Here is a 65,969-nt window from a genome sequence, read left to right as displayed (position 1 = left end):
ATATATATATATATATATATATATATATATATATATATATATATATATATATACGTATAATTTTAAGAGGTAAATAATATTTAAGATAAAAACGGAACTAAGATAAATTCTTATACTAACTTAAATATTAAATTGTCTAAAATTACATAAATTCTATCAGTAGCCACTCTTTCAAAAATAATATTGTATTCAATGTTGTAAAATAATTGTTGAAAAAGTAACATGATCAATGGTTTATAGCCCCAATATTGTTTGTCATGCAATTCTCTCAAAAATATGTTTAAATCGGACCTTCAATCCATATGCATTAACAACACTGTTATTATCACTATCCTCGAAAAATCTTGTATTTAAATTGTTCTCCTAACATAACTAGACATCATCGTTTTTAAATATTTCATTCCAATGTTCCAATTCTTTACAAGATTCAGCATCAACCTTGGCAAATTTATGAAAGTCGCAGAGCTTAGCTGTCAAACTTAGGTTATGATGCGGCTAACCATTTCTTTCAGAGAACTTCATATACCAATTTTCAATGGACCTAGAAGTCAAGTCACTACAATCTCTATTACATGAAGACAGTGATCTTGAAGTAATTCTATGTGATTCTGAAACAGCAAAATCTTGATTGTTATCATTGACATTCCTTTCTTATTTTGTTGGAGAGGAACAACTAACACTACTAGCTAGTAAAGGTGAATCAGGAACCAACAAGTCCTCTTCTAATTCTAAAAGGTTAGAGGCTTGTGGTATTAAATCAGGATTATTGGAATTCAATATGCTATCTACTGAACTCGACCTTCTTTCTTTTTGAAGTGCCCTAATCACCTTTGGTATATAAAGGTTCATCGGAGAACCCAAAACTGTTTCTAGTGTATTTGTATTTGCATAGGTCATCTTTTCATCCAACAAGTTTGCAGAATTCCCACGCCATTTAAGCTCATAGAAAGGGAGCCTATCTTCATTTTGAATTATTAAGTCCAACATTTGTACCCTGCCAAGAGCTTCTGATGTTTTTTCAATAAATTCTCGTGACTTAAAGGCACTAATTACGAAAAAGAGTTCTTTTTGTCCTTAGTTATAGTTTTGATGAATACAAACAAATCAACAAAAAGAAGTCAAATCTTGAAGACTAGAGCAATGAAGTTTAAAAGATCATAAACTTTGGAAAGTCAATAGGAGAATCAAGATGGTTGAGCATTCTTTACAATTCAAGTATATATATGTTAATTGCTCAAAATCATCATAATCATTTCATCTTGTGCATGCATTCATTTTAACATCATGTGGAACTTGTTTGAAACTTATTTTTTAAGTATTTTTCACTTTCGTAGTAGGTGTAACCGGTTAGATAAACATAAAAATGGTTTTCTAGAACATTGTTTCAAACATTCTGTTTTTGGTAAATATAAGCATTTGAAACCGACATAAAAAAATACTTTAAAACCGCCACAATTTGCATCGGTTACTCCAAACGTAAAAATACCTTAGTTTTTGAAAAAGTATCAGGTGTAACCGGTTACACATTCAAAAAATTTAAATTTTCATGAAAAATTTGATTCCAATATTTTGCATCTTTCATACATCAAACTTGGTTATGTTTTATGAATATACATTCTATCAAAAGGGTATATTGCATGTATATATACATGTGGTTTCATTTTTTCAAAAAGAAACTCTTAGACACAAAAAATTTATATTTTAAAAGATATTTTTTTTATATACAACTTTCACATCTCATAATTCAAACAAGTTTCTACAATTTCAAATATGAAACTTTCTGCATGAACTTTCATACATATTCATTAAAGTTTCATTCATATTATTCTGAGCACTTAGGTGTATATGTTTAGATTGTGATCAATACAAAGAGAAGACCAATTAATACATAATTGATTCAAGAGCTATAATTTATGTTACAAATTCAAATTTGTGTATACCTTGTTGTCTAGGATTCTTGGAAACAAGAGAGTGAAAAAGAAATGATTGTTTTCTTTTTCTGTTGTGTTGCTTATGTTATAAGATTATAGGATATGTCTTGGTGGAAGACTTGTACAAAGATCTGACATAGTGGAAAATTTCTCACAGAAAGTGAGGGGACTGGATTACTCTCGGATTATGAGGGGAATCCGTATACATCATTGTATACTTCAATTTATGCATTTATTTTTCAGCATATTTACTTTCATATCGATTCATAAATTTAACAAAACCAGTGCTAATGCTTCAAATCGAGAAAAGTCAAATAAATCTAATTCACCCCCCCCCCCCCCCCCCCCCCCATCCCCCCCCCCCCCCCCCCCCCCCCCCTCTTAGAGGTCGTGCATAAACTTACAATTGACATCAGAACGGGCTATTGGTAACTTGCTCCTTAGATCCAGAAGTTGACTTCCGCAAATCATGTTTTTAGAGATAATGCTCTAATCAAGAAATTTTTAAAAAATATTGAGAAAGAAATGGAAAAAAGAAATGAGTAAAAAAGGAGCACCAAGAAGGAAGGTTACTTGCTTTGAATGTGGAGAAAGAGGACATAAAAAGAAGAATAAATTCAAGAGTAAGAAGAACAAAAGGTTAAAAAAGCATATGTAGCATGGGATAATAATGAAATAAGTTTATCTTCAGATGAAGATCATGCAAGCAAGACATTGATGACATCACAACATTCAAGTGATGAAGAACATGAGGTTAGTGATTATGAAATTGATGATAGACCTTCATATGATGAATTACAAAGTGCTTTTAATGAATTATATGATGGATTTTTGGAACTTTCTAGAAAATTTTCAAATCAAAAGAAAACTATTTTAAAATTAGAAAGTATGACTAATGACACAAAAGTGGAATTAGAAGAAGTCAAAATTTCTACATGTAATAAATGTCAAGATCATGAATCCAAATTTATTAAATTAAACCAAGTGATCAAGAAATATGAAAAAGGTCAAATTGATTTAGAAAATGTGTTAAGTAGTCAAATATACTCAAGTAATAAATAACAAAAAAAACTTCACATAAGTCTTCCTCTCAACACCACAAACACAACACCTTCAACAAAATGTTTTCTTCTTCATCAAATTACCAACTTCATTAACACAAAAAACTCAACTTCGTCTTCCTCATTCCAACAGCCTGCAACAACAACTTACAAAATAAAATAAAAGGAAGCAAGAGTTGGAGTAGAGATCAAGAACTAAAATACAAAAGCAAAGAAAACTTGAAAAGTACCTTCATATGAAAACTGCATTCCCCTTCGGAAAACTCATAAACTCGTCAAACCACCACCACTAAAACAATAGTATAAAGACCACTACCACCAATCAATCGAAACCAACCCTTCCTCCGCCTTTGATTCACTGTCATCGACCACCATATTTAAAATTAGGTGAGAAGGATAAATTTGATCTTTGTTCTTATATGTTTTTTTATTAAAAAAATGTGTTGTTGATTTGGTAAATGAAAGATGGAATGGAAGGAAGATTCAATTTTTTTTAGAGAAAAAAAGTTGTTGTTTGCTGTTGTATTAGACACGAGGGAGATGAAGAAGAAATAAATTTTGTACTTTGACTCTTTCTCCCCTATCACGTGTCAGGGGGCAGGGAGTGATAATTTTTTTTAAATAAAAAATCCCTCAATCTAGCATAAATTGAGCCCCTTTCCTTTTTTTTCTTCTTTTCTTTCTTTTTCTTAATTTTATTTGTGTATATCACTATTATTATTATTATTATTATTTATTAAAATTATTATTTTTATTATTTGTACTATTACTATTATCATTTATTATTATTACTAAATATTATAATTATTATAATTATTATTATGTTTATTATTAATTTATTATTAGTAGTATTATTTATTATTATTATTATTATTATTATTATTATTATTATTATTACTATTATTACTGTTACTATTGTTTATTTTTATCATTTATAATTATTATTACTTATTATTATTATTATTGATCATCAGTATTGACTATTATTATTATATTTGTTAATTATTATTGTTAAGTATTAATTTTGATTATTATTGATATTATTGTCATTATTATTATTGTTGTTATTTTTATTTTTTTATTGTTATTGATTATTTTTGTTAAATATGATTATTGATTATTATTGTCATTACTAATTATTGTTACTATCATTATCATTTATATTGTTTATTATTATTATTATTTATTATTTATTCGATTATATTTATTATTTTTTAAATTGTTAAAAAAATCGATTTATTTGTCTCATCGATTTTTCACAGATGGATTGCAATTTCGGAGTTAAAAATTCAATTTAACTTCAGAAGCTGCTTAAACTAATAAAGTTTATTGATCGGCCTCAAATAGGGTGATTTCTACATGAATCACTTTACGATTTCTTAACATAATGCTAAATTCAGTAGTTTAACTGTCGTTTCTTTTTATCTTTAAAAATGTTTTTAAATAATCGAGTTGTTGGATTTTTAGATGCATTGCAATTTTGAAGTTAAAAGTTCAATTTTACTTCAGAAATTGCTTAAACGCATAAAGTTTATTGACTGGTCTCAAATAAGGTGATTCTTATATGAATCACTTTACAATTGTTTAACATAGTGCTAAATTCAGTAATTTAAAACTCTAATTTATCTCTTGTCCCTTGGCTTTCTCTTGGGCCCCTTACAATGAGATCATTGTCTATTTACAATTGGTTATTGAGCTTGTATTGTTAATTGTTGTACTATATCCCCATTCGAAAAATTGTACCCTCATTCTTGTAATGTGTAATAAATTTACCGCTTTCATTTATTTCTTTTGTGTTAATTGATTGATCATCCAGAGATTAAAATCAATCATTTTCATGAAAAGAACAAAAATAAACACTCGATCCAACGTCTAGTCTTTTTCCTAAATTAAATCCAAATTGATTGCAAAGTCGAGCATCCCCCCGATTAATCCAAACACTTTTCATAAATCAACTTCATACACTTGATCTAACGACAAGTCGTTCCCTTTTTTTAAGTTTTTCACAATAAAAATGGAAGAATTTGATTAGGTTTAGACTTTCTCTTTTTTGAATGTTTGGATACTGATGTAGAACTTCATGTTCGAACATTCGTCTTTCATATTAAAATACAATAATTATCTGATTAAGGCATTTATTTTATAGAAGAAAAAGATTGATTGGGTATCGACCTTTTCTTTCCCGATTATTTGGGCCCTGCAGTAGAGCTCCATGTGTGAATAATCATCTTTCATTAATGAATTTTGACCTTATTCACCACACATTGTTTGGATGAAAAGAGAGTAATTGGGCTTAGACCTCTTCCTTTTCGGGAATTTGAGTACTATAGTAGAGCTTCCTATTTGGATGTATGTCTCCACTTAAAAGCAACTTAACCAATCAAACTTGTTTCCCGCCCCTGCGCGACTTCGTAAACATTTTTCAGAAATGAGTATGCTTTATCCATATCGATGTGAAACAAACAAAGACTTATGTATCCAAGAGTGAGCGATAAGTAAAGGCTTACTCACTCGATATGTCTAAAGGATCATTCCTAAAATCAATAAACCTAGTAGTTCTTTCTAAGTAGAACTACATAGCCTTAAGTTCTCCATAGCACCTGGAGATACGTAGGAGCAGCATTGAGAAATCTTGTCAGACACACCCCTTTAATAAAAATAACTAATAGCACGCTAACACTCTTGCACAAAGCTAACTAAATGGGTCTCGTTGACTATAACAGATGTGATGGGTGCTAATACCTCCCCCTTGCATAACCGTCTCCCGAATCCGATTTGGTTGCGACGACCATTTCTTTTTGTTTTTCGTCGGTTTTATCCATATTTTCCCTTTCCCTCTTTGGGAATAAATGAATTTTGATGGCGACTCTTTTTTATTTATATTTCAAGTGTTCCTTACGCTTGGGTATATTTCCAACTGCAATACAACTGTGTTGTCGAGGAACAAAAAGCCATCTTGGAGAAGCTAAACGGTGGGATGATGTATCATCTCAAACCTTTGTTCATAAGGGTGAAGATAGATAATATGGTTGTTAACAATGTCTTCATTGATGGGGGAGCAACTATCAATTTAATGTCACATTTATTATTTAAAAAGATGGGGAAGATAGATGCAGATCTTCGACCTCACAACACGGTCCTGTCAAGTTATGAAGGCAAGACCAGTCACATTTTGGGAGTGATTCAAATTGAACTCTCAGTTGGCTCTACAACTAGGCCAACAATATTTATGGTAATTATGTCTAATACAAACTACAAGTTATTATTGAGATATGAATGGATCCATGGCATAGGTGTAGTCCCTTCGAATTTGCACCAAATGGTTGCCATATGGCATGAAGATGACATAGTAGAGGACATTGAGGCCGACCAAAGCTATTATATGGCTGAAGTAAATAAGGTTAACAAGAAACACTTTGGCATAAACTTTGCCAAAATCCTTCCATCTTATGCAGTAGAGGGCGTTTTCTTTCCTTATAAAGATACTACATACTTCCTGAACCTCCATCCCAATCAAAGTTTCATTTGGGACAAGGAAGATGTAAGAAATCAAACTGTCGAAAAAGGAAGTGTCACATCCATTAGGTGGACCATGGTCGATGACAATGACTATTGAGTCAAATTATTTGGCTCAAATTTCAGCTTATATGGCTGAAAATAGATTAAACCCGACCTTGGAGGCTGAAGCATTGCAAAATGTGGCTCTTGAAGCCATTGTTGAAAACTATGCTAAATTTGGAGATGGCCATTTTGGCCAGACAATAGCTTAAAAAAGCCAGAGGCTTGATTGTATTCATGACAATGAGCCTTTAGGGTTCGAAAAATCCCCGCTTGATTCTATAAAAAAGATGTAGGCCAAGATCCCTTGGAGGAAATAGATCTAGGCAATAAAGTAGTAAAAAGACCAACCCACATCACTACTAAAGTCGAACCAAGCATAAAGAAAAAGATGGTCGAATTGCTTAAAGAATTCAAATAGTGTTTCTCCTGGAATTACAACGAGATGCCAGGGCTGAGTTGGAGCATGGTGGAATTAAAACTGCCAATTCGACCTAGTAAGAAGTTGGTGAAGCAATCGCCAAGAAGATTCCAACCATAAATTATGTTGAAGATTAAAGAGGAGACTGAAAGGTTGCTCAGGAGTAAGTTCAGTAGAACATCCTGGTATGTCGAATGGTTAGCAAATATTATGCTTGTTATAAATAAAAATGGAGCTCTTAGAGTGTGTATAGATTTTAGAGACTTAAATAATGTTACACCTAAAGGTGAATACCCAATGCCTGTGGCACAAATGTTAGTAGATTTGGTCGCAGGTTTTGAATATCTAAGTATGTTAGATGGATATTCTGAGTACAACCAGATCTTTATAGCTGAAGAAGACGTACCTAAAATGGAATTTCGATGCCCATGTGCTTTAGGAACTTATGAATGGGTAGTAATGCCCTTTGGTTTGAAAAATTCTAGGGTAGCCTATCAGAGAGCTATGAATTCAATGTTCCATTATTTCATCGAAATATTCATGCAAGTCTATATTGATGACATAGTCATAAAGTCCTCATCAGAAAATGGTCACCTAGGCCATCTTCAACAATCCTTTGAGAGGATTTGGAAATATGGATTGAAAATGAATCCATTAAAGTGTGCTTTCTATGTCCATGCAAGAGTTTTCTTGGGATTTGTGGTGCACAAAAAAAGGCATAGAGATCAATCAAAACAAAATGAGAGTGATCTTGGATATCAAGCCTCATTCGACAAAAAACAACTTTAATCTTTGTTGGGGAAAATAAATTTCCTGAGAAGATTCATCTCCAATTTAAGTGGTAAGACTCGGGCTTTCTCGCCATTACTTCGACTCAAGAAAGAAAGTACTTTATATGGGGGAGTGAGAAGCAAGAGGCTTTCGACAAAATCAAGGACTATCTGATGAAGCCTCTCATCTTGTTAACTCCAAGTATAAATAAGAGTATAAATTGTACATAGCTGCATTGGATTCGATCATAAGAAGTATGTTAGCCCAAGAGGACGAAAATGGTGTCGAATGAGCCATTTATTACCTCATTTGAATCCTGATTGATGCATAAACTAGGTATAATTCAATAGAAAAGTTATGTTTGTGTCTATACTTTTCACGTACAAAACTTAAGCATTACATAAAGCATGTTGACATTTATGTCTACTCTCATTTTGATGAGATTAAACACATGTTGTCAAAATTCATACTTCATAGTCGAATAGGAAAATGAGCTTTAGCACTCATTGAATGTTCACTAACTTATTGTCCTTTGAAAGCAATAAAATGCCAGATTGTCACATACTTTATTGTCGACCACTCAGTGGTCAAAGCGATAGAAAGTTATGTCGAGGCCAGGCCTTGGAAATTGTACTTTGACAGTTCTAGGCATAAAGATGGAACTGGAGTAGGAGTATTTATAAGTTCTCCATGTTGACCAAGTTCAAGTTTAGGATTGAAGTCCTTTGTTCAAATAATTAGATTGAATATGAAGCTTTAATAACAACACTTCATATTTTATTGGATTTGGGGGTAAGAGACGTTGAAATAAAAGGTGACTCAGAGTTAGTGGTTAGACAATTGAAAAAGGAATATAAGTGAATCAGAGAAAATTTGATGTTGTACTTTGTCATTGTCAACTCCTTACTGAAATGCTTCGACCGTGTCTCTATAGACCATATACCTCGACCGGAGAATCAAGAGGCAAATGATTTATCCTAAATTGCTTCAGGTTATAAAATATCCAAGAAATATTAAAGGACTTGGTTGAAATAAAGATAAGCTAATCTCAGTAGACAACTCTTCAGAGACATTGTCAATGTCAAAACTTAGGGGGCAGACGAAATTGAGATATCATCAAACTTAGAAAATTCTGAGTTTTTTTGAAAATTTTGAAGCCTTCGAAATTTTAGCCATTAACCTAATGTCAGACAATGATTGGAGAAAATCCATTGTTGAATACTTGGGAAATCCAACAGGAGTGACTGATCAAAAGATCAAGTATAGGGCCCTGAGTTATGTTATCATGGGGAACAAGTTGTTTAAGAAAACCCCTAATGGGATTCTTCTTAATCTCCATGGAAAAAGTGAAGCATATTTAGCAATCTCTGAGGTACGGAGAGGATCATATGGCTATCATCAAGTAAGTCATAAGATGAAATGGTTGTTGTTTTAACTAGGGGTTTATTGGCCAACTATGCTGAAGGATTGCATAGACTTCACCAAAGGTTGTCAGGAATGCTAAAGGCATTCAGGTATCCAGCATGTACTTGCAAGTGAGTTACACTCAATAGTTAAGACTTGGCCTTTTATAGGATGAGATTTAGACATAATATGCGAAATTAAGCCTTCATCATCAAAAGGGCATAAATGCATCTTGGTGGGGATAAATTATTTCACTAAGTGGATAGGGGTCATTCCTTTGCCTAATGTCAACCAAGAAGAAGTAATTACTTTCATCCAAAATCATATTATATATATATTTGGAATACCTGAGACTATTACCACTGACCAATGCTCAGTGTTCACAGGGCGATAGCTGGTAGAGTTTGCCTCAGAGGTAGGGTTTAAGTTACTAACTTCAAAACCCTATTATGCCCAAGCTAATGATCAGGTCGAAGCATCCAACAAGATTGTGATTGGTTTAATTAAGAAGCAAGTAGGCCAAAAGCCAAGAAATTGGCATAAAACTTTAAATCAAGTACTTTGGGCCTGTTGAAATTCTCACAAGGAATCGACGAATTCCACACCATTTCAACTTGCCTATGGTCATAATGCAGTGCTTCCTTTGGAGATACATTTGCATTCAGTTAGAGTTCAAAGGCAGTCTGAAATCCCAACTGAATATTTCTGGAGTATGATGTTGGACAAATTAAGTGACTTGGACGAAGAAAGGATAATTGCTATAGATGTCTTAATGAGACAAAAAGAAATAATAGCTAAGGCATATAATAAGAAAGTTAAGTAAAAAACTTTCATGTTAGGAGACTTAATTTGGAAAGTCATTTTACCCATGGATAAAAATGATATAACCTTGGGCAAGTGGTCCCCTAATTGGGAAGGACCATTTAGAATTCTGCAAGCATTCACAAATAATGCATATGAGGTCGAAGAATTGACCCCTGAAAGGTGAATCTTGCGAAAAAATGGAAAATATTTAAAACAGTATATGCCTATTTTGCAGAAAATCCATATTAACATAGAATAGAAAGATTACTTAAAAATTAAAAAGGCTAAAAATATTAGCCTGAATGTCGAAACGGCACAAATGACATATTTAGGAGTTTACGAAAACCAAAATATCGTTCAAACGACATAAAAATCCTAACAGAGATGATTAAATGCAAGTCCTATAAAGGGAAAGATGTTTTGACCATGTCATATTGGAGCTCTACTGCAGATAATCGATGATCAACTTGTGAAATTGTGGAGGCAAAACCTTCAATCTCAACATCCAGAGTATTGACATTCTCCAGAGTTTGATTCTAACCAGGGACTCTGCATCTATTTTCTATTGAATAACCATTCGAATATCCTAATTTTCACTTTCATCCTCTTGCACCTTTAACTATAATGCCTCAATTTCTTTCTTCCAATTGAGAATTTTTGCATCCAGGGAAGCGACAGCTTCATCTTCTTGGCGAAGAGCGTCTTTTAGTTGTTCAACTTAGTTTTTGGACTCATTAGCCAAGTTCTATTCCTATTACCTGGAGTCTACCTTAGGTGTCATCTTTGTTTGCACTTCATGTTTCCTTTGGAAATCAACAAAGATCTGGTCGAAGAGAGGCCCATACACTACCACAAACTCGACAACATCGTTGGGGGCATTTGAAACGTCGAGTTTCTTCAACAATGATTTGATGCCATAGACATTAATGAAGTTCTTTTCGAGTGCTTGAAACATGTCAGCTTCTGCAAGTTTGTACTTCAATTGCTGAAAAGCCTCATCAACAGTCTCAGGTACAATGTTTCCTCTAAAGACAATTGAAGCACTTGAGCATTTACTAGTCGAACTACCTTTGGTGCTCGTGATTAATTTCACATAGGCTCATGAATTGGTTTTATTCATTGCTGCCAACTCTTTTTGATATATATATATATATATAGAGAGAGAGAGAGAGAGAAATAGATAGATAGATAGATAGATAGATAGATAGATAGATAGATAGATAGATAGAGAGAGAGAGAGAGAGAGAGAGAGAGAGAGATAGAGAGGTACTGGGTGAAGGAGATGATTTAATAGTCAAAATCTTTGTAGTTTCCTGTTCGACCTTTGGTGCAGTTTTGGCAGTTGGTTGTTTAGTATTGTCAAGAAGGTCAGTGATTTCAGGATCCTTATGAGCATCTTTGTTTTGTTTGGGGCTGCCAGAAGGAGAAGTGCTTTTTGGCCTTTCTTCCTCGAGAGTTTCATCTTGATAAGCATGGTCCATTCCCACTTCTTTGTCATCTTCGCCATCAATTATCGAAGATGACGTGTCAGAATGTTGGTTTTCGTTAGTTGAGTCATGAAAGGCATTGTTGTTTGCATTTGTAGGCTTGTCGACTTCTTCAACAATTTCTTTGAGTGGAGAAGGCTGGAGTGAGGGGGAACTAGTGGTTTGAGGTATTGGATGTTTCTGACTCGACAAAGGAAAAGATAAGGAAAAATAAACTTACTTTGGGGCATTTGCATCTGGATTGGAATTGGCACTTTCAGGATCAGTGAAGACTAGTTTTCTTGGTGTCTGGGTTGTTTTTTCACCTTTCCTTGAGGTACTTTCTGTTAGAACAAGATTTTGGGTCTACAATTCATCTCTAAATTTTGATGATAACAAAGGATGAAACAATTTTGTACCCTAACGAATTCTCTAAGTGTGCAAGACTCTAACAGAAAATGGATCTGATAGACAATATCTGACATCACACAAGTCTAGAATAGTTGACTTAGAGTCAAATAAAGCAGTCGCTATGACTCTGGAGACAACGGCGCTTATAGCATCTGAAGTTTAAAGACTCAGATACTCCAAATCTGAAGGTTTTCGCACTTAGTTACTCTGCAGACTCATACAGCTGAAGAAGGTCCAATTGAATACTAATCAAGAACTTCTGAAGTAAATCGCTTCTAACAACTATCTGAAGAATAAATGTTCTCCAAGAAGATCTGGATTCCGCGCACTCTGATTCACGCCTAATAAATAAACCTCAAGACTTAGTAACAAAGTATTCCATATTTGGTATGAATCTCTATTTGGAAAAGAATAAATACTCTCCGAAATTGACATGGAAAGGACAACAAACTTAATTTCAATTAAGTCCTATCATTGACAAGATATCACATCAATGCTTCAGCCAACGACTTCATATTCGAAGCACTATATAAAGGCAAAATCATCATCATACAAAGCACGAGGCAATTTCACAAGAATACTGCAAACTCAATTCTTAGTGTGAATTTTTATTGTTCTTACTGTGTTAAAATTGCTTACCTAGAAGCACTGAAACACTTCATTGTAATTCTCAAATAGTTGTTGAATATTTCCTCAAGTGAATTGTGAAGTGTGTAGACTTTAGAGGGCTAATAGATCATTGTTCTCTTAGACATTTTTGTTGTAATTTTTCTAGATTATTGGATTAAGTCCTTATTGAAGGCAAAATCACCTTGGCCGGGTGGACTGGAGTAGCTTTGAATTTCAAGCGAACCAGGATAAACTTCTGTGTTGTTTGCTTTATCTTTCATGTGTGTGGTGTTTGCAAAAGTTTTTACTATCAGTGAAAACAATTCAAACCCCCCTTTCTTTTTTTTCTCTACCTTCAATTGGTATCAGAGCTTCGACTCTATTATTGATTTTCAAATCTAACACTTAACAGTGTAGAGAAGATCCAGCGTGAGAAAAACATAATGACTAACACCAATGAAAGAGACGGCTACAACGCTAAACCTCTAGTTTTTGATGAAGAAAAGTTTGATTATTGGAAGGACAAAATAGAAAGTTTCTTCCTGGGCTATGACGTTGACCTATGGGACATAGTTACAATTGGCTATGAACCACCTGTATCTGATGCTGGTATTGATATTTCCAGAAATATAATGATTGATGATTTCCATAAATAAAATGATTGATGATCAGAAGCGTGATTTAAAGAATCACCGCAAAGCCAGAACAATTTTGTTGAATGCTATATCCTACAATGAATATGAAAAGATCACCAACATGGAAACTGCTAAAGAAATACTTGACTCCTTAAAGATGACCCACGAAGGCAACACTCAAGTCAAAGAGATAAAGGATCTGGCTCTAATTCAAAAACATGAAGCCTTCAAGATGGAGGATGATGAAGCTGTAGAGGTAATGTTTTCTAGATTTCAAACTTTAATTGTATGACTCAAGGTTCTGGACAAGGGCTACACAAATGAAGATCATATCAAAAAGATTGTTGAAGCTTGCCAAAGAAATGAAGACCTATGGTCACTGCATTGAAGCTATCAAAAGATCTGAACAACATAAGCATGGAAGAACTCATCATCTTCCTCAGGAGTCATGAGATAGAACTAGAGGAATACGAGCCCTAAAAGAAAAGCAAATTAGTGGCTCTGAAGTTTAGATCAGAAAGATGTAAGCCAGAAATGAACAAAGCCTTTCAAGCTGAAGAAGAAGAAAATGATGACTCTGAAAAGGATGATTCTGATGATAAGAAGGGATATCTCTTCTAACCAGAAAAGTTAAACAACTTTGGAGAAAAAGGAATAACAACTTTAGAAGACCAAGACAGAAGGGAGATCACTCAGAATTAACTTCCAAAAGCAAACCAAACAAAGAGGTAACTTGCTATGAATGTAAAGAACTAGGACACTACAGGAACGAATGTCCAAATCTCAAGAAAGACAGTACCAGAAAAGAAGGATTGAAGAAAAACTCTTTCAAAACTAAGAAGGGACTCATGGCTACTTGGGACGACTCTAAATCTGATGCCTCAAAATCAGACTTTGAAGAGGAACAGGCAAATGTTGCATTCATGGCTACCACATCTAGAAGTACATCTGAAAGAGAATCTGATTCTGAAGAGGTATTTTCTGATCTCTCTCACTCTAACCTTGAATCTTGCTTATCAGAATCTCTAAGCTCCTATCAGAAGCTTCAATAGAAATTCAAGGGCCTAAAGAAGGTCCTTGAAGAAACTTTTGAAGAATGTGATAAACTTGAGATAGAAGTTTCTGAATTAAAAGGCAACATTTTTGTTTTGGAAAAAGAAAATGAATTTTCAACTAAAAAATGTTTAAAAGTTGAAGAATCTATATACAAAGCTCCACAAACTTCTGACACAATCATATACAAATATGAAAAAGTGTTTCAAAAGTTTTTGAAAAATGGGCTAGAAAGAAGCAAAATGGCTTCTATGTTTATGGAGTTAGTCAGAATAAGAAAAGAGGAATAGGATATGACTCTGATGAAGCTGAGCAAATACCTTCTACAAATGATAAATCTAAATCTCCCTTTTCTTATCATTACACACATGCACAAATATAAAGTTATACTAATGCCAGAAAACCCAAAGTTTCCAGAAACTCTGGGAGAACTAATCATAAAGGACCCAAAAGATTCTGGGTACCAAAAGATAAAATAGTCTATGTTGCAGATATCCTATGTAGCAAAGTTAAGACACCAATCATGGTACCTGGGCTATGGATGCTCGCAACACATGATAGGAAGAAAGCATATGTTCCAAAGCCTAGAACTTAAAGAGGTTGACTTCATAGGTTTTGGAGGAAATCAGAAAGGAAGAATCAGAGGTTCCAGAATAATTGGTAATGGATCTCTTCCCTCTATTTCTGATGTTCTTTACGTATAAGGGTTAATGCATAACCTGTTATCCATAACTCAATTAAGTGATAACGGTTATGATATAATCTTCAATCAAAAAACGTGCAAAGCAATTAATCAGAATAATGGGACATTCCTTTTCACTGGCAAGAGGAAGAACAACATTTACAAATTTAATCTTTCAGATCTAAAAGATCAAAATGTAAAATGTTTAATGTATGTAAATGAAGAGGAATGGGTATGGCATAGACGCTTAGGTCACATTAGCATGAGGAGGATTTCTCAACTAAATAAACTCAAGTTAGTCAGAGGTCTGCCTAAGTTGAAGTTTTCTTCAGATGCTCTTTGTGAGGCATGCCAGAAAGGAAAATTTTCTAAAACAAATTTCAAAAATAAAAATATTGTTTCTACCTCTAAGCCTCTGAAACTTCTTCACATTGACTTGTTTGGACCTGTTAAGACAACTTCAGTCAATGGTAAGAGGTATGGACTGGTCATCGTTGATAATTATAGTCACATGACATGGGTAAAGTTTCTAATACACAAGAATGAGTCACACTCTGTTTTTACTAGTTTCTGTTCAAAAGTGCAAAACGAATTTGACTCTAAAATCATCAGAGACAGAAGTGATCATGGTGGTGAATTTGAAGACAAACTTTTTGAAGAACTCTTTGATTCTAATGGAATATCCCATTATTTCTCCTATCCTAGAACTCCACAACAAAATGGGGTTGTAGAAAGGAAGAATAGGACTCTTCAAGAAATGGCCAGAACCATGATCAATGAAACAAATGTGGCTAAGCACTTCTGGGCTGAAGCAGTAAATACAACTTATTATATTCAGAATAAAATCTCTATAAGACCTATTCTGGAGAAGACTCCTTATGAACTGTGTAAGGAAAGAAAACCCAACATTTCTTATTTTCATTCTTTTGGATATTCCTATTTTATCCTAAACACTAAAGATAATCTGAGCAAGTTTGATTCAAAAGCACAAAAAGGTATTATGTTAGGATACTCAGAATGCTCTAAGGGCTATAGAATACACAATACAAAAACTAAAATTGTGGAAGAACCAATACATGTCAAATTTAATGACAAGCTTGACTTTGAAAAGTCAAAGCTAGTTGAAAAACTTGCAGATTTGGAGATAACACTTGCAGGTTCTGAAGAAAAGACTAAAGAATATGAGGAAGCTGAAAGGGGAACACCAGAAGCAACTAAAACCTCAACTTCATAGAAAAGATCAGGAAATAGACTAAACGTTTATGAAGAGTTGATTATGGGAAATAAGGATGAACTTGTCATAACAAGGTCTACATTCAAAGTATATGAGGAAACCACTATGGGATTAATGTCTCTGATAAAGCCAACATCTTATGAAGAGGCACTTCAAGACAATAATAGATTCTGGCAATGAAAGAAGAACTTGATCAATTTGCAAAGAACGATGTTTGGGATCTTGTACCAAATCCAAAAGGTACCCACATTATTGGAACCAAATGGGTGTACAAAAATAAACTAAATGAAATGGGAGAAGTAGTCAGAAACAAAGCACGACTAGTAGCACAAGATTATAGTCAACAATAAGGCATTGACTACAATGAAACCTTTACTCCAGTCGCCGGGTTAGAATCTATTCGTTTACTTGTACCATTCGTTGTAAATTATTCCACTAAACTGTATCATATGGATGTCAAGAGTGCATTTCTGAATGGATATATTTCTGGAGAAGTGTATGTTCATCAACCTCCGAGTTTTGAAAACTTAAAATATCCAGAACATGTTTTTAAATTGGAAAAGTCTTTGTATGGTCTAAAACAAGCTCCTAGAGCTTGGTATGAAAGACGAAACACTTTTCTTCTGGAAAATGATTTTATCATAGGCAAAGTTGACTATACAATCTTTTGTAAAAACATCAAAAATTACCTCATGATCTGTCAGATATATGTTGATGATATAATCTTTGGTTCTACTAACCCTTCTATTTGTTAAGAATTTTTTGAATTGATGCAAGTAGAATTTGAAATGAGTCTGATGCAAGAACTAAAATTCTTTTTGGGAATTCAAATCAACTAAGCTTCAGACGCTACATATGTATATCAAAGTAAATATATAAAAGACATTCTGAAGAATTTGAAATGTCAGAAAGTAAACCATGCATCCTACATGCATTCTGGAGAAATAAGATGTAAGTCAAAAGGTTTGTCAAAAGCTCTATTGTGGTATGATAGGCTCTCTTCTCTATCTGACAGCTACACGGCCAAATATTCTTTTCAGCATTTATCTTTGTGCCAAATTCTAGTCAGATCCAAGGGAATCTCATCTAACATATGTTAAGAGAATCCTAAGATATCTGAAAGGAACACCTAACCTTGGCTTGATGTATGAGAAAACATCAGAGTATAGGCTTTATGGATATTGTGATGCAGATTATGCTGGAGACAGATTGGAACGAAAGAGTACATCTGGAAACTTTCAATTTCTGGGAGGAAACCTTATCTCTTTGGTTAGCAAAAGACAGTCAACCATAACACTCTCTACTGCATAAGCATAATATATTTCAGCTTCATTATGCACTACTCATTTGCTCTAGATGAAGAATAAACTAGAGGACCTTTAGATATATGAGAGTAACATTCCTATCTTTTATGATAATACTGCTGCCATATGTTTAAGTAAGAACCTTATCCTGCACTCCAAAGCAAAACACATAGAAATTAAACATCATTTTTATCAGAGACTATGTTCAGAAAGGGGTAATAACTTTAAAATTCATAGATACAAACCACCAATGGGCTTATATCTTCATAAAACCCCTAGTTGAAGATAGATTCTCATTCATTCTGAAACATTTAAACATGGCAGATTGCCCAAAATGAGTCTAAAATTTGTGCTCCTTCTCTGAAGTGTCAAAATAGGCTCTAACTTAAAATCCTTCTAGCATCTGGGTCTGACTCTGATACCTCTACCAGTTAGAAGTAATCAGAATCAGAAATCTTCAGAATCAAAACATCTTGGTTTTCTTGAAGTTAGATATATCAACATGTGGCCTCTCTTGCGTCTGACCTTGGATCTTCTAGACAACTGTCTAGCATAGAACTCAAGAGCCAGACTATTGAGATCTCCTCGAGAAGTGTGCATATTTTTGGGATTAGACATCCATCATTAGCTGAAATTAACTTCCCCATCGCGTATCAACTTAATTTCCATGCTCATTAATGTATGATGTTTACTATTCCCATTAAATGATGTCGTTTTGCATGTTAACCTTGTGTATATATAATTGTCACAACTCCCACTCTCACACTTTTTTACTCACAATCCAACACAAACCTTTGTTACCAACTATCTCCAAAGTTCTTCAGTGTTCTTCACTTGTTCTTCATCTTCTTCATGGATTCACAACAACAACAAGTGTACAACTTCTCACAACAAATGGAATCAACTGAACAACATACAAATGCTTCCCAGTAAACCACCAGCGTAACTGCTAAAACATCAACTACAGTCTACAAGGAACCACACATTCTTAATCGTCCAGCTCACATCCATCTTGCAATTCCTTTTGATAAACTGGAAGTTCTGTGTGAACCTCTTGTGGATTTCAAGAACATGAAACGTAATGGTATTGATCTCAGAGAGGAACTAAGAAAACAAGGCTGGGAAAACTACTTTCAGAGACTCTATGGTCTCATCTACACCTTTCTGGTCAAGGAGTTCTAGAGATTCGCAGATTGCGATGACCATTGCATCGTCTCACACGTTCTGAGGGGTGAAGATGGTTATTACTGAGAAATCAATTGCAAAACTTCTGAACATGGAGAAGAATGGGGGAAGAAGAATCTACAACATCAACCCTAGGGCACGGTACATGTCCCAGGAGATTATTCCCACCATCTTCAAGCAAAGCGCATAAGGCAAATCCTCTAAGAACAAGGAACTTCACCAGAATCTGAGAGTCTGGCTGAAGATCATTCTGGGTACCATTCATCACCTCCCAACGTCAAATTCGTCAAATTACACCAACACTGACCAGAAATACATCCTTTACTACCTCCACAAAGGACTCAAGCTGAATTTGCCTTCCCTACTGTTCAAGTATCTGAGGGATTCCGTCTGGGACACCAAAAATCACATGAAGCCCATAAACTACATTCTTATGGGAAGGCTCATCTCTGATGTTCTGATAGAAAGCGGATTAGTGGATCATCTGATATCCTATAATCTGATGGAAGATGTGACGGTAGACACCGACAAGCCTCTGAACTCAAGAAATATGAAGAGCATGGGCATCATTGAGAGAGTTCTGGTCAAGCCAACTCTGGACACCTCCTGGGAAGCTCTGAAGGATCAGAGGAAGATACCCAATGGTCTATATCTGTTCTCTAAGATAGATCCCCTAGATGTCATCGCCCATTATCTGCAGGACTTAGCAAATCAAGGGATAGACATCTCTGACTTCTCGGTGGATTTGATACCTGAACATCCACCTAACTTCATGAAGAGTATGAGAGAGCCTTCTGAAAGAAAGTCAAAGAAGAAGACTCTGAAGTTAGGAGAACCATCTGAAACCAGACCGCATGTGCCTCTGGTCTCCTCCTCCCCAAGTAAGTCAGTTCCATCTAATACTCTCTTACACTTTAATTTAAAGTAATTATCTTCCTCCCTTCATCAACCATCCCCCATCTACACAAACTCTGAACCTACAACATCCACCACAAATCCCTCTGAATCTCATACCTCTAACCCATCATCACCTACCCTTTAATCTTTTAATCTCACCTCTACAACAATCCCCGTCTTTTAGGTCTTACTCTTTAATGCACCCATATCACCACCCTCTTCAACTCCCTCCTCTCCACCTTACTATAACATATCCTCTGACTCTGACTAGCCAGAATAATCTGATCCTCAATCCCCTACACTTGCTCAACTCCAAGCCCACGCCCTATGTAATCAAAACCCATATGAGCCATAAACCTCCATCATTTCCCCATATGAACATCCAACAACACTACCCTCTAAGTATCACACTAAAACTCCCTTTGAAAACCTTGTTATCTAAACGTCTGACTCTCCCACTGAAACCATCCCCACCCCACCAGAAACTATCCTTCCCACCTCTGAATCTGAACCCACCTTCCCCATCCTGGAAGAGGAAGTTGCTTTATTTGCTGAGTCTTCAATGGAAAAGCTCAGATCACTGTCTGAAAACTCTAAAATAAATGATGATCCCTGTGAAGTGAGGAATCACTGGAATAGAGTAATTTGATGGATGACATCTGAGGCTTTCAAGCTGAAAGGCCTCTATGAACAAGTCAACAACAACTTTATCAGAGAAGCTGGAGGGAGGCTAAAGGCTCATCTGGCCAGAGAGGCAGAAGAGAGAGCTCACAGAGAAGCAGGAGAAAAGGCTAAATTGGAAGCAAAAGAGAAAGCAAGAAGAGAAGATGCAGAAAAGGCCGCCGCTGAGACTGCTGCTGCTGCTGAAGCTGAAGCTAAAGCCAAGGCTGACGCTGAAGAAGTAACACACATTGCTGTGGAAGAAGCTGCCAAGGCAAAGGACACAACTTTGACTCAGAGGGAGCCATCTCATTCTGACTTTGCTCCACTGATGTTGAAGACTCTAGAGGAACTACAGAAAGAGCAACAAATTGTGAGAGCCAGACTGGATCAATAGGACTCTGTCAACTCCAACATTTAGAATCTGCTGACTCAGCTGCTATAGAGGATGTCGCCTCCTCCAAACCCTTAGGCACAATTAGGATTATTTTGCTATCTTTCTCTAAGTGTTTAACCTCTATGTTTTTCTTCTAAGTGTTTTTCTCTTATCTGTACTTTTCCCTTATCAATGAAATTTGTCTTGCCTTAACTTGCCTTGCTATGTCTTTTTGAGTCTGACAAAAAAGGGGAGAAATAATTAAACAAATTCTAATGAAATAATATCCAAGCCTCATAATGCACTACGCACATTTAAAAATAATTATTATTACGTCTAAATTTCTGCAGGAAGTATTTGAGTAAAACATATGAGAAACAAGCTATACAACATAAGAAGATCTGGTAAGAACCTTTAAACCTTCCTAAACATCAGATTTAGGGGGAGATTGCTTATCTCAGGGGGAGTCATCATACATCTGAATCTGAGATAACTCTTTTAAAGTTTTATGAAGTGTCATTGTTTCATCAACAGTCTGAAGTTTTTATCATCATAAAAAAGGGGGAGATTGTTAGAACAAGATTTTGGGTCTATAATTCATCTCTAAGTTTTAATGATGATAAAGGATGAAACAATTTTGTACGCTAACGGATTTCTCTAACTATGCAGAACTCTAATAGAAAATAGATCTGATAGACAACATCTGACATCACACAAATCTAGAGCAATTGACTTAGAGTCAAATAAAGTAGTCGCTCTAACTCTGAAGACAACGACACTCACAAAATCTGAAGTTTTCCACACTTAGTTACTCTACAGACTCGTACATCTGAAGAAGGTCCAACTGAATACTAATCAAGAACTTCTGAAGTAAATCACTTCTAACAACTATCTGAAGAATAAATGTTCTACAAGAAGATCTGGATTCCGCACACTCTGATTCACGCCTAACAGATCAACCTCAAGACTTAGTAATGAAGTATTCCATATTTGGTATGAATCTCTATTTTGAAAAGAATAAATACTCTCCAAAATTGCTATGGAAAGGACAACAAACTTAATTTCAATTAAGTCCCATCATTTGACAAGATATCACATAAATGCTTCAGCCAACGACTTCATATTCGAAGCACTATATAAAGGCAAAATCATCATCATACAAAGCATGAGGCAATTTCACAAGAATACTGCAAACTCAATTCTATATTTTCATTAATTCTTGTTCAAATCTGTTCACACGAGTTATTGCTCTTAGTGTGAATTTTTACTGTTCTTACTGTGTTAAAATTGCTTACCTAGAAGCACTAAAACACTTCATTGTAATTCTTAAATAGTTGTTGGATATTTCCTCAAGTGACTTGTAAAGTCTGTAAACTTGAGAGGGCTAAGAGATCATTGTTCTCTTAGACGTTTTTGTTGTAATCCTTCTAGATTATTTGATTAAGTCCTTATTGAATGTGAAATCACCTTGGCCGGGTGGACTGGAGTAACTTTGAATTTCAAGCGAACCAGAATAAACTTTTATATTGTCTGCTTTATCTTTCGTGTGTGTGGTGTTTGCAAACGTTTTTACTATCAGTGAAAACAATTCACCCCCCCCCCCCTTCTTGTTTTTCTCTACCTTCACTTTCTTCTCCTTTTGTCGCTTTAGGAGTGGGAACAACTTTTGGGCTAGGTGAAACCTTTATAGAGCCAACTCCAAAAATCTTTGGCTTTTTCTTCTAAGCTTGAGGTTTAGGAGAGGAATCCTCGACATGTATGGCTTGATTTTTGCCATCAGCCTGGACAATTGCAAAAATTCATATAGAAGAAAAGGTCAAATGAGATTAAAATGGCGAACAAATTCAAAATTTTGTTTCAAATATTATAATTGAGATGTGTGTCATTTATTGGCGTCTCTTTGACTTTGGGTTTCTTCAAGGCTACATAAACACTTGCGACATATCTTGTTCTCTTATTGTGTTAGACCGCTGAAAGCATACAAATACAAATATAAATAAGGAAGAAAAATGAAAAACAAGTTAAGTTGATTTAAAGAGGTCCTTCATTTTCCTCACCTTCATGTATAGGGGTTTCAACCCTGACACGTTCTATGTCGGCATGAAGGTGTCCTTTGAAATTGTATATAGCATGCTTAGTCGGAGTCACTCGTTTAGAAGGCTTTAAGCTCTCATTTTTTAGTACCTTTATGTGTTCTCCAAAAAGGGACCACCGCAGAAATGGAAGAGCGAAAGCCAGAGCATATCGCTGGTGGGAAAATAGGGAAACTTATGAGGATAATAGTTCAATGAGAATGTGTACCTATCCTTCACATAATCTGGAATTTTCAAGTTGGGGAGTTTTGCCATCATTTTCTATTTAAGAGTAACAACTTCTTCACGGATCGTATGACTAAGGTCATTAAGGTCATACATAGTTTCAAAATATTTTTGGAAAGCGTGGATCTTTTTAATGTGTTTGTCTCTACCTCTTTTGAACTTTTGCTGCAGAGAAGAGAAAGTATATATTAGATACTGAGATAATGTTGCAACCTCAAGAAATTATTTAGCACGGTAGGCTCTCCACCAAGTGTCGAATTCTCTGGTGCAATAAAAGGATGGTTGAAAAGAAAATGGTGTGAGAACAACACGGTATGTAGCATGTCAAGCAAGATGTTGAAGGTATTTATCCTCTAAGTAGTCGACGATGCAAAGGTAGAGTTCACTTTTTCGATTGAAAAAGGGCTTGGGCATAGTTTGACTCACTCCAAATTAGCGTGGCACCAAATTGGGCTGATAGCATAATATCTTCACATTTTCTTTGGAGGTCCCAAGTCTGGTTGAAAGAAGCTTTGAAGTAAGGAAAGCTTCACATACCTTCTTCGGTTCAACCTCCTATTTTCCAGTAGCAGAAAACTTTCTGGTGAAGCATTTAGGCCCATGAGTTCTATTGATGAAAGGAGCCATTATGGGAGTAAAGTTATGGCGTTTGTCGAACATTAGGAAATAAGCCAAAAAAGCGTCTCTATGTGATCTATTTTTATCAGCCGGGATCATTTGGGCAAGTTGAGTACCTTCAACACACCTATTCTTAATGGTTTTGTTAGCATCATTGGGTTTTCGAAATCTAGAGAAAGTTCAAACATGGCATTGAGCCAAAGTTGGAGCAACCAATATGGTCAGGCCAACAATATGTTGTCGTTGGGTTTGAGGTTTTTTAGGGCTTTAGTGGCTAACCCTAAGGATTCATAGAGGGGTCCTAGTATAAATTGGCTAAGACAAATATCACGACCTCCGTGTAATTGGTTAGCTATGGTCAAATATATTTTTGCTACCTTTAAGGATTTTCAGGAAAAACTACATCTCGACAACCACAAAGCAAGGAAAGCAACATGTTTTTCATCAAATACTTTGTTAGTATCAGTGACATGATAATCTTAGATGTATTTACCAAAGTTGGCACAATTTGTGTTGAAATTTATAGTGTCCTCATCACTCTTATTGGGTCAAATTTTTCTCCAGTTGGGCGAAGGCCGGTGACGACAGATATGTCGAAGAGGGTGAGTGTCAGCATCCCACAAGGAAGGTGGAAGCTGTTGGTGGTACTTTCCCAGAAGTACAAAGAGACGACCAATATATTTTGGAAATATGGAAGACCAAACCTCGACAGTTAAATCAGGTCATAAATTCCTCTGGACTTCCAGGTATCATTCATTTTCGCTTCGATTTTGTTCAGCTAAAGGATGTAATCTCATTCTATTTAGGGGGAGGGGTTGAACGAAAAAACGTGTAGAGTAGTAGTCATGTACTATAAGCTTAGGATTTCCTTAATGTTAAGTACGGGTTTGGTTTGATGTTAAGAAGGGAAAAGTCTCTAAGCTTAGTAATATCTATTGAAGGACCGAGCATTGGACTCATAAGTGCATGGATTTTTCCAAATGAAATAGGGAATGAGTACCTAAGATTTGAAGATTCAAAGTTTTTTCTCTGGGTTTGGTGGTTCTCAGACATACTCTTGATTCCCAACAAGAATAACATATTGGAGCTTGGTAGCTAATGGAAGTGAGTCCTTGGAATCTTTGGTGTTCTTTGTTTTGGAAGCCATTGTTGAAGCTGAGAGTTTGAATGCTTGAAGAAAATGGATTTTTTAAGAAGAATTTTTTGATAACAATGAGCGGAAAAAAGAAAAAGAGATGAAGAAGATGTATTTATATTGAAAGAAAATAAAATGCTTCAGTGATTACTTGACAAATGGTGCCAACTTTGATGACACATGCCATATTATTAGAGCAAAAATCGAAACAATTGCGTAAACCTAGCCACGTCGTCCTATAAAGATGTAACAATGATTGAGAGTTGTGGGATTATGGGAAATGCACGTTTTCGAGGTGAAGGATGATGGAAAGGTCATCATGACCATGACGTCAGTCCATTAGGTAAAATAATGTCAAAAACACCCTTATCTCCTTTTAGTCGAAAGAGGCTTTTTTGGGGGCAATTTGTTAGTTTGGATTTTCGACAAGACCAAAATCTCAGCGTAATAAAGTAAATTAAAGTCTTAGGATGAGAAGTGAAGATTGAGACTTGGTATTTTTTGGAAAGAGAGTCCATCATTTCAACGAAAATTGAGTTTGAGATTTCAACGTTGGCAAGATACGTCGACAGATAACCTTTAGCGCGAATGAATACTTTCAAAAAAGTAACTGCTTCTAAATTTTATCCAAAGGAACACGTGGAGGATCCTTCAAATGCGAAAATCATGTAGAAATCTACACGGTGAATGCTGAGGAGAAGAACGTTACGAAATAGTTATTTTACACTTGTATAAATAAGAGTTCTAACATTAGGATTTAGGGTGTTTTTTTTTTGGATTTCGCTACAAAACTCAAAGTACCCAACGTAGAGAGAAACGAGTTTCACTGAGCAAAGTGTATGAATTCTGAAATACCATTTATATTCAAATGCAAAGTCTTTTACTTTATTTTATTTACTTTGCAAGTCTGCTTTCATTCCTCTATTAATTTCATTGTCACTTTACATGCGTTTTTACCAAGTTTACCTTTTCTAAGCATTGTCAAAATCACTTGCATTTCCAAACAACCTACTTTTTTGCATTATCTTTACTCAAAGATTTCGACAAGGTTGAAGTCCTTCATTTTTCTACCCCAAAACTTTATGAAATTTTTAGCACTATGTCCTAGGATTATCTGGTTGATCCTGTAAGTAACATTCCATAAGAGACTAACACTTGCTTGCCAAATTTCATAGTAAACACTAGGGCATTTGATAAGGGTCGACGATGAGGCCACATGATGATAAACTTTGTGGAATCAATGAACTCTGTTTTCAAAGGCATTAAAAACCTACCCATAACTGCCTTGGTGAGAGTAACCTATTTTAGGTTGGGATCATTGTTCGCAATTAGGGCAAAAAAATGGAATTCAATGTTACAATCAGGGCAACCTTTCAGTAAAAGCTTCCTGAAAGTGATGAAGGAGAAACTATTAAAGCTATCACACTTGTGGTTACATGTTTTGACCTTCATATATACACTTTAAGTGTAAAAGAGATAATAGACCATAATGAGGGGAAACCAAAGTTATACTGTAGCGGGGTATTCGTTACCATTAGAGATATTGACTAAATCCAAGGTAAACCATACAAGTCGAGTCGCCACCGCACTTCTATTTATCCAAAGGAATGGTTAGAAAGCGAACAAAAACCTAAAAGTTTTATCGAATCAAAAACTAGTAAAAATGTCAGAGATCTGGGTAAGGGGGTTGGTTATGCAATGGGAAGGTTTTAAGCACCCAAAACATCCTAGGTATTCATAGGGAGCCCTTTTCACACTTGTTGTAAGGTTGGTAATTTGTGAACATTTATTTGTGCAAACATGATTGAAGAGATGATAAGAGAATATACAAGTTATTTACAATTTGTGTTTGGATGGATAAACCCATTGCCTACGTACCATCTTAAAAAAGATTAGGATTAAAACCTTGTAGTTCAGGGTAAAAATCTCAAAATGAGTTGGTGAATTGATTGGTCCAAAAGCCTTAAGGTCTTTTATTATCCAAGGGAGAAAACTCAACCTAAAACCATAAATCCACCATGTGAGGATAACTTCAACATGCTAGTGAGGGGTTAACCCTATAATAAGCATGAAAGACTCATTGTCCATCACTAAGGATATATGTGAGTATTACATCTACCTCAAGAATAACTCAAACCTAATAGCTATTGTAAGAACAAAAATTGTTCTACAACAGATTCCTTGATTTTGATGATAACAAAGGATGAAACCAAAAATGGCACCCTAACGAAAAGTTTCTAAGTGTGCAGGGTTCTAAGGAAAGAAGGAAGAAATCTAATGACGTCATCAGATACAGAACCAGATCAGATACAAATTATCAAATGTTCAGAAGCATCTGAAGTGGAAACTCGTTCTAGAAAGTCTAAACTCTGAGCAAAACAGCAAAGTATCAGAAACATCTGAACAAGAAGTAAGCTCTAGAAGTTCTGACTCTGAACAACGCTATCTCTAAATTCTAAAAGTTATCAGCGCTATCTGAAGAAACCATCTGAACTCAAAAGAGATCAACATCAGAAGAAAAATTCCAAGATTCTCAGACACACGAAGACTCTGATCATGGAATTGCTAATCATGGAAGAGTAACGTTAAAGTCAAGTAAAGATTTGCAAATGGTTTTCCTAATAGAGAAAGAGACGTTAATCTCCAATTTCAATAAAGAAGATACTATATGTGGTAAGTAGTCATTTCAAGGAGAGAAAGTTATCCTGCAGAAGCTATTTAAGTGATGGCGTAAATTCATTTTAATATCCACTAGTTTCAACCACTACCTCACTGATATATAAAATGGGCTGCAATCAACATTGAAGATAACAAGCAAAAAATTATACTGAAACATCAACGCACAAGAAAACATTCTTGCTCTCTAAATCTTCACGAAGCTATTGCTTATAACGTGAATCACTTTGTTCTTACTATTGTAATATTAGCTTATCTTAGAAGCACTCTAGATTACATAAATCTTTCATCTATTGTTTGTTTATTTCCTCAAGTGACTCTGTGTAGTCTGTATACTTGAGAGGACTAAGAGATCTTTCTCTTAGACGTTGTTTGTAATCAATCTTTCAAGATTAGTGGATTAAGTCCTTGTTGAAGGCGAAATCACCTTGGCCGGGTGGACTGGAGTAGCTTTGTGTTATAAGCGAACCAGTATAAAATCATTGTGTGATTTTCATTTTGAAAAAGTGCTTATTTTCCAAACAATTCAAACCCCCCCTTTCTTGTTTTTCTCACCTTCAATTGGTATCAGAGCTCCGGCTCTGTTATTGATTTTCTAATCAAACACTTAACAGTGTAGAGAGATCCAGTACGAGAAAAAACTATGGCTCACACAAATGAAAAGGATAGTTACAATGTTAAGCCTATTGTCTTTGATGGAGAGAAATTTGACTATTGGAAAGATAGAATCGAAAGTTTCTTTCTAGGTTATGATGCTGACCTCTGGGACATTGTCACAGATGGATACACACCTCCAGTCTTAGAAAATGGAGCTGAAGTTCCTAGAAGTAAGATGTCAGAAGATCAGAAGCGTGTCTTCAAAAATCACCACAAGGCCAGAACCATACTTCTCAATGCTATATCTTACAACGAATATGAAAAGATCACCAACAGAGAAACAGCCAAAGATATACTTGACTCTCTGAAGATGACTCATGAAGGAAACTCCCAAGTCAAAGAGACAAAGGCTCTGGCGCTTATCCAGAAATATGAAGCTTTCAAAATGGAAGATGACAAAGCTATAGAGGCTATGTTTTCTAGATTCCAAACTCTTATTGCAGGTCTCAAGGTTCTAGACAAAGGATACACAACTGCAGACCACGTCAAAAAGATAGTCAGAAGTCTGCCAAAGAAATGGAGACCCATGGTTACTGCTCTGAAGCTGTCAAAGGATCTGAACAATATCAGCCTTGAAGAACTTGTCAGTTCCCTCAGAAGCCATGAGATAGAACTGGAGGAAGACGAGCCTCAGAAAAAGAACAAGTCCGTAGCATTAAAGTCCAGATCTGAAAGACGCAAACCTGACAGAACCAAAGCTCTCCAGGCAGAAACTGAAGATACTGATGACTCTGAACCAGAAGATTCTGATGATGAAGAAGAAGTGTCCCTCCTGACCAGAAGAGTTAAACAACTCTGGAAAAAGAGGAACAACAACTTCAGAAGACCAAGACCCAGAGGGGATCGATCAGAATCAATTTCAAAAGGTAAAACTAACAAAGATATTACCTGCTATGAATGTAAAGAAACAGGTCATTATAGGAATGAATGCCCCAAGCTAAAGAAAGACAACTCTAGAAAAGAAAGCTTCAAGAAAAATACCTTCAGAACAAAGAAAGGACTAATGGCTACCTGGGATGATAGTGAATCTGGATCATCAGAATCTGACTCTGATGAACAGGCCAACGTGGCACTTATGGCTACCACGTCCAGAAGTAGCTCAGATGAAGAATCTGAAGAGGTATTTTCTGAACTTTCTCGATCTGATCTAGAATCATGCTTGTCAGAAACTCTTAGCTCATATCAGAAGATTAAAACAAAAGTTTAAAAACATAAAAGGCTGTCTTAAAGCAAAATTTGAAGAATGTAGTGAACTTGAGATGACAATTCTAGCACAAGAAGATACAATCAGATGCTTAACATTAGAAAAAGATGGAGCAAAAAGAAAAAGCTTAGAATTAGAAGAAGTGTTGTCTCAAGTACCACAAACTTCAAATAAAATAATTTATGAATACGAAGTAGCCTTTCAAGAATTTCTAAAAAATGGGATAGATAGGAGTATTATGGCATCCATGATTTATGGAGTCAGTCAGAACAATAAAAAGGGAATTGGGTATGATCCTAAGGAAGATAAAACTTCTACCAGTGACCAACTTAAATCTCCTTTTTCATATCACTATACACACACCCAAGAACAAAAATTTGAAAAAGCTAGAAAACCCAAAGTTATAAGAAACTCTGGGAGAACTAATCAGAAAGGACCCAAGAGATTCTGGGTACCAAAAGATAAGATTGTCTATGTTGCAGATATCCTATGCAGCAAAGTTCAGACACCAGTCATGGTACCTGGACTCTGGATGCTCGCGACACATGACGTGAAGAAAGTCTATGTTCCAAAGCCTGGAACTTAAAGACGCTGGATTCGTAGGCTTCAGAGGAGATCAGAAAGGAAGGATCATAGGCTCCGGAACTATTGGTAATGGTACTCTTCCCTCTATATCTGATGTCCTTTACGTAGAAGGATTAATGCATAACTTGTTATCCATAAGTCAATTAAGTGATAACGGTTATGATGTAATCTTTAATCAAAAAACTTGTAAAGCCATTAATCAGAACGATGGCTCTGTCCTTTTCACAGGCAAGAGGAAAAACAACATCTATAAAATTAATCTTTCTGATTTAAAAGAACAGAATGTTAAATGTCTGATGTCAGTTCATGAAGAGCAATGGGTATGGCATAGACGCTTGGGCCACATTAGCATGAGGAAACTTTCTCAGCTAAATAAACTCGAGTTAGTCAGAGGCCTACCTAAACTGAAGTTTTCTTCAGATGCTCTGTGTGAAGCATGTCAGAAAGGAAAATTTTCAAAAACATCCTTTAAAAAGAAAAATGTTGTTTCTACCTCTAAGCCTCTGGAACTTCTTCACATTGACTTATTTGGTCCTGTGAAAACAACATCAGTTAATGGAAAGAAGTATGGACTAGTCATTGTTGATGATTACTGTCATACCCCAAAATTTGCCCATTAATATTTCAAGACATTTTTCAAGGCATTCCGACTCATCTTTATGACACTGATCTTAAAGGACCCAAGGCCCAGCTCACGAATGGCCCAATCCAGAAAATGGCCCAAACTGGCATGTTCGCTACGCGCTCGCCTAGCGAACGTTACGTTCGCTACACGCTCGCCTAGCGAACGTTCGCTACGCGTTCGCTACCAGCTCGCCTAGCGAAGCTGATAGACAACAAAAAATTTCGGGCTTCGTTCTGAGCCCGTTAGGTCATGAAAAAGAGCACTATAAATACCAGCACTTCAGTAACGAAAAGGGGGACGAAAAACGGAGAAGACGGACGGAACCCTGGCATAGAAACCCTGGAGATCAACTTGAGGGATTCCGAGTAGGGAAACCCTAAAGGCCTCTCATCCGCTCCGAAGCTACCACCGCCCAACTCAATCCGGCTCGCCAATTCAAGGTTGCAATTCGATTGCAAACAGGTTTGCATTACTATTATCGCGTTATTTTCTTAATTTGCATGTGATACCGCTTTATGTTCTTAACTTGCATGTGATATTATAATTGAATTCATAAACATATTTGAGGTTTTGCATGTGAATTTAAGTGTGCCTGGATATTGTGAATGCTGAACCATGTAATTATGTGTTGGATGCCATAAGCCATGCAACAGGTTGAAGTCATACTGTTTTGAAATTCCAAACCCGCAGCCGCTCGCTAGCACATCGCTAAGCGAGCACGCAGCGAGTGTTCGCTAGGCCTTCACTAGGCGAGGCAGAGGCGAACGAAGCAGCCGCCAATATTTTATTTGTTATGTCCTATGCGTATCTGGTCGATTCTATGTTAATTATGCACTGTTTTGCCTGACATTCTTGCTGCTGTTTTTCTTTTACGGTGTAATCCACGATTACACCCGGATTTGGTACTCTAACCCGTTTGTTGAATTTTGCAAAGGTTCATATGTCCCAGAAAAAGATCGCCGTTTAGGTCTTCCACTTTATTTGTGGGATACCCTTGTGGAGACTCACCCTAAGTGGCTTAGTTAATTTTAATGTGTTAATTTTAATGTGTTAATTTTAATGTATTAATTTTAATGTATTGATTTTAATATGGACCTAATTACCTAACTGACTTTAAAATATGGCCTTTAAATAAGTGATCTTGGACCTCTTTGCTGCCCTACGGTATTACGGTATTACGGTCATGTCCCCCGAATGTAGGGATACACTTAGCAAAGACCCTTCGGTTAAATCATCATAAAATAAATCATGGTCCCTCGGATGTTGCCTTCGAAAATACGATTTTGTCCCTCGATGACCCTTCGGTGTAGCCTACGGTTAAATGATGACTGTCCCTTCGAATGCTAAGGTATCCTTACAACTGTTGCCTTTAATGACCAATCGACGACCCTCGATGACCCTTCGGTGTAGCCTACGGTTAAATGATGATCGTCCCTTCGAATGCTAAGGTATCCCTACAACTGTTGCCTTCAATGACCAATCGATGACCCTACGATGACCCTTAACATCCAAAGGATAAAACTACTTACTTCTCAATAGTAAGGACAGTTTTACCCTCATAAGGATAGGAAATGCTCGAAACGACCTTAGGAAGGTATAACTCTCAGTTGCTGGATCATAACCTAAAACGTTTTCCACCCCTCACACTTTACAAATCCTAGAACATCACCACTTGGCATACATTCATACTAGAATCATTACCAAGTTATATTTTTCTAAACCGCTTTCAAAACTAAACGAGGTAACCACTTTGTATACATTCATACGAGAATCATTACAAAGTTAAATTCTCTTTTTTCAAAACATTTTCTAAACAATTCACCAACACTTTTCAAACAAAAATATAAGTGATCCAGCAATTAAGAGCCCATGGATAACCATGGATACAAAGGGTGCTAACCCCTTCCCTTTGTATAATGTACCTCCCGAACCCAAAATCTAATTAAGGTCTTTCCTGTTCTTTTCCGCCTTTCCTTATTGGATAAAAGAAAAGTCGGTGGCGACTCTTGCTATCCGCGACATTGCGATTAAAAGCAAAACACCCCAAGTCAGTTCACCGTATGACAGAACTGGCGACTCTGCTGGGGAATACAAAGAGAGGTTACCTTAAAACAAGATCACTTATTTGAATTGTTTGATTTACTTTTGAGGGATTGCTTGGGTATCCTATGCTTGAGTGAAAGATCCTACACCCGGATCTAGTGTACCTTAGGTAAGTAGCAATAGATCATCGCGACTATCCGGCGTATACTGGAATGGTTAAAATGATGGCTACGGTTAATGTGACACTTTGGTTGTCCTGATGGTCCTCATGTTATTTGAGGAAAAATTTGGCTTCCGCGTGGTGTCATCAAAGCATTAACCAGACCTTTAGAACCCTAATTGACTCATCCTGGCCATTAGAAAGTAGTGAGCTAACTGACTTCGGTTCCGACTGGGGTTTGGTTGAGACTCGATACTACACTCCTTGAGATTGGACTTTAGGGAAGCTTCGGTCAACCACTTGGTGTTGCACTGAAGTGGACTTAGAGGAAGGTCAATGATTGGAGATCCTTTTAGAACCCGGTTACTATTCTAGGACAGGTTGAACCAACCAAACTTCAGTGGGGAGGGTACTTACCTATGGAACTCATGCAAGCCTTAAAACCTAGGAATGATTGTGGTGTGACTTGTTTGTGCTTGTTATTTACATAACATCATAACATCATAGCATCATAACATCATCACATCATAACATCACAACAGCATGACATCATAACATCATAACATCATCATGACATCATGACATCATGGCATTGTACTAACCATTTCAAGGACTTTAAACATTGAAAACATTTCATACATTGCATAGCATAACATAACATTGCATAACCGGTACTCTAAAGGGATCAGTGTTCTCACGGTCTTCCTACGACAAACAGAAAAATGGATCTCGAACAAGCTGTCAGAGATCTCCAGGCTCAGAATGCTCAATTCCAGGAGATGATGCTAAGCTTATCCAAGGGGCAGGAGGAACTGAAGGCTCTTTTGCTCGAAAAGAAGAAAGTCAGAAAGCGCCTGGTCTGGATTTCGAAAGCTTGGGTCTGGTCTCTGATGTGGTCATTCCTCGCAAATTCAAGATCCCCACTTTCACTATATACGATGGGGCATCTTGTCCTCAGATGCATCTGAGAGCTTATGTGAGAAAGATTCAGCCGTACACCCCCAATAGGAAACTATGGATCCATTTCTTCCAGGAGAGTCTGTCTGGCACACAGTTGGAATGGTATTATCAGCTCGAGAGCTCTGACATCCGCACCTGGACTGATCTAGCAACAGCTTTCTATAAACAGTACCAGTATAACTCTGAACTAGCGCCTACTCGGTTACAGTTACAGAATATGGCCATGGGATCTAAAGAAAGCTTCAAAGAATATGCTAAAAAATGGAGAGATTTGGCTGGCAGAGTCAAACCCCCTCTGACTGACAGAGAGTTAGTGGACATGTTCATGAGCACACTGACTGGCCCATTCTACAGCCATCTATTGAGAAGTTCCTCATTGGGTTTCACTGAACTTATATTAACAGGTGAACATGTTGAAAGCGGCCTTCGAAGTGGAAAGATACAGGCGACTACCTCTGATCCTCCGGAGATTCCTAATGTCATCACTGCTCCTCTGTCTAATCATGACAAGACTGTTAATGCTGTAGAAGATGCTGATAATGATTGCGACTTGGATAGCTGGATTTTTCCCAACAATTGGTGACAGACTCAATAATTGGAAGGCTGAAGACACTATCCCAATTTCCTTTAGTCAGGAGTGATTGTTATTGCTATTTTAGCATTTTAAAGCATTGTGTCTATGCCCGGGGCACGATAGCTAATTTTTCAAGGGTTTTTGTCATGTTCATAAGCATATTCACATTCAATGAATCAATGGACCTTTTTGCATTCAAATATTGCGCTCTTTATCTTTCTTGTCATCTTTTAAACAAAGCTATGTTTTCTTGCACACACTCACGTAATAATTTGCCGATCCATATCCACTCTGGATCCTGTTGGTAATAACTCTGCTACTGTTCATTATGACTTTGAAAATCCGATCTACCAAACCGACGATGGGAGTGAGGAAGATTGTGAAGTCCCTGGAGAACTTGCCAGACTGGTACTGCAAGAAGAAAAGACTATACAGCCGCATGAGGAGTCAAATGAAATCTAGGTACTGAAGTAGACAAGAAAATTACTAAGGACAAATCAGGGGACAATACAAAATGATGAATGTCAAAAAGATTTTGACAAAGTCAGGAAATGTCTCAAAGAACCTCTAATTCTGATGCCACCAATTGAAGGAAGACCTCTAATCATGTATTTGGACGTGTTAGAAAATTCAACAGAGTGTGTGTTGGGGCAACATGACGAGTCCGGTCGAAAAGAGCATGCAATATACTACCTTAGCACAAGGTACCGACTGCGAAACAAGATACTCACAGCTCGAGAAAGCTTGCTGCGCTTTGGCTTGGGTTGCTCGCCGACTAAGACAGTATATGTTGAATCATACCACTTTATTGATTTCTAAGATGGATCTTATCAAATATACATTCGAGAAACCTGCTGTCTCCTGAAAGAGTTATCACTGATAATGGTACTAAACTGAACTCTGCATGCAGTTCAAAATAAAACACCATTACTCTTCTCCGTACCGGCCAAGGACGAACGGCGCCGTGGAGGCTGCTAACAATATCAAGAATATAACAGTAACATACAAAGACTGACATGAGATGTTACCTTTTGCTCTTCATGGTTACCGCACTTCGACAGGGGCAACCCCTTTCTCTTTAGTCTATGGAATGGAAGCCGTTTTACCAGTGGAAGTTCAGATTCCCTCTCTAAGAATTGTGAAAGATGCAGGCTTAGATGAGGATGAATGGATTCAAACTCGACTCGATCAGATAAATCTGATTGATGAAAAGAGACTTGCGGCTGTTTGTCATGGGCACATATATCAGAAGCGCATGACCCAGGCATTCAACAAAAAGGTCAAGAGACGAGTGTACCAAATCGGCGATTTAGTTATCAAGCGTATCATTCTACCACAAGGTGATCCCAGGGGCAAATGGACTCCCACATACGAAGGGCCATTTGTAGTTAAGAAGGTATTCTCTGGTGGAGCCATGATGCTTGCTACAATGGATGACGAAGAATCCCCGCATCCTGTGAACACGACATAATTAAAAAAAAATACTACGCATGTACACCCGGCAAGTCGAAAACCTGAAAAGGCGGCTTGGGCAAAAAAGGGTATCCTGGTGGACCGAAAACCTGAAAAGGCGGTCCAGGCAAAAATTAGGGATTAAAGCGTATGACTATGTCCCGTTCTCGGTCTGCTTCACCCAAGTCAAAGGGACTGAACAAGTCAATCACTTCTATCCGACAGCAGGTGATGAGATGCTTGAAGACATAATGACAGTAGCCGAATTAGAATCAATAGGACTTTTGCTGCATATCTTTCTCTTTGTTTTCTTGACAATTTCCTCTTACTAGGATTTCTGTCTCCTTGTACACAAATTGCCTGTTTATAGGCTCCCTTTCAAAATCAATATAATCTTGTTTCCAAAAAGATGCTCTTGTTTTACTTTCTCTGTTTTGTTTGCATAAACGTCCATTGATTTAATTCGAATTAATATATGCATTTGAATATGATTGATGTTTATCAAAAATACATGCATAAAATAACAATAGCAATTACTAAAAGACTTCAGGATCAAGGAGAAGGTCTAACCATGCTTCCCAATGATTCCGGTTGCTAATCCTATTCTCCAGCGAAACCAGTTATTCCCCAGAAGAGGTTGGCACCACCAGACAGACCGGTTATCTCTTCCATCCCCAGCTAGGCTCCGTCGAATATTTCTACCATCAGACAGAAATCAAGCATCCCCGGCTAAGAACTGAGCATCGATACCAGTATCTCCCTACCAGGAGACTGAGGTTTATTTCCCCAGTAGAGTCCCCTGGAAGAACTTTTCAGACTCATTATTCATTCATGCATCACTTCACATCACATACCTACATACAATTTTCGTTCCGCATAATATACATTACATCATTTCATAACATATACATGTGTACAATGCTCTCATTTATTCCGAATGCATAATTCAATCATTACATCATTTCGCATGCATACAACATTTGCATCTCATGCATCATGACATGGCATGAAGCTAACTTTATTTTTCAGGTTAATTATCCTCCTGATACAGACAAGACAAAGGTCCATTCAGACGGACATCCTTATCAATTACATTCAAGATTCAACTATACAACTCAAATACGATCTAACGTACGATCCATTCTGACCTTTAACAACTCAGATACGATCTAGCGTACGATCCATTCTGACCTTCAACCACTCAAAGACAGTCTAATGTACGACCAAGTTAGACCTTCAAGTCAGATTCTGCAAATACAGTCTAATGTACGACCAAGTTAGACCTTCAAGCCCTCAGAGGCCACTCAAATACAGTCTAATGTACGACCAAGTTAGACCTTCAAGTCAGATTCTGCAAATACTGTCTAATGTACGACCAAGTTAGACCTTCAAGTCGGATTCTGCAAATACAGTCTAATGTACGACCAAGTTAGACCTTCAAGACCTCAGAGTCTGCTCAGTGACAGTCTAATGTACGACCAAGTTAGACCTTCCAGTCCTCAGATTCTACTCAGTGACAGTCTAATGTACGACCAAGTTAGACCTTCAAGTCCCCAGAGTCTGCTCAGTGACAGTCTAATGTACGACCAAGTTAGACCTTCAAGTCCTCAGATTCTGCTCAAATACAGTCTAATGTACGACCAAGTTAGACCTTCCATATTCTACTCGAATACAGTCTAATGTACGACCAAGTTAGACCTTCAAATCCTCAGATTCTGCTCGGATACAGTCTAATGTACGACCAAGTTAGACCAGATTCTGCTCAGATACAGTCTAATGTACGACCAAGTTAGACCAGATGCTGCTCAAATACAGTCTAATGTACGATCAAGTTAGACCAGATGCTGCTCAAATACGGTTTAATGTACGACCAAGTTAAACCTTCATCTCCTCAGGTGCTACCTTCGGACAGGTACATTCCTGAATGGTAGTCTGGTATACGGCTACTCCCTTACTCAGGTGCTACCTTCGGACAGGTACATTCCTGAATGGTAGTCTGGTATACGGCTACTCCCTTGCTCAGGTGCTACCTTCGGACAGGTACATTCCTGAATGGTAGTCTGGTATACGGCTACTCCCTTACTCAGGTGCTACCTTCGGACAGGTACATTCCTGAATGGTAGTCTGGTATACGGCTACTCCCTTGCTCAGGTGCTACCTTCGGACAGGTACATTCCTGAATGGTAGTCTGGTATACGGCTACTCCCTTGCTCAGGTGCTACCTTCGGACAGGTACATTCCTGAATGGTAGTCTGGTATACGGCTACTCCCTTGCTCAGGTGCTACCTTCGGACAGGTACATTCCTGAATGGTAGTCTGGTATACGGCTACTCCCTTGCTCAGGTGCTACCTTCGGACAGGTACATTCCTGAATGGTAGTCTGGTATACGGCTACTCCCTTGCTCAGATGCTACCTTCGGACAGGTACATTTCTGAATGGTAGTCTGGTATACGACTACTCCCTCTTCAAGCAGATTCAGCCTAACGGACGGCTCATTCTGCAACTCAGAAACGATCTAGCGTACGATCCGTTCTGATCTTTCATCCCCATCAAAGTCATCCACCTACGAACAGCTCACTCTGGTACTCAGATATGGTCCAGTATATGATCCATTCTGATCCCTTATCCCCAGCAGTATATAGCATACTCTGATTCCCCAGCGAAGTCAACAGTATGATGGATGATTCACTATACGGTCTAGCATATGACCCGGTATGACATCCATGTCTTCAGACATCGTCTAACGTACGACACAATCTGGAAATCTCCTCATCAAACTACCTGGATGGCATCTTTAAGCCCATCTCCACCAAGACTAATTGGCAAGTGCAAATTTTTGGGGCATTCTAGTGTTCAATAATCTTTCACCTCCAGACCACGAAAGACACATACCATTCTACTCTCTCGGTTCAAGAATATTGAACAGGGGCAGCTGTCATACCCCAAAATTTGCCCATTAATATTTCAAGACATTTTTCAAGGCATTCCGACTCATCTTTATGACACTGATCTTAAAGGACCCAAGGCCCAGCTCACGAATGGCCCAATCCAGAAAATGGCCCAAACTGGCATGTTCGCTACGCGCTCGCCTAGCGAACGTTACGTTCGCTACACGCTCGCCTAGCGAACGTTCGCTACGCGTTCGCTACCAGCTCGCCTAGCGAAGCTGACAGACAACAAAAAATTTCGGGCTTCGTTCTGAGCCCGTTAGGTCATGAAAAAGAGCACTATAAATACCAGCACTTCAGTAACGAAAAGGGGGACGAAAAACGGAGAAGACGGACGGAACCCTGGCATAGAAACCCTGGAGATCAACTTGAGGGATTCCGAGTAGGGAAACCCTAAAGGCCTCTCATCCGCTCCGAAGCTACCACCGCCCAACTCAATCCGGCTCGCCAATTCAAGGTTGCAATTCGATTGCAAACAGGTTTGCATTACTATTATCGCGTTATTTTCTTAATTTGCATGTGATACCGCTTTATGTTCTTAACTTGCATGTGATATTATAATTGAATTCATAAACATATTTGAGGTTTTGCATGTGAATTTAAGTGTGTCTGGATATTGTGAATGCTGAACCATGTAATTATGTGTTGGATGCCATAAGCCATGCAACAGGTTGAAGTCATACTGTTTTGAAATTCCAAACCCGCAGCCGCTCGCTAGCACATCGCTAAGCGAGCACGCAGCGAGTGTTCGCTAGGCCTTCGCTAGGCGAGGCAGAGGCGAACGAAGCAGCCGCCAATATTTTATTTGTTATGTCCTATGCGTATCTGGTCGATTCTATGTTAATTATGCACTGTTTTGCCTGACATTCTTGCTGCTGTTTTTCTTTTACGTTGTAATCCACGATTACACCCGGATTTGGTACTCTAACCCGTTTGTTGAATTTTGCAAAGGTTCATATGTCCCAGAAAAAGATCGCCGTTTAGGTCTTCCACTTTATTTGTGGGATACCCTTGTGGAGACTCACCCTAAGTGGCTTAGTTAATTTTAATGTGTTAATTTTAATGTGTTAATTTTAATGTATTAATTTTAATGTATTGATTTTAATATGGACCTAATTACCTAATTGACTTTAAAATATGGCCTTTAAATAAGTGATCTTGGACCTCTTTGCTGCCCTACGGTATTACGGTATTACGGTCATGTCCCGCGAATGTAGGGATACACTTAGCAAAGACCCTTCGGTTAAATCATCATAAAATAAATCATGGTCCCTCGGATGTTGCCTTCGAAAATACGATTTTGTCCCTCGATGACCCTTCGGTGTAGCCTACGGTTAAATGATGACTGTCCCTTCGAATGCTAAGGTATCCTTACAACTGTTGCCTTTAATGACCAATCGACGACCCTCGATGACCCTTCGGTGTAGCCTACGGTTAAATGATGATCGTCCCTTCGAATGCTAAGGTATCCCTACAACTGTTGCCTTCAATGACCAATCGATGACCCTACGATGACCCTTAACATCCAAAGGATAAAACTACTTACTTCTCAATAGTAAGGACAGTTTTACCCTCATAAGGATAGGAAATGCTCGAAACGACCTTAGGAAGGTATAACTCTCAGTTGCTGGATCATAACCTAAAACGTTTTCCACCCCTCACACTTTACAAATCCTAGAACATCACCACTTGGCATACATTCATACTAGAATCATTACCAAGTTATATTTTTCTAAACCGCTTTCAAAACTAAACGAGGTAACCACTTTGTATACATTCATACGAGAATCATTACAAAGTTAAATTCTCTTTTTTCAAAACATTTTCTAAACAATTCACCAACACTTTTCAAACAAAAATATAAGTGATCCAGCAATTAAGAGCCCATGGATAACCATGGATACAAAGGGTGCTAACCCCTTCCCTTTGTATAATGTACCTCCCGAACCCAAAATCTAATTAAGGTCTTTCCTGTTCTTTTCCGCCTTTCCTTATTGGATAAAAGAAAAGTCGGTGGCGACTCTTGCTATCCGCGACATTGCGATTAAAAGCAAAACACCCCAAGTCAGTTCACCATATGACAATTACAGTCGCTGGACATGGGTAAAATTCCTAAAGCACAAGAGTGAGTCTCACTTTGTATTCACTAGTTTCTGCTCCAAAGTGCAAAAAGAATTTGACTCTAAAATTATTAGAGTCAGAAGTGATCATGGTGGGGAATTTGAAAACAAAGATTTTGAGGAATTATTTGACTCTAATGGAATATCCCATGATTTCTCCTGTCCTAGAACTCCACAACAAAATGGAGTTGTAGAGAGGAAGAATAGGACACTCCAAGAGATGGCTAGAACCATGATCAATGAAACTAATGTGGCAAAGCACTTTTGGGCAGAGGCTGTAAATACAGCGTGTTACATTCAGAATAGAATCTCTATAAGACCCATTCTGGAAAAGACTCCCTATGAACTGTGTAAAGGAAGAAAACCAAACATTTCATATTTTCATCCTTTTGGATGTTCTTGCTTTATCTTAAACACTAAAGAACATCTGAACAAGTTTGATTCCAAAGCACAGAAGGGTATTATGTTAGGATACTCAGAACGCTCTAAAGGCTACAGAGTATACAATACAGAAACCAAAATTGTGGAAGAATCAATTCATGTCAGATTTGATGATAAGCTTGACCCTGAAAAATCAAAGCTAGTTGAAAAGTTTGCAGATTTAGAGATCACTCTTGTAGAATCTGATAAAACTCCAGAAGCAATTGTCACTCAGAACTCTGAAGAAATTAAATCTTCAGAAATCCCAAAGAAAGTTAAAAGTCGTATCAATGTATCTGAAGATTTGATTCTGGGAAACAAGGATGAACCTGTCAGAACCAGATCTACCTTCAGGACCTCTGAAGATACTCCTCTAGGACTAGTGTCTCTGATTGAGCCTACGTCCTGTGATGAAGCACTTCAAGATAACGACTGGGTTTCAGCCATGCAAGAAGAATTAGATCAATTTACAAAGAATGATGTCTGGGATCTTGTTCCAAAGTCCAGAGGCACTCATGTTATTGGAACCAGATGGGTATTCAGAAACAAGCTGAATGAGAAAGGAGAAGTCGTCAGAAACAAAGCTCGACTGGTAGCTCAAGGTTACAGTCAACAAGAAGGTATTGACTATAATGAAACCTTTGCTCCAGTCGCAAGGTTAGAATCTATTCGTCTTCTCGTATTTTTTGCCATTAATCACTCTATTAAATTATATCAAATGGATGTCAAGAGTGCATTCCTTAATGGTTATATTTCAGAAGAAGTGTATGTCAACCAACCTCCAGGTTTTGAAAATCCAAATTTTCCAGAACATGTTTTTAAACTTAAGAAATCTTTATATGGACTTAAACAAGCTCCCAGAGCTTGGTATGAACGTTTAAGCAATTTTCTTCTAGAACAAAATTTCATCAGAGGGAAAGTTGATTCCACACTCTTCTGTAAGAACCTTAACAATGATCTTATGATATGCCAGATTTACGTAGATGATATTATTTTTGGTTCTGCTAATATCTCTGTTTGTCAAGAATTTTCTAAGTTAATGCAGGCAGAATTTGAAATGAGTTTAATGCAAGAACTAAAGTTCTTTCTAGGAATTCAAATTAATCAAACTTCAGAAGTCACGTATGTTCATCAAAGTAAATACATTAAAGATGTTCTGAAGAAGTTTGACATGACTGAATGCAACTCTGCAAAAACTCCTATGCACCCAACTTGCATTCTGGAAAAGGAAGAGGTAAGCAATAAGGTTTGTCATAAGCTCTATCGAGGTATGATAGGCTCTCTTCTCTATCTGACTGCTACTCGTCCTGATATTCTCTTTAGTGTCTGTCTTTGTGCCAGATTCCAATCAGATCCTAGAGAATCTCATTTAACAACAGTTAAGAGAATTCTCAAGTATCTGAAAGGAACTCCTAACCTGGGCCTGATGTATGAGAAAACATCAGAGTATAGACTTTCGGGTTACTGTGATGCAGATTATGCAGGAGATAGGCTAGAACGAAAAAGCACATCTGGAAATTGCCAGCTTCTGGGAAACAATCTAATATCCCGGGCTAGCAAAAGACAGTCAACTATCGCTCTATCAACTACAGAAGCAGAATACATCTCAGCATCACTGTGCACAACTCAGATGCTCTGGATGAAGCATCAGTTAGAAGATCTGCAAATCTTTGAGAGTAACATTCCTATCTTTTGTGATAATACTGCTGCTATTTGTCTTAGTAAGAATCCCATTCTACATTCCAGAGCCAAACACATTGAAATAAAACATCATTTTATCAGAGACTATGTTCAGAAAGGGATAGTAACATTGAAGTTCATTGATACAGATCATCAATGGGCAGATATCTTTACTAAGCCTCTAGCTGAAGATAGATTTCTTTTTATCTTAAAAAATCTGAACATTCAAAATTGTCCTGAATGAATTATGCCTCTGAGAATGTAAAATGAGACTCTGATAAAAACAAATATACTTCTGCCTCTGACTCTGATACTTCTACCAGTTAAGAAGATATCTGAGTTAGAAATCTCAAGGAACCAATCCTTTGGTATTCCTGAAGATCAGATACATCAAAACACGTGGAGCACTGAGCGTCTAACCCTAGAACTTCTAGATAGCTGTCAAAAGAAATTCAAAGGACAGACGTTTGAAATCTCCTCGAGCAGTGTGCGTACTGTTGGGATTAGACATTCATTAATTAGCCTTAATCATTTCTCCCCCAAGCGTGCAATCTTGAGCCGTGTGCTAACGCAATATTGTGTGTCGTTTTGCATGTGTTTTAACTTAGGGTATTTAAACACTTTTCTCACATTTCACACACTTATCACTCTCACTCACTCTAAAACCCTAAACCTCTCTGAAGCATTTCTGCAAACTCTTCATCTTCATCAATCTTCATCTTCTTCTTCACCATGGATGCTCAACAACAACAAGTTTTCAACTTTTCTCAACAAATGGAATCAAGCTCAACTGCTCAAACTTCAAGCATTCCAACTCCAACGGTTACAGGCGTCTCCATCACCCCTGTTTACAAGGAACCCCATGTTCTTGACCGTGAACCCCATATAAACCTAGCAACTCCTTTTGAGGGACTGGAAGTGTTGTGTGAAACGCTAGTAGATTTCGACATGAAGAGAAATGGCGTTGATCTTACTGAAGAACTTCGTCAACAAGGTTGGGGAAACTACTTCCAAAGGCTCTATGGCCCTGTTTACCCACTTCTCATCAAGGAGTTCTGGAGATTTGCAGATGCTGATGACCATTTCATCGTCTCCTATGTTTTGGGGGTAAAGATAGTAATTACTGAAAAGTCAATTGCTTCTTTACTGAACATGGAGAGAGATGGAGGAAAAAGGATTTACAACATCAACCCTAGGTCAAAGCGCATTACTGAAGAAATCAACCCAACCATTTTCAAACTCAACGCTGAAGGCAACCCATCCAAAAACAAAGAACTTCATCAGAACCTCAGAGTGTGGCTGAAGATCATTCTGGGAACTATTCACCACCGCCCAGCATCAAACTCCTCTAACTACATCAATGCAGATCAGAAGTGCATTCTGTATTGCATTCACAAGGGTGTGAAGATCTGCCTTCCTGCACTACTCTTCAGATACCTAAGAGACTCTGTCAGGGAGACCAGAAACAACATGAAGCTCAGATCCTACATCCCTCTGGGAAGATTGTTATCTGATGTTTTCATCGAGAATGGACTGGTAGATCATCTGGAGAAGGCCAAGCTGATGCAAGATCTGGTAATAGATACTGGGAGGCCTCTGAACGCCAGAAATCTCAAGAGTATGGGAATAATAAAGAAGATTCAAGTCAGACCCACGCTGGACACATCCTGGGATTCCTTGAAAGATCAGAGGAAGCTGCCTCATGGTCTTGCTAGGTTCTACAAGAATGAACCCAGAGATGCGGTTGCTATCTATCTTCAGCGTCTGCTGGATGAAGGTGTTGACATCTCTGACTTCAGACTCGACGGTTGTCTAGATTCAGAAGAAGACTTCGTCAGGTACAAGAGAGGTCTCTCTGAGAAGAAGATAGCATCACAGGCAAAGAAGGCAAGACTTGGAGAATCTTCTGGAAGCAGATCTCCAGCTCCTCTGCAAATTTCTACTGGTACGTCTGTTCCTCCTATTCCCTCTGAACCTCTGATGGTTTCCTCTACCCCTTCCTCTAATCCTCTCCCAACACCACCTATTTATACAACCTCTGACATTCCACCTTCTACAACCAAATCCTCACTTCCTAAATCTGATCTTTCCCGTACAACCCTCCTCTAGCTGAAGCCGAAGAAATGAATCAAACTTCCTCTTCATCTTCAGCCCCAGAATCACCTCCATACCTTATCGTCTCCTCTGACCCAGAACATTCTGACCCATCTTCTCCAACATTAGCCCAGCTTCAGGCTCTAAACCAACAAACGCAACCTGAACAGGAAGTTACTTCACCTCCTCCAGAACCTGAAGTAACTTCACCACCACAACAACCAACCAACCAACCTTCTGAAGCTCAACCTTCTGAAAACCAACCCTCTGACCTTCCCACCTCTGATAACACCCCGCCAAACACCTCCGCTGCACCTGAATCAGAAACTGAACCAGAACCTCTAACTCTAAACCTCAGCCCTCCAACCTCTCCACCTCATACCTCTGAACCTGACCTTTCTATACCTACCCTTGAGGAAGCCATCATGTTGTTCGCAGGGGCTTCGGTACAAAAGGTCAAGTCTCTGACCACTAGCTCTGGCATAAGTGATGATCCTGATTCTGTAAGGACACACTGGAACAGAGTCATTGGCTGGATGACCTCTGAGGCTTTTAAACTGAAGCACATCTCTGAGCAAGTCAGAAACGACTTTATCAGAGATGCTGAGGCAAGACTTCAGGAAAGACTTGCCAGAGAAGCTGCTGAAGAAGCCAGAAGGCTAGAGGAAGAGAGACTCGCAAGAGAAGCTGAAGAAGCCAGAAGATTGGAAGAAGAAAAAGCTCGTCAAGCTGAAATCCTAAGGGAAAAGGAAGCTGAAGCTAAGGCTCTGGCAGATGCTGCTGCTGCTGCCGAAGCTGAAGCACAGGCCACTGCTGAAGCACAGCAGGCTATGACTCAGGGTGAGTCCTCATCTGTTGTTCCCATGGTTCTCCAGACTCTGGAAGAATTGAAGAAAGATCAGAAGGAACTCCGGGCCAGAATAGACAAGCAAGACACAGTCAACGACAACATCCAGAATATGCTTGCTCTACTGCTTCAGAGAATGCCTCCGCCTCCGAACCCCTAGGCACTTAGGATATTTTGCTTGCCTGTTGTTTTGTTTTTGCTTTCTCTGTTTCTGATGTTTACTTGTTCTTGTTGCCTTTGTGCTGTTTTATCTGAAATATAATGCCTTTTCTTAATTATTTTATTTTGCTATGTCTTTTTGATTCTGACAAAAAGGGGGAGAAGTCATTAATAACTCTGATGAAAATACTGTCTAAATACCTTAAGCACTCTGCAACATATTTTCTTAAATTAAATTTATCTAACATTAAACTTAAGAAATTGCAGAAGGTATCAAAAAATTTCATCGCTTGGAAGCTCTGGTAAGAACTTCTGAACTCCCTAGCACTATCTCAGGGGGAGCTCTTATCTATCTGATCTAATATTATTCATGTTTCATCTGCTAATTAAGTTTGTTTTGTCATCATCAAAAAGGGGGAGATTGTAAGAACAAAAATTGTTCTACAACAGATTCCTTGATTTTGATGATAACAAATGATGAAACCAAAAATGGCACCCTAACGAAAAGTTTCTAAGTGTGCAGGGTTCTAAGAAAAAAGGAAGAAATCTGATGACGTCATCAGATACAGAACCAGATCAGATACAAATTATCAAATGTTCAGAAGCATCTGAAGTGGAAACTCGTTCTAGAAAGTCTAAACTCTGAGCAAAACAGCAAAGTATCAGAAACATTTGAACAAGAAGTAAGCTCTAGAAGTTCTGACTCTGAACAACGCTATCTCTAAATTCCAGAAGTTATCAGCGCTATCTGAAGAAACCATCTGAACTCAAAAGAGATCAACATCAGAAGAAAAATTCCAAGATTCTCAGACACACGAAGACTCTGATCATGGAATTGCTAATCATGGAAGAGTAACGTTAAAGTCAAGTAAAGATTTGCAAATGGTTTTCCTAATAGAGAAAGAGACGTTAATCTCCAATTTCAATAAAGAAGATACTATATGTGGTAAGTAGTCATTTCAAGGAGAGAAAGTTATCCTGCAGAAGCTATTTAAGTGATGGCGTAAATTCATTTTAATATCCACTAGTTTCAACCACTACCTCACTGATATATAAAATGGGCTGCAATCAACATTGAAGATAAAAAGCAAAAAATTATACTGAAACATCAACGCACAAGAAAACATTCTTGCTCTCTAAATCTTCACGAAGCTGTTGCTTATAACGTGAATCACTTTGTTCTTACTATTGTAATATTAGCTTATCTTAGAAGCACTCTAGATTACATAAATCTTTCATCTATTGTTTGTTTATTTCCTCAAGTGACTCTGTGTAGTCTGTATACTTGAGAGGACTAAGAGATCTTTCTCTTAGACGTTGTTTGTAATCAATCTTTCAAGATTAGTGGATTAAGTCCTTGTTGAAGGCGAAATCACCTTGGTCGGGTGGACTGGAGTAGCTTTGTGTTATAAGCGAACCAGTATAAAATCATTGTGTGATTTTCATTTTGAAAAAGCGCTTATTTTCCAAACAATTCAAACCCCCCCTTTCTTGTTTTTCTCACCTTCAGCTATTGGTTATGAAAAGTTTTGATTAAGAAAGTGGCCATTTAAACCACAAAAAGGTATTTGAATGAGTGGTATTTACCAATGAAAAGTATTTACAAAATATGGTCAAAGTTGATTTAAAAGTTCAATTCCAAATAAGTGTTATGAAAAGAAAGTTTGAAAATCAAAATCATAAGGCTTAGGTTTCTAAGGTTTGAAAAGAAGTGTTAAATGTTTGCACAAAAGTTTTGGCTTGGGTTAGAGTGAAGGGAAGAAGAAGAATGGCTAAAGTCCTAATCATACAAGAGATAAGGGATAAGAAACAAGACCACAAATGGAGTTCCTCCCTTGAGATCATATTGATGATCCAAGTAGCTCCCATCTTTTGGAATATGCAAGCAAAATAACAATAAGCTCAAGCAACAATCAAACAAGCCTCTGAAGAGATCCTCAATGTATCTTGTGTCTTTCACTTTGGATGAACATGGCAATGGTTCTTCAATTTGAGCTCTCATAGAATTCCCTAGCACAAAAGCACACACATCAAAAGTTCCATGAAGTAAATCAAGAATGGACAAGAGTGAGTTTAGAGATTTGGTCCTTCTAATCCATCTTCAACATTAAGGTCCTTTTACTCTAATTTGAATAGGGAAAGTCCTAGAAACTAAGTCCATTTGTCCATTTCTTTGCATTTGGTCCACAACAATCACAACAAAACACAAACACAATAATATATACACAATTATGTGCTTAAGTGAGCAAAAGGCAAATTGCATTAATATAAACATGTGCTCAAGTGAGCAAAGGGGGAAAAGCAAATGAATAATATGTACAAGAATAGTAAATTGCATAAAAGTAAAGTGCAAGAATTAAATGTTAATAGTTAATGGTTAGTGTTAGTAGTTAGTGTGCCATAAGGCAAATTTAGCGTTATGTTAAGCAATCGTAATTGGACTTATGTAGAAGTCACAACTATCTGAGGCCGGTCAATAATAATGTAGGCAACAACACAAGTTAGAGGTCTTGATTAGTGAATCAAACTACAACAACTTGCCATGCCAAAAAGAAGATGAGAAATGATCTTGTATTGATTTAGGTCCTTTGCATGATTTAGAAAGCAATCTATCCTTAATGCAAAACCATTCACTTGATCCATGATCAAGATGAATTAGATTTGAATCAAGGAAGATTAAACCTCCCTAATCAATGCTAACCATCAACCTCTAACTCATTGATCAAAAGAAAGAAAAGAAGAAGAAGAAGAAGAAGAATTAGAAATGAAGAATTAAAGTGCATTAAATGAAATGGAATGTACCAATCAACAAATGTTGACCAAAGATAGAGAACATCAAGGTCAAACAATAGAAAACAGAAGCAAAATGAAGATTGGAAGTCAAGAAATAAACAAAATATTTTTGGCATTTTTAATATTTAAAATAAAGCTTGAATTAAAATATTAAAGGAAGGTCAAACTTCAAACTCACTTCAAATCAACTTTGAAAAGTCCAAGTGAATTATCCCAAGTTCAACAAGGTCAAACAAAGTTTGACAAAAAATTTCAGCATTTTTAAAAGTCAGAAACTATTTTTAATCAATTAAAAATGAATAAAAATAACCTAATTGAACTAAAATCTCAAATCAATTAATAAATTGATGAGAATATTTTTCATAGATCTATCATCATTCAAAGAGGTTGAGAAAATAGTTTTGTATTTTTTGAATATAAAAAACTATTTAAAATGAATTAAAAATAACCAGAAAAGAGAAAATTACTAAAAAATAGCAAATGATAAAATAAAAAATATTAAAAATCATTTTTAGAAACTAGAAATTAAAAGAGAAATAATGCAATTGGTCCCATAAATTTTGGACCAATAATAAAAGAGATATGAATTTTAGAAAATGAAATGGAATTAAAAAATGAAATAGAAATTAAAATCAGAATTAAAATAAATGGAAAAGCGAGAGCCCTTGGATCTGAGCTCATTAATTGAGCTGACAGATCCAAGCATCCATAAGCGTGCGTCCAACATGTTCCACGGTCAATGCAACCACACGCGGTACATAAAAAAGTCATAAGGTTGGACTGCTGAGATTAGATCTGGAAATGGAAAGGGACGGTCCACATCTGATTTGGAGACTAGACGGTGGCCAGCGCCATCGTCTTCTCCGGCAAGCTCCGATGAAGATAAAAAATTGCAGGTCAAAAAATGTTAACTAAAATGCACGATTCAGACACCATTCGAAAGGTGGAGTGATGTACATCACTCCTATGCCACTCAATTCCACTCTAGATTCCTATTAAGAGAGATATCAAAGATGGAACTTTGGTGGTGTTCAACTGAACTTGCTCGATTCCAACAATTAAGAACACAATAATGATGCCTCTATACAAAGGACTTCAGACAACACAAGATCAAGGCAAATGGAGCAATGTATGATGAGATTCGAAGCAAATTTCAGTTGAGCAAAACCTTTGGATTGTGAAGAATTAAGTCACTCTCTTTGATTCCTTTTGCAAACAGAAGCTTCAATGGATCAAGGTGAAGAGGTCTAGGAACTTTAGATCTTAAAATTCAACCAATGCAATTGAATTTCAGATCTGAAATTTTTAGAGAAAAATGAAGTTTGTTCCTTTGGTATGGGTGGGGATTCAATTCAGCAGGGATTTAGGCGCCATTAGGTTGAAAAAATGAAGAGCAAAGCACATGTATTTATAGCCAAAACCATGCTGAAAGTTTGATTTCAAATTTGCATGAATGGAAAAGGCCTCCATGCATGGGCCTGTACATGCGCATGGAGGGCCCAATTCCACTTGATTTGGCAAGCTGCGATCATGAATGAATGAAATGGACGTGCAATTTAGGTGTAATCAGCTCATGCATGGCAATTGAATTAAGTTTCCAAAAATGCACCTAATTCTTCATGTCTTCGAAAATGATGCTCCCAAACTCCAAATGCAACCTTATGAGTAATGGTTAGAAAGCTTGTTGCATAAGGAACAAATTCTATGCTGATCAAAACTCCAATTGGGCCTTGGAAATTAATGAAATTTGAGCTTGAAGTGTAGGGTGCAAAACATGCATATGTGAAGTTTCCAAATTTGGCCAATGTTCAAGCCCCTCTGTCTCAATGATGCAAGCCCTAAATGATAAAATCTTCAACATGAAAGTTGTAGATCTTTTCAAGAAAATCAATTTGGACTTAAATTTTGCATCATTTGGATTTTTGATGAAGACGTTATGGACACTTGAAGTTGGGCTTTTTCACATTTCAATGCATTTGGTCCAAAGTGACCTATAATGTTTTGCATTATCACATGTATTTATTTTGAGATTTTGCCATTTTTCTCAACATAAAATTTGAAGTAGGAACAATAATATTTCCAATGCATTAAGTCTCATCCCTAAATCATGAAAAATGAATGAGTTATGTTCTTGGGAAGTTGACCCAAAATTAGGGTTTTAGTCAAAATGACCTATAATGTCTTAGAATGGATGATTACCTTCCAAGCTTCAAATCAAATTTTGATGAACATGAAAGTTGTTCATATTGTCATTAAGAACAGTTTTTCTCTTAGGGTCATCTCCATTTGACCAACACATAAAAAGTTAGGTCTCAGTGTATTTCAAAATAGTCAGATGAATTGACTGACCAACTTCTCAAGTCCACAACTCATATCTTGATGAATTGATGATTGAGGATACTCAAATGAGTTCAAATATGCATGAAATTATGAATTAAAGAACTTACCTTGATTTTATTTGACCATGGGTTGAGGTTGCTTCAAGAGCAAGGCACAATTGATGAATATATGAATTAGGGTTTCCTTGGGAAACAAACCTCAAACCCCTTGACTTGCTTTGATCAAAATGATGAATTGAGATACTTGGGAGGCATATTTGATGCAGAGGAGCTTTGGGAACCATTACCATGCTTGCTTACATCTTCAGTTGACCATATCATTGCACAAAGGATCTCCTAGAAGCTTTTGACCTTGTGACTGCTCAAGCTACAAACAAGAAATATTAGTGACATATTTTTGTCCTTTTGGTTAGTGAATAAAATGAGAAAAGCAATAATACAATTCAAGCATGCTTGGTGATCTAAAACCACTCACAAGGGATCCCACCCAAAGGCAAAGGGAACCAAGATGCTTATGATCCTTGAGGCTATGCAAATGCAATGTTATGATGCCATGAGGGGTCTTAGGGCCAAAATTAGGGTCTTACAGATACTATCAGGTTGAACTACATCGAGGTTGGTGTGATTGTGGAAAGTTGTAAGTCTTTTGTATGCCTTGCTCCAATTTCATTGTGGCGTGTTCAAGTGTTTGATAGAATGCTTTCTTGTATCTATCCAACATTTACAAGGTGGTAAACGTATTCGGTGTATACAACAATAACTTTTAGTGATAGCAAAAGAAGAATATTGACATACATATCAAGGGAATATAATTTGATACAATGAAAATATGAGAAGGAAGAAAAAGGTTCACCCCAACATCACGCTTATTATAACAAAAACGGATACGACTAACAAATTACTAAGATTGTATGGTATATATCGTCAGTCCAGACACACACGGAAACATTGTCCCAAAGTTGGAACAAGCTCTGCATTGATAATTTATTATGTTGTTAAAATTTTTATAACCTTGAAATTTAATATAGATATGAATTTTGGTTACAACAAAACGAACATAACCACGCCTAAAACAACAACACACAAACATAAACATGCCTAAAGTAACAAATAAAAAGACTTAACACCACAACATATCTAAGAGATTACAAGAATCAAAACAATATAATCTGGTGCAGACATCATATGTCTAACATCGTTGTCATTTTTAAACTAGCACCCACATACGTTGGATATCATCATTGTCATCCGTAATAGAGATGTATGAAACAATTCTCTCAATACTTCTAATTCTTTCACCAACATTAATCTCTTTGTCTAACCAAAGGACCAAGTTGCTCGAAACTCCAAATATTTCAAAAATGCATATTCATCAGAGGCTTGGATCTCGAACAAAAAAAAATATGCTCGTTTCTTTAACTACTCATATCAGAATAAGTGAAAAAAAGATTAAGAAAAAAATGAGAAGTTTTTTAATTTTCAAATGAGAATAATTTAATCGAAAACTTCTAAACTTTTTTTTAAATTTTAATTTTTTTTTTTTAAAACTCTTAAATAAAAAATAGTTTTTAAAAATAATTTTATAAAATTAAGTTACTAAATAAATTTTCTTATTTACATATTAAAAAAAAACAATTTTTCAAAAACTAAATCAAACAAAACTCTAATCCTCCATTCTCACGTTCAATATTCAATATGCCAAGTTGTGGTCTTTCTTTTCTATAATCAACTACTTAATTAACCTGTCAAGTAAGTATGATAGACAGGGTGAATATTCTACATTTTAAAAACTCTTGAAAATAAAAAATATTAAAATAAAAAATAAATAAAAGTTTATTAGTAAAAATGAGGTGCAAACAGCAAGTCCTTCTTGCAAGAGCAGAGGCCCGGCCCAGGAACCCCATATAAGTTGCCATCTTTCGACAGTGAAATAGTGACTGATTGCGCTTTCGTATATATTGATTTCAACTAGGGTTCAAAATTCACTCGTGCTTCACCACCTCGCTGAACTCGCACACAGTGATCAAGACTCGTGGCAACATTGCCATCACGCTGTTCGTCTTTGTTTTCATAACACCAAATGGTTAGTCTTGATCGTAATATTGAGTTTCAATTTTTCTTAGCTTATTTATTCTGCTTCATTTTGATTATCTAATGTCCACCATGTATTTGTATTATTATCTGTGTGAATGCAATTGCAAAAATGTATCTGTTGTAATGTTATCCACTGAGGGATTCAGAATCACGGGTTGTAATGTAACTGCATCACATTACTCATTAATTTAGGATTTAAGATGCTCTAATAATTCATTCACCAATTTTGATTTTAATATTCCCTTTATTGAATGGATTAAAGTCATATGGTGAGAATATTTTGTGAATTTGGATTTGGGGCCTGACTGTAGTTTTTTATTTAGTATACTACAGTTTTTATGTTGCTTGATTAATTGATTTTGACTCCTTTGGGGAAATGCATTCAGTTTTTTAAAGTTCCAAGTTAAATTTGGATAATTTTATTATGTTTTTGTCTTGGTCATCAATAATGTTGGAAATTTTAATTCCGAATATGAAAGTAAAAAACATAGGACACCGACACCACTATTTGAACTTCATATATCCATCTCCTAATCAAAATTATTATCGTCTCTAATTTTAATTGACAACATTGCTTAAATACATTATAACCCTTTTAGATGTGTGTGATAGTTGTAGCAATGAAATAACTAATTCTTTTTAAACACTTTTATAAATTGTCCGACGCAGTTGTATGACTTTCATATGGGTGTAGGACCAAGGTAGTCAGACTCGAGATCCTATGTAAGATCGGGTATGCATAACAAGATCGTGAATCGGAGGATCGTAACATGGATCGTAAGATCCTACAAAATTTAGAAATTCTTGTATATTGCCTATATATTCATAATAGGCATATGAAGCAACATAATTTAGCAGAAAAAAACTTCACATAATACTATAGCATTACTTAAAAAAAACTGAAATGGTTGTGTTGAGTATGATGGAGTGAGTATTTAACGTGAGAGAGGCGGTGAGGAAAAGCCATTAGGGAAGTTACAAAATTATTAATTAGTGGGTGTGTATTGATTATTAACTAATTCTTTTGTTTAGGCAAATAAAGTCAATTAACTTTTGAGCCTTCAAGTGCCAAAAAAAGAGGAACGGCTCTGTCAAATTAACGTTTTTTCTGAATCGGGTCATAATTTTCAGGGTCCGACCTGCGAACCCGAAATTCTGGGTTGTTGAGAGAATCGTGCGTGAGCGGCGATTCCACCGTTTCTTCGCATTTTCGTGGCGATTCCGTCCGTGCCTACCAAAAAATGATTATGACCATATTTCGACACGGAGAGGAGTTGCAAGATCGCAGAATCGTCTGATCATATGAGTTGGATTGCGATTTTGACTACCATGTGTAGGACACCGATTTAAAGAGTTTCGAAGCAAAGAAAATAAATAATTTATTTGGGGACACTTATACTTGTCTGAGCTTTTTCAACATGTGTTGTAGAAATATCATATAAATGTCGGACACCGATGCATGTCGGACACCGATGTGTGTTGGATACCGCGACATGCATATTCCTAAATGTGTCCGTGTTTCATAGATTTCATGCCTACTAGTTATGAGCGAAAACTTAGACATCTCAATTTAGGTTTAATGAATTGAGAGTTGGCTTCTTATGCGGCATGCTTTCATAGACTTGATTTTGCATATCTTCTTTTATTACTTTCTTATGTGGTTTGTATGCTACGTAGCATTATTATTATCTTTATATGTTGAATGTAGAATATCAAGAATTTTTTAATCATAATATAAAATCTAATTATAGTTTCTCATGTATTTCAGGCTAGAGGTTTGAAGAAACATTTAAAGCGACTCAATGCTCCAAAACATTGGATGCTTGATAAGCTTGGTGGTGCCTTTGTATGAACATCCTTCTTAGGCTTTATATTGCTAATGTTATTTTAGTTTTCATCATCTGATGCATTCTCTTGAACTCATGCATTAAATTTCTTTGTTGTGCAGGCACCCAAGCCATCATCAGGACCACACAAATCAAGGGAATGTCTCCCTTTGATCCTCATTCTGCGAAACAGACTAAAATATGCTCTCACATATAGAGAAGTAATTGCCATCTTAATGCAGCGCCATGTTTTAGTTGATGGCAAAGTTAGGACAGATAAAACATATCCTGCCGGTTTTATGGGTATGAGCATTAACTTAAATGGCGAATGACATTTTTAACTTTTGATATCAATTTTTTTCCTTTTAATAACTGAACCATGCTTGCAATTTCTATTGTCTTTTCTGGCTGAGAATGTTAGCATTTAGACAACATGAGCAAGTAGGTTTGTGGTTCTAAATTTTCATTAGAGATTATTTTGTTCTAATGTCATCGTCACCACTTTTAGATGTTGTGTCTATTCCGAAGACAAATGAAAATTTCCGTCTTCTCTATGACACAAAGGGTCGATTCCGTCTCCATTCAGTAAGGGATGATGAGGCCAAGGTCTGTCTAATCATTTATAATATATCTATATCTATATCTAATTTGTGTCCATATTAAGAAGCATTGTTTTGTAATGTCTTTTTGTTATCAACCTTGCTCCCACCATCTTTTTTCAGTTTAAGCTCTGCAAGGTCCGTTCTGTTCAGTTTGGGCAGAAAGGGATACCTTATCTGAATACCTATGATGGGCGCACCATCCGATATCCTGATCCTCTAATTAAAGCTAACGACACAATCAAACTAGACTTGGAACAAAACAAGATAACCGATTTCATCAAATTTGATGTGGGGAATGTTGTTATGGTGACTGGAGGGAGGAATAGAGGCCGTGTCGGTGTCATTAAGAACAGGGAGAAGCACAAAGGAACTTTCGAGACTATTCACGTCCAGGATGCCACTGGTCATGAGTTTGCGACCCGATTGGGTAATGTCTTCACTATTGGCAAAGGGACAAAACCTTGGGTGTCTCTACCCAAAGGCAAAGGTATCAAATTGACTGTCATTGAGGAGGCTAGAAAGAGAATTGCTTCTCAACAAGTGGCAGCTGCGTAAATTTAGATTATGAGACCGCTTTTTGGATAAGTTTGAGATTAGTTTTACTTTTTAATCTTGTCTTCCATGTGTATTACAATTTTGATATGATATGGTGTACTGTTTGCAATGCTGTAATGAGTTTCAAATCTAAATCTGTTTTTCCTACAACATAGACGATAGCCTGGTTTCTTAGAATTTGACTTGACCACAGAATGAATCTAAATAGAGGATCTTTGATTTATTGGTCACACTAGGTGTATAACAAATCTCCAAGAAAAGACTCGCAATAAATTGTGGAAAAGCAATAAATTGAGGAAAAGGAAAGACTACTACAATAATTTATTTGGTGAGTAATAACAACTCCATTTTTGTTATGAATTTTTGGACTTTTAGAAAAAGATAAATACAAAATTATGGGATGGAAAAATTGAATCAATGAAATCTTAGAAAAAGAGAAATATTAAATGCCAATGTACAATCAACTCCTCTAGTCTGCAAGTTTGTTACAAATAAGAAAGTTTTGATTTTGAGAGGAATAGATTAATTCTAGGGTGGCAAGATGGGTTCGTACATAGACCATGGTTTTAGACCTGCAATAATCTCTAATCTATTTTGTTCTGCCCTATAATGTCCGTCTTACTCAACCGTTTTTACGATGAACTGAAGTTTTAGAGAAAAAACCTATATGTCTCGTTTTGCGTTTTTTTTCTTTTTGGTTTTTGCATGTGCGAGCATGTTTTGAAGTATTAATCTTTAGGACCGTAATTAATATTTTAAAAATTGGATGTCGAACTGGGAACTGGAGAGAGGTCATCGGTTTGATCTTTGATTGTTGATTCGAGTATGCTATTTATCTAGTGGAACTGACCAAAATCGGTGAATCGACGGTTTTAGAAAACTAATAAGTTAAATTGGAAAATCGACGAGTTAAATGCATGTTTTTTTAGATCTGTATTTTGTAATATTTTGTTGCGTGTGATACTATATTTAGAATTCACACTATATTTAGAATTTGAATTTAAAGAATAAACATATGAAATTATGATATTTTGAAATTTTTGTAAGTGTTGTGATATTTTTTAATGACCGAGTCATTTGATTCGATCGATTTAATAAATATATAATTTTGTTATAGAGATCTGAATATTCGATAAAATTATCTAATTTAATCATACGGTTCTATCAATAAATCAATGATCCAGTACCCTCACCAATTTAATGAATTATTTGATACATTACCTACCATATCCCAACTTATTTGTTTTTTTTTGGGTTGAGGTTTTTCTTCTTCCGGTGGACCGATGTTTTAGCAACGCATGTCTTTTTAGTTTTTTTTTTCCTCTTAAGGGGTCGGTATAAACAGGACGGCGTGGCTCTTTGTCACCTCTAGCTAAATCCATAACCAAGTCCAACTCCATGAGCCTTAAAATCATCTCAATTTACAAAAAACCCAACACATACTCTAAAGCAATGTCAAGTGTACAAAAACCCCAATTCTCTCATCTGTTTTATTCACTTTCATCAAATAAGCTATATCAAAATTTCATAAACATCACTATCTCTAATACTCTCGTGTAATATTAAACATTAAAAATAACAAATAAATAATAATGATGATTATAATGCCCTAGCTTCTAAATTGCACCCACACCACATAAATGATAATATGTATAATTAGAAATTGATTGAAACAGAATCCAAAGGCTACTTTCAACGTTAACAATCACTAATTACCAATCAAAACACTTTGGCTTTCAATATTAAAAGACTCTGACTTATAAATTTCTTACATGCCATAATAAATCTTTAATATAGCTTATTAAACTATAGCCAAGTGCAAATACAAACACAAAGCCACTCAAAGATAAACCAACCAACCGCTATAAAAGGGCCCCCCACCACACGTATTCTCATTATATAGATGTTATCAAATTGAGAATATTCCTAAGTGGAAAAATGCAAAATCCAAATAAATATCAGTAACACCATATGTTTTAATAGGATAGATATTATTCAACAAAATTTCTTGAATATCTATTTTGCAAAATGGGAGGACCAAAAGTATACAAATGGCTTTTGTCTTCTTCTTTAATGCTTTCTGCAGTGGCAGTATTCATTTTGTTGTTTTGCTAGAAACCATATATTATTCTTTTGAAGGGAATGATTCATATATAAAAGGAAGCTGCAAGAAAGAGAAAAGATATCTGCTCTGCAAAAATGAGAAACTGGAAGGGTTGGAGGTGTTTCAAGAGTCTTACTATCTACCCTTTTAAGAGTATATTTAGTAAAGTGAACTCAAACTTCAGATTCAAATCTCAAGGTAAGTTAACAAGCTTTTCATATGAATCCATTGATGTAGATTTAGCTTATGAAAATAAGCTGTTTACTAAAACAAGGCCTAAGGCCTAAATAGATTAACTTGTATATGTTTTGTTCTTGATCCTTTGTTTATATGTATTGTGTTGGCTAAATACAGGACACAGGAATGGACTTGTTAGTCTATATAAAGACATGGAGTCTTGTGGAGAATATGCAGATATTCAAGTCATGTGGAAAATGATTGAATCTTCATCTCCTAAACATGCCTGCAACAAGAAAAGAACCAAAATTTTCTTCATGGGCTAGTAAAAGTTTAAAGAATGAATGATAAAGTGAAGAGAACAGGGGACTCAAAATTTGCATCATGTCAAATTCCATTCCTTCATACTTTCTATCATGTGTCATTAATTTTGTTTCCATAGAAAGTGAAAGTGAATGATCACAGTTCAAAGTTGAATCTCATGTAAAAATCAAGTATCTGATAGTAATCAATACTTGAAGTGTTTATTTGAAAACGGTTTGTTCGAATTCCGCTACGCAACTGCTACTTGCCAATAGTTTATATATAAATAGCATATGTTAAAACATAGTGAACATGAACATGAACATGGTGGTCTCTTTTTTATTGAAGACAAATATTACAAAACGTGTTGAACAGATTTTACTCCACAAGGCTTGTAACCTTTTGCATGTGACACTAGCAATTACATTACTCTAAGTTCTGCAATCTTAGTACATAGGAAAAACTAAGCTCCAACAGAAACAGACCAAGCACAAGCACTTCTCATAAAAGACCAACTGTATACAGATACAAGAAAAGGTGGTTGTTCTATTCATGTTCAAGCACCATGTACTCCATGAAGAAGTCTTTGATCAAAGTGCCAAACACCTGCACAAAATTTAAGTTTAACATTACCACAAACACTCACGAGCACTAGAAATAACAGTTACACAAACACTAACACGTAGACACAAGTAATAATATAAGAGTGAATATAATTATATGTGTTGGTGTCAGACATTGAGACGTGCACGCGACACGCATTAGTAATAATTTAAGTGTGAATATAATTATATGTGTTGGTGTCAGACACTGACACGTGTTGCACACGACACACATTGAATTTGAAATGTCTGAAGCTACATTGATCATAATAATTTATAGGTGTTATGTGTAAGGCAAAGTTTGTGGACCAATATGAAAAATGATGGTAGTTATATACATACCATGACCCTTTCCAACCCTTCTCAATTGAGCCACATACTCTGAAATCTTCTTAATTGCTTCGACCTGAAGAAAGAAAATGATATGTTTTGACAAAGACATTAGTAATGAATGTTACCAAAGATATAGAGTCAACTTCCCAATACATGTTAACTGCAACAATAGGTGGAAAAAATCTGTAAAACCTATACATTGTTAAAGCAACTTTTTCTCATTCTTCTAAATTCAAAAGTTAATATGAATCCCTAATACTAAGATTTAAATGAATTTCACCTGTTCGGCCAAATATTCGCCTTCGATGAAGTGTGTCATTTCAAGGTCATTGTTGCGTTCTGCCACCTATAATTCACAAATCTTCAAATTGATTAGCCTTTACATCAAAAAGTTTGCGAACACAAAGCTAAAGGGACAAAGATGCATTACACTATGCACATTCAGAAGTTTCTCATTTGTTAACTTCTCCAAAGACAAAGCTAACTCCATTGCTGAAACAAACAATAGAGGAAAAAGAAAAAGAAAAAGCAAAAGTCAGCATAACTGATAATAATTGAACCACTGAATATGGCAAACCACAGTATATAGATTCCTAATTATAATGTGTCAAGTTGCAAACATAAAGGTGAAACGGCGATGAAATCAGCAAACAAGCTCACCATGCAATGCATCTCCTTTTTCCACATGCTCAAATTCTGAGGGCACGTCCTTGATGGGGTGAAGCACAACTCTTCCACCACGAGTGTTCTAAAAAAAATGATCATAAAAGTGATTATATACAGGCTATTTCAGTAGCAAAAGATAAAATCAAATCAAACTTTTTTCATATAAGCTATAAGTTGTTTTCATAATCTATACTGCAAAGCCTATGCAAACAAGTTGAAAACAACTTATATATAAGTGTTTTAAATTGTTTTCATAAATTCGTCCAAAGAGTTTCGCAATTGCTTAACAACTTATATGTAAGTGACATGTTGTCAACATCGGGATCTTGCATAACCGCCACCGAACTGTAATGGTGGTGTCCAGAAAACGGTGGATCTTGGCAGGAATTGGCCAAAATTGCACCCGATCAATGGTTTTACAATTTTTTTTTCACAATTTGAAAACAACTCACGATTCTACTTAAGATTTGAATAGCTGGGAGTGAGTGAAATTGCAGAATCTTAAAATTTTAAGATATAGATTGTGATTTTGACAACCTCGGATCTAAGTATTTTCATATACTTCTGCATGTAGATAAGTTCAAACAAGTCAATTCAAACATACAATACAAAGCTAATTTAACCTGATATTTCATAAGCTTTTCAGCATGTTCTCTCTCTTCTTCACTAGATTCCTTGAAGAACCTGATTTCAACAATAAAGAGCAAAATAAAATCAAAAACCTGTTTAAGAAATAAGAAATAAATAAAAAAAGGAAAAGGCATATTGGTGTTTATATGTTTGATACTTCGCAAATCCCTTGAGAGCCACGTTGTCCCTATCAAAGTATGCAAACATGGAGTGATACACATAGGAAACATTGTATTCCACACTGTCACACAACAAATTGCAAAGAAAAAATCACTTAGCATAGAAACAATAGGAATATCAAATGCATGCTAAAGGAGAAATGATAGAAACTAGCACAGCACAGACACCGGAAACACTGACACTGACACGTCGACACTGGTATAATTAGAAATGCTTACTTAATTTGCTCATTAATAACAGATTCACATTCATCAGCAAAATTCTGACGAGCTAAAGAAACAAGAGGAACAGAAGGAACAGCAAGATAATCCTTCTTAACCTCTTCAAACGGTTCAAATATAACCCCTGTCAAAGGAGCAGTTGTAGCGCAAACCCTAAATTTTCTACTTCCCCATTTCTCACCAACTCTCAGATCACAAAAACATGGCTTTTGAACACCATTTCCAGAAACAGGTGAGAGAGAAAATCCAGAAAAGGATGAAAATTTAGAAGAAGAAAGAGCCATGAGGGAAGAGAAATGATTTGTTTGTGGATGAATCTGGAGAGGGAAAAAGGAGTAAATAATGGTGGTTAGGGGTGTTTTGGGGATTTTCAATGGAGGAGATTGTGTATGAACCGTTGGATTGTCGACACGTGGAGGGGTAGGATTGTTTGGTGAAAGGGGCGTGTGGCGAGCTCGTGGTTATTGTTCCACGTTGGAAGTTTGGATTTATTTGATAAAATTAGGACAAATGTCTCACACGTGTCTATGAATTGTAATGTGTTGGTATTGTACACATGCAATGCAAATTAAAGTTTCAATAATTTACTTAAATATTATATTGGTGTCTTTTTCTTATTATTGTCTACCTACCGAAATATAAAATTATTTTGTTATTTTTTTATAAATCTTTACCCTATCCGTTTCATTATAAGTGTAGTATTTAATCATTTTTAAAAACTAAAAAATAAACGCATGAAAAAGAAATGTAAGTTTATTCTATCATGTATGTTAACTATTTGTCATATTGTAAAGTGAAAAATATTTATTCTATTCGTCTAAAATTATATACTCTCAAGTTCTTTTTTAATTGTCAAATACTTGAATTATTTTCCATCTTTTTTCATTCGAGGGGTCAGGAGCGTCACTTCCAACTACAGGAGAAGGCCTGTTGAGGTAGTCAGACAAGTCGGTATAGTCTTCAGTATGCATCGATGGTGTACCACCGTAGCTGAGCTCATGACCCATGCCAGAGAAGTTGAGTTGTGGATGACTCATTGATGGGCGACCAGGACGGTTGAAGGGAGACATGAGTGTGACCGATGCGTCGAGGAAAGGTTGAAAAGGTTGTTGGGGTGTTTGGTAGAGATAGGGTTGTTGGATGTTTTGGTTTTGTGAGGTTTGGGCTTCTTGGCTATGGTAGGAGGAGGGGCGGTTGGTGTTGAATGATCGTTAGGTGTTCTGGCTTAGGCGACTTTGGTAGGGTGATGCGGTGGGTGCGAAGCGATGTTGAGTCTCAGGTTGATGGTCAATTTGTTGGTGGTGGTATGGGGTATGCTCTTTGTATTGGGGGTTGGGTGTATGGTATGTTTTGGTTGTATGTTTGTGTGTTGGTTGAACGGAACGTTTGACGGACAGGGGGTTGTGTGTATCAGGTCTGACATTGTTGTTAGGGGTTTGATGTTGAGGTGTCAGGTGTGTAAGTCATCTGGTGTGGGTCGTACAAGTACATATCCTCGGCGATGAACTGAAAACCAACCGATCTGTACCAAGCCATATAAGTACGACTTGGTTTTTCTTCAGTTGGCATGACTGCGTCAGTTAACACATGGTCATGAAGGTGCTTCCATTTGCGACACTCCGATCTTGCGAAGCTTTGCCATGGATTGAAGTTCCATTGATCGTTAACTTTGCGCAGATGCCATTCTCCTAGGCTAGTTGGGGGATCTGGGATGTTTTGGGGCATACCGAACCACAGCTTCACACGATCACTGTTGTGCATCTTCACAGTTGTGAACCGTATTATCGATGTGCATGCAGTCCATACGGCCGCGTCTTCAGCGTTGACCTGATGGTCATGATCCAAATTAAGGTATGAGCGTCAAATGAACTGAAATGTGAAAGAATATAGGATTATAATCTAGGTAGAAGAAGTTAACAAAATATAACAAAATTATTAAGTTATTTTCCTTACGTTTGTCGGTCGAAGGTGATCCAACAGGTTGCGATACTGAGTAATACAATGTCTTGGACATCTGTTGTAACTCATACCACGTGCAGATCATCTACACGAAAAAGTCAAAAAATATTAGTTAGAGATAATAATATTTAAAAAAAGTAACTAAAGATATAACAATTTAAACAACTTACTTTTGTGCATACGGAAATGTGAAAGGGTTGTTGTTAACTGGTGCTAGGGACGGTAGTCTTGACCAACCCCATGCTTGTAGCAAAACAACACATCCAGAAAATGTAGATGTGTCTTTGTGTGAGTTTTTGCATAAGGAGCTATAGAGATAGGCTAGACAAGCAGATCCCCAACTGTAACTTCCTATTCTATCTACATGTCTAAGTAAAGGTAAATACATAATATGCATGCTAGAACCACTACCTTCGGGAAATAAAAACGAGCCAATTAACAGCATAATATAACACCTAGTTTTTATTATTCGAGCATCTTCGGTAGAATATTCATCTAAGTATAAACTATTATAGTACGACTTAAGGCGTGAAAGTAGTATACCTTGACCTCTTGCGTTATCATTTAACAAATCAGTCTCCAAGAGATCCATGCAAATTGAATTTGCATAGTTGGTTTTACCATTAACAACCTTACCTTCAATGGGCAGTCCCAAAAACATGTAGACGTCTTCTAACGTCACGGTACACTCACCGGTTGGGAACCAAAATGTGTGTGTCTCTGGTCTTCATCTTTTGCATAAAGCTAGAATGAATTTGTTATCTACGGACCAAGACAAAATCTTGATTATATGACCAAAACCGGCTAGTTCAACATAAGGTTGAATCATCGGGTCCATATGGACATATTCGTGGACCCGAGTCCGGAACCTTGATACATCCTATAAAATAAAGAACAAAAAACTTGACTAAGTTGGTATGTTAAAATAAAAGGGGGTTGGTGAAGATGAAAGATAAAAAGTTAACAAAAGAAAAAACTTACATATGTTGCGATGTTTGCAACCGTTCCTCTATGTGATTCGCCCATTGTGAGGATAAACATTTTGTCGGGGGTTTGGTGTAGATGAAAATACAAGAAGTTGTTACAAATGAAATTGTAGAAGAAGTATTATAGAAGTAGTGATAGTGATAGTGTGGAAGAAGTGTTGATGGAGTGGATGTATTTATAGGCAAATGGATGGGAGCATGAAAAGTTGTGCTTGCATGGTGTCTCCACTTGAATTGGCGACCATGTACAACATTTAAGAAGGGTCGCCATTCAAATTGACGCCTCCATAGGGACATGCATGCAAGACCTAGGTCTGATTGCTTGGTTTCGAGGTCTGAATGCATGCTTTGACAAGGTGTCGCCAAATGGATTGACGCCCATGTGCAAGGAATGAATGGGGCGCCAATTCATTTGGAGTGTGTGTCTGCATGTCTGGCACGTGGTTGTCCTCTCTCTTGCATGCTGAACATGTCACTTCTTAGTAGCTTGCATGGTTGACACATCATTTCGGAGTATCTTGCATGTGCGACACGTCACTCCGAACTAGCTAACATGTGAGACATTTCACTCCTTTATTTAAGTGTCTTACTATCAACATCCAAGACACTTCACCCACATTCGTCTGCAGCAAGAAAATAGTTTTCATCTGCACAATGTCATCTTCACCAAAATACATTGTCAACGTTCACCGCAACGGTGAAACATATGAGTCTGAGTTGTATGGTTTTTATTTTCGAAACACCGATACCATTAGACTCACGATCAAGAGAAATGTAACTTTCTTGCATTTGAAAAAAAGAATACAATCTTGTATAGGATCGGGTATTGTGTCAAAGATCACATATCAAAATCCAATACTTTTTGAGAATAGTCAATGCAAGTTTTTCCCCTAAAGGTACGAGACGATGAAGATGTTGAATACATGTTTGTTAGTCATGAACATTCAGGCTGCAACTTTATTGAGTTGTACATTACTTTTCAACCATGTATACCATCTCAGCAGTCACAAATAACCAGTCAGGATGAATCTGGTGAATTTGATCCACAATGGTCAGATGACGTCAACCCAGAAGCAGAAGCAGAAGTGGATGTCGTTAATGAAGAAGAAGAGGAGACCGAGATACATGTTGATCACATGCTGAACAACGACATTGAAGATGATGATCAACCACCACCAATACCTCCTAGTCATGTCTACAATCCGCCTCAACATATGACAAATATGGATCTGCACAACGATGAAACATCCAACAATGTTTTCTATAATCCGTATCCGAGTTCAAAAGGCGAATTAAAGGTGGGAGACATGTTTCGTACCAAAGAAGAATGCGTTCTAGCTATCAAAAAATTCCACATGAACAACTCTGCTGATTTTACAGTGAAACGCACTGATTCTAGAAGGTATGTTATCGAATGTCGTAACATGCTTTGTAAGTTTCGTTTGACTGCGTCTTACAAAAAGAAAAACGACTCTTGGGAGATCGCTTCAATAGACCCATCTCACAGTTGCATTGCAACTAACGTTGAACAAGATCACCGCAAACTAAGCGCATCATTGATATGTCAAGACATTCTGCCGTTGGTTAATAAAGACCCATCCGTGAAGGTGAGTATAATTATATGCCATATCAAAACAACATATAATTATACTCCATCTTACAAGAAAGCCTGGATTGCAAGGACAAAGGCTGTTGAACAAGTTTCTGGCAACTGGGAGGATTCATACAAGGAATTGCCACGGTTTTTATGGGCACTAAAAACATATGTCCCAGGAACTGTGGCAATTATGGAGACATTGCCTGCGATGATGCCAGACGGAACCTGTGCTATAGGTAATAGAATCTCTCACCGTCTCTTTTG

The 65,969-nt window shown here is 36.7% G+C and overlaps 2 protein-coding genes and 1 long non-coding RNA gene across 3 annotated transcripts; 2 read left to right on the top strand and 1 right to left on the bottom strand.

The window, feature by feature from the left end:
* The first annotated feature begins 52,785 nt into the window (after positions 1-52,785).
* Positions 52,786-56,097, top strand: LOC127127408 (40S ribosomal protein S4-2). Its single transcript, XM_051056587.1, has 5 exons — positions 52,786-52,953; positions 54,733-54,810; positions 54,913-55,093; positions 55,299-55,396; positions 55,513-56,097. Exons 1-5 carry the CDS (start codon positions 52,951-52,953, stop codon positions 55,945-55,947), a joined length of 795 nt encoding a protein of 264 aa, XP_050912544.1. The 5' UTR covers positions 52,786-52,950; the 3' UTR covers positions 55,948-56,097.
* Positions 56,098-57,814: 1,717 nt separating this feature from the next.
* On the top strand, positions 57,815-58,784 carry LOC127127407 (uncharacterized). The gene is made up of 2 exons (XR_007805341.1): positions 57,815-58,249; positions 58,406-58,784. It is a non-coding gene; the product is annotated as an uncharacterized LOC127127407 (long non-coding RNA).
* Positions 58,785-58,844: 60 nt separating this feature from the next.
* Positions 58,845-61,499, bottom strand: LOC127127406 (ferritin-1, chloroplastic). Its single transcript, NM_001427618.1, has 8 exons — positions 61,161-61,499; positions 60,920-61,003; positions 60,756-60,816; positions 60,127-60,214; positions 59,897-59,958; positions 59,747-59,812; positions 59,476-59,539; positions 58,845-59,137 (listed from the first exon to the last, which is right to left on the bottom strand). Exons 1-8 carry the CDS (start codon positions 61,445-61,447, stop codon positions 59,088-59,090), a joined length of 762 nt encoding a protein of 253 aa, NP_001414547.1. The 5' UTR covers positions 61,448-61,499; the 3' UTR covers positions 58,845-59,087.
* Between the last annotated feature and the right edge of the window lie 4,470 nt (positions 61,500-65,969).

The sequence above is a fragment of the Lathyrus oleraceus genome, chromosome 3 (assembly GCF_024323335.1).
Source record: "Lathyrus oleraceus cultivar Zhongwan6 chromosome 3, CAAS_Psat_ZW6_1.0, whole genome shotgun sequence".
NCBI lineage: Eukaryota > Viridiplantae > Streptophyta > Magnoliopsida > Fabales > Fabaceae > Lathyrus > Lathyrus oleraceus.
The sequence above is the reverse complement of the archived record's forward strand: the minus strand, read 5'-3'. Positions and strand labels throughout refer to the sequence as shown.

Excerpts from the sequence above, each read along its gene's own strand:
- LOC127127406 (NM_001427618.1), bottom strand. The coding sequence starts at position 61,447 with ATGGCTCTTTCTTCTTCTAAATTTTCATCCTTTTCTGGATTTTCTCTC. Across the intron at positions 59,540-59,746 it reads GCGAATATTTGGCCGAACAG|GTCGAAGCAATTAAGAAGAT; the intron begins GTGAAATTCATT and ends TTCTTTCTTCAG. Across the intron at positions 59,138-59,475 it reads AAGGGTTGGAAAGGGTCATG|GTGTTTGGCACTTTGATCAA; the intron begins GTATGTATATAA and ends AATTTTGTGCAG.
- LOC127127408 (XM_051056587.1), top strand. Across the intron at positions 55,094-55,298 it reads ATATCCTGCCGGTTTTATGG|ATGTTGTGTCTATTCCGAAG; the intron begins GTATGAGCATTA and ends CACCACTTTTAG. Across the intron at positions 55,397-55,512 it reads TAAGGGATGATGAGGCCAAG|TTTAAGCTCTGCAAGGTCCG; the intron begins GTCTGTCTAATC and ends ATCTTTTTTCAG.